General features: G+C 38.5%; 1 long non-coding RNA gene across 1 annotated transcript; it reads right to left on the bottom strand.

Moving 5' to 3' along the window:
* Positions 1-16,291: 16,291 nt before the first annotated feature.
* LOC138924308 (uncharacterized) lies at positions 16,292-70,605 on the bottom strand. The gene is made up of 2 exons (XR_011439279.1): positions 70,203-70,605; positions 16,292-17,660 (listed from the first exon to the last, which is right to left on the bottom strand). It is a non-coding gene; the product is annotated as an uncharacterized lncRNA (long non-coding RNA).
* Positions 70,606-72,089: the final 1,484 nt, after the last annotated feature.

The raw sequence follows: 72,089 nt of genomic DNA, 5'->3' as shown, positions 1-72,089 counted from the left end.
CATTGGAGAAAAACAATAACAATGGAAGTGACAGACACTAGAACATCATCTTTATCATACAGCTAAACAACAACTACAAAAACAATCCAATCAAAAAATGGGCAGAGGATCTGAACAGACATTTTTCCAAAGAAGATATATGGCTGGCCAACAGGTGTATGAAAAGATGTTCAGCGTCACTAATTATTAGTGAAATGTAAATCAAAATTACAATCGATTTCACCTTATGCCTGTCAGAATGGCTATTACTAAAATAAAAAGTATTGGACAGGATGTGGAGAAAAGGGGACCCCTCATACACTGCTGATGGGAATGTAAACTGTTGCACCCTCTATGGAAAACAATATGGAGATTCCTCAAAATACTAAGAATAGAACTACCAATTGACCCATCTATTCCAATGCTGGGTATTTATCCAAAGACCATGAAAACACTAATTCAAAAACATATATGTGAGCCAGCCCTGATGGCCTAGTGGTTAATATTCAGTGCTTTCACTGCTTCAGCACCCTAGTTCAGTTCCCAGTGATGGAAACACATCACCCGCCCATCAGTTGCCATGCTGTGGCAGCAGCTCAATAGAAGAACCAGAAGGACTTACAAGCAGGATAGACAACCAAGCATGGGGCTTTGGGGAGGAAAAAAAAGAGGAGTATTGCCAACAGATATTTGCTCAGGGCAAATTTTGCCCTGCAAAAAAAAAAAAAAAGATATATGCAGCCCCATATTCAGTGTTATTCACAATAGACAAGACTTGGAAACAACCTAAGTGCCTAAGTGCCCATCAATGGATGAATGGATAAAAATGCACTATATATATACCAGGGAATACTGCTCAGCTTAAAAGGATGAAATCTTGCCTTTTGCAACAACATGAATGGACCTCAAGGGTATTATGCTAAGTGAAATAAGTCAAATGAAGAAAAACAATTATCATATGATTTTGCTCATATGTGGAAGATAAATAAACAAACACATAGATATGGAGAACACATTCATGGTTACCAGAGGAGACGGGGGTGGGGGTGACAAAAAGAGTAAAGAGGGACATGTGTATGGTGACAGACGGCAACTAGAATTTCAGTGGTGAACACAATGTAGTCTATACAGAAGTCGAAATATAATCATGAACAATTGAAATTTATATAATGTTATAAAAACAATGCTACCTCAAAAAAAATAATAATTTGAAAAAAGAATATCATCTCTTTTTTTTCCTCTAACAAACCATGTTTTTATTATAGACTAAAAATAAACTACTGAATTTATTTTGGTTCTATTCTTAAGTAAATTTGAGAAACTCTCAGTGATTTTTTATGATTTGTTATATATACACAAATATTTTGTGTGTGTCCTCAGTTCGTAGGGACACTAGACAAATTTTCCCCTTAACAGTATTAAAAGACTGATCCCACTAAGATAATGCACAAACAAAGAAGGTAAATATAGCAGAGATTTACAGGGTATTATACATATTAGAGTGGAAATTTCTTTTTTTATTTATTTTTTCATTGAAGTAACATTGGTTTATAACATTCTATAAATTTCAGGTGTACTTCATTACATTTTGATTTTTGTGTAGACTACATCGTGTTCACCACCCAAAGACTAATTACTATCCATCACCATACACCTGTGCCCAGTCACTCCTTTCTCTCTCTCCCCTCTCCCCTTCCCCTCTGGTAACCACCAATCTAATCTCTGGATCTATACGTTTGGTTTTTGTTGTTGTTGTTGTTGTTTTTATCTTCCATTTATGAGTGAGATCATACAGTATTTGACTTTCTGAGTCTGACTTATTTCACTAAGTGTAACACCCTCAAGGTCCATCCATGTTGTCGCAAATGGCAAGATTTCATTTTTTTTTTTATAGTTGAGTAATATTCTATTGTGTATATTTATACCACATTTTCCTTATCCATTCATCCTTTGATAGGCACTTTGGTTGCTTCCAAGTCTTGGGTACTGTGAATAATGCCATAATGAACAATAGAGGTGTGTATATCTTTACGCATTTGTATTTTTATGTTCTTTGGATAAATACCCAGCAGTGGAATAGATGGATCATATGGTAGTTCTACCTTAATTTTTTGAGGAATCTCCATACTGTTTTCCATAGTGGCTGCACCAGTTTGCACTCCCAACAGCAGTGTATGAGGGTTCCCTTCTCTCCATATCCTCTCCAACACTTGTTATTTCTTGTCTTGTTAATTATAGCCATTCTGATGGGCATGAGGTGATATCTCATTATAGTTTTGATTTGCATTTCCCTAATAATTAGTGATGTTGAACATCTTTTCATGTGCCTGTTGGCCAACTGTATATCTCCTTTGGAAAAATGTTCAGAACTTTTGCCCATTTTTTAATTGGGTTGTCTGTTTTTTTGTTGCTGAGATGTATGAGCTCTTTACATATTTTTTATGCTAACCCCTTATCAGATATATAGTTTGTAAATATCTTCTCCCAATTGTTAAGTTGTCTCTTCATTTAGTTGATGGTTTCCTTTGCTGTGCAGAAGCTGTTTAGTTTGATGTAGTCCCACTTGTATTTTTTTTCTATTGTTTCCCTTGCCTGGTCAGACATGGTATTTGAAAACATGCTGCTAAGACTGATGTTGAAGAGTGTACTGCCTATATTTTCTTCTAGAACTTTCATGGTTTCAGGTCTTACATTCAATTCTTTAATCCATTTTGAGTTAATTTTTGTGTATGGTGTAAGACAATGGTCTGTTTTCATTCTTTTGCATGTGGCTGTCCAGTTTTCCCAATACTATTTATTGAAGAGACTTTCCTTTCTCCATTGCATGTTCTTGGCTCCCTGATTGAAAATTAGCTGTCCATAGATGTATGGGTTTATTTCTGGGTTCTCAATTCTGTTCCATTGATCTGTGTCTGGTTTTGTGCCAGTTCCATGCTGTTTTGATTACTATTGCTTTGTAGTATATTTTGAAATCAGAGAGTGTGATATCTCCAGCTTTGTTCTTTTTTCTCAGGATTCTTTTGGCTATTTGGGGTCTTTTGTTGTTCCATATAAATTTTAGGATTCTTTGTTCTATTTCTGAAAAATGTCATTGGAATTTTGATAGGGTTTTCATTGAGTCTGTAGATAGCTTTAGGATGTATAGACATGTGCACTATGTTAACTCTTCCAATCCAAGAACACGTAATATCTTTCCATTTCTTTGTGTCTCTTCTATTTCTTTCAACAATGTTTTATAGTTTTCAGTGTACAGATCTTTCACCTCTTTGGTTATGTTTATTCCTAGGTATTTTATGATTTTTGTTGAAATTGTAAATGGAATTGTATCCTTAATTTCTCTTTCTGCTACTTCATCATTAGTGTATAGAAACACAACTGATTTTTGTATGTTGATTTTGCATCCTGCAACTTGACCATATTCATTTATTATTTCTAAAAGTTTCTTAGTGGATTCTTTAGGGTTTTCTATATATAAAATCATGTCATCTGCAAATAGTGACAGTTTCACTTCTTCCTTTCCAATTTTGATCCCTTTTATTTTTTTTTTTCTTGCCTGATTTCTCTCTCTAGAGCTTCCAATATGATGTTAAATAAGAGTAGTGAAAGACAGCATTCTTTCCTGGTTCCTATTCTTAATGGAATAGCTTTCAGGTTTTCTCCATTGAGTACGACATTAGCTGTGGGTTTGCCATATACAGTCTTTATTATGTTGAAGTACTGTCCTTCTATGCCCATTTAATTCAGAGGTTTTATCATGAATGGATGCCGTATCTTGTCAAATACTTTCTCTGCATCTATTGAGATGATCATGTGATTTTGTTAGTGTGGTGTTTCACGTTGATTGATTTGTGTATGTTGAACCATCCCTGCCTCCCTGGAATAAATCCCACTTGATCATGGTGTATGACATTTTTACTATATTGTGGTATTTGATTTGATAGTATTTTGTTGAGGATTTTTGCATCAATGTTCATGACTGATATTGGCCTGTAATTGTCTTTTTTTGTGTTGTCCTTGTCAGGTTTTGGTATTAGGGTAATGTTGGCCTCATAGAATGAGTTACAAAGCTCTCCCTCTTCAATTTTTTGGAACATCTTTAAAATGTTATAAGAAAAAAAGAACTATCAACCTAGAATTCCATAGAGTGTAAACACTCTTGAAAATAAAGATGAAATAAAGATGCTGCTTACAAACAAAAGCTATGAGAATTCATCTCCAGCAGACCCACACTTTAAGAAATACTAAAAGAATTTTTCTTGCTGAAAAAATGCGATCTCAGATGGAAATATAGAAGTGTAAGAAGTGAATAACACTGGACAAGGTAAATATGTATACAAAAAGTGTAAAAGGCTATTAAGTTTAAAAAGAATAATAAACATGTTTTGTGAAGTTTATAATTTATCTAGAAGTAAAATACATGACAATAGTAGCAAAAAAGGAAAGGATGGTAAATGGAGTTAAATTGTTTGGTTGTTACATCATTTGGGAAGTGTTAAAATACTAATTTAAGGTAGACTGTAATAAGTTAAGAATGCATTTTGTAGTTTCTAAGTAACTACTAAAAGGCTGATAAAACTTATACAAAATGCTAATAGATAAGATAAATGGAATATTCTTGAAATACTCGATTAATACGATTGAAAGCAGAAAAGGAGGACAAAGAAAAACATCAGCACAAACAGCAAAATGATAAACTTAAATCTAATATATTAGTAATAATATTATATCATTTATGAATGAACTAAATAGACCAATTAAAATACAAAGTGAATCAGATTGTTTTTTGTGAAAAGCCCAAACTATATTGTTATTTACACTAAGTATATTATAAATTGACAGATATGATGAAAGTAGAAGGATGACAAAACGTGTGCATCAAAAGAAACCTGGCATGGTGAAATTAATATTAATTATAGTAAACTTTAAGGTAAGAGATATTCTAAGAGATAAATGTTGGCATTTCATAATTGTAAATGGATCAATTCAAAAGGCAGTCTTAACAATCCTAAATTTTATGAACCTAATATCACAGTTTCAAAACATGAAGTAAAAGTTGACAAAACTAAAGAGATAGATGAATCCACATCATACTTGATGTATTAACTCACATCCCTCAGAACCTAATGAAACAAACATAACAGCAGTCAGCCTCTTTTTTCAGACACCTCATGAATAAAGTGGCCATACCACCAGCAATGGAGGTTGTATGTGGTCTCAGCAACGTGGACTTCCACTCACCAAGGCCTACCTGGCTACAGTCACTGCTGAGAGTCCAACCTACCAGCAGCAGAGAGCAACTATGAGTCCCTGATACGGCACCATTTCCCATGATGATCATCCAGCTACTAGGGCAGGTTGCTTATATTGGACTGCTTCCATCTTCAAAGGGGCATTATTTTGTTCGTACTGGAATAGACACTCTGGATACAGATTCCCTTACCTGCATGTAAAACTACCACCTGTGGACTTACAGAATGCCTATCCATCATCATGCTATTTCACACAGCATTGCTTCTGATTCAGGAACTCATTTCATAACAAAAGAAGTGTGGCAGTGGGCTCCTGTTCGTGGAATTCACTGGTCTTACCATGTTCCCCACCATGTTGAAGCAGCTGACTTGATAAAATGATGGAATGGCCTTTTGGTGACTCAGTTACAGTGTTAGGTAGGTGGCAGTACCTTGCCGAGCTGTGGCAGGGTATTGCAGGAGGCTGTATATGCTCTGAATCAGTGTTCAATACATGGTGCTGTTTCCCACATAGTCAGTATTCACAATTCCAGAAATCAAGGGGTGGAAATAGGATTGGCACCATTCACTATTACCCCTAGTCACCCACTAGCAAAATTTTTGCTTCCTGTTCTCATGACTTTATGCTCTGCTGTCCTAGAGGTCTTAGTTCTAGATGGAGGAATGCTTCCACCAGGAGACACAACAATGATTCCATTGAACTGGAAGTTAGAACTGCCACCCAGCCACTTAGGTTCCTCATGCTTCTGAATCAACAGGCAAAGAATGGAGATACTGTACTGGCTGGGGTGATTGGTCCTGAGTACCAAGGGGAAATTAGACTGCTACTCTACAATGGAGGTAAAAAAAAAATGTATGTCTGAAACACAGGAGATCCCATAGAATATCTCCTAGTATTACCACAGCCTGTGATTAAAGTCAATGAAAAACTACAACAATCCAATTCAGGTAGGACTGCTAACAGCCCAGACACTTCAGGAATGAAGGATTGGGTCACTTCACCTGCTAAAGAACCATGACCAGCTGATGTAGTGGCTGAGGGCAAAAAGAATACAGAATGGATAGTGGGAGAAGGTAGTTATAAATATTAGCTACAACCATATGACCAGCTACCAAAATGAGGACTGTAATTGTCAAGAGTAGTTCTTCTTTATTTTATGAATATGTTGGTGTGTGTATATACAGCAAATATCTTTGTTTTATTCCCTTTCTTATTCCCTTATCATTAATACAAGATATATTGACTTTATATCATAATCTTTAAGTATTGTTAACTTTACATGACAGGATTCAATTACAATATATCATAGAGAAGAGTAAACATTGTCCAAGGACTTTGCATCCTTTTTTGGGGAAGGGGTTAGTGCATTTTTGATTGGATGCAAAATAGTAGTATCATGCTAGGTGGAACTGTGACCTTGTTATTGTCTTTATTTGGAGATTTAATATGGTTTATGGAGATGCATATGGGTGCCAAGTTGACAATGGGTGGACTTGTGATGATAATTTTACGTGTCAACTTGGCTGGGCCATGCATGGTGCCCAGATATTTGGTCAAACATTATCTGGATGTTTCTATGAAGGTGTTTTTGGATAAGATTAACATTTAAATTGGTGGATTTGAATAAAGCAGATTATCCTCCATAATGTGGGTGGGCCTGTATCCAGTTAATAGAACAAAGACTGAACTTCCTGGAGCAAGAAGGAATTCTGCCAGCTGACTACCTTCAGACTAGAACTGCAGCTCTTCCCTGGGTCTTCAGCCTGCTCCTCTACCCTACAGATTTTGGACTCACTGAGCTTCATAATTGCATGAGCTAATTCCTTAAAATAAATCTGTTTCTTTATATATATTTACACATCTTGTTGGTTTTGTTTCTCTAGAGAACCCTGACTAATACACTAGAAAACCTTCCTGAAAGAAGTGAAAGAAGTCCAAAATAAACACAGAGAGAGTCCAAGTGCGTGGGTAGAAAAGCTCGTATCATTATCATGTTAATTCTCCCCATATTGATGTTGAATTCAAACAAATCCTATTAGGCATTTTCTTTTTTGGAGGGAGGAAGTTAACAAGCCAATTCTCAAATGTATACGGTAAAGCAAAGGACCTAAAAGAAACAGAACACTTAAAGAAGAAAAGCAAATTTCAAGGCTTTCAAGACTTATTTTACAGCTACAGTAATTCAGATGGAGTAGTATTGGAGGAAGGATGAACAAAGAGAACAGTGGAATGAAATCGAAGGTCTAAAGATAGAACCATACATGATTTATGTCAAAGGTGCTGCTGCTATCCACTCAGGAACAGATGATCTTTCTAATAAATGGAGCAATTTGGATATCCATCTGAGAAAAAAATAAACCATAACTCCTATATCGCTCTATAAACAAAAATTAATTTAAGGTGATCACACATCTAAATGTGAAAGCTAAAAGAATCAAGGTTCCAGAAGAAAGCCTGGTAGAACGTCTTCTTGATCTTATGATAGAATAAGGCTCTTTAAAAACAGAATACAGAAAGCACTAACCGCAAAAGAGAAAAATGATAATTTAGACTCTTTTAAAATGAAGACTTTCTGTTCAACAAAAGACATCATTAAAAAACTGAATAGTTAAGAAACAAAATGGTAGAATATATTTGCAATACATAAATATGACAGAAGACTCATATATAGAATAGATAAAGAATGCCTACAAATAAATAATAAAAATATAAACAATCCAAGTAAAATTAGGCAAAATACTTGAGCATACAACTCACAAAAGAGCATATCCAAATGGCCAGTAATCATATAAATTGATGCTCACCATTCTCATCAGTGAAATGCAAAATCTGGCAATTATCAAATATTACTGAGAATTTGGGACAACTTACACTTTCATATTTTGGTGGAGATGTGTAAATTGGCTCCATCACTTTGGAAAACTTTGCAAGTACTACTCAAACTTGACATCACCTACTCTAAAACCCAGAAATTCCACCTCTAGATATTTGTCCAAGTGAAATGAATGCACCTCTAAATCTATATCCAAGAGCAAAGATGTGTACAAGAATGTCTATAGTACCTTTATTCGTAATAGCCAAAAGCTAGAAGTAACTCAAAGGTTCATTACTGCATAATGGATGATAAACAGAAGTATGTTCATACAGTGGAAAACTATGCAGCACTGAAGAAGAACACATCACTGATACATGCAACAAAGTGGAAGAATCTCAAAAATATAATATTGAGTAAAAGAAGCCAAACACAAAAATGAACATATCTGTATAATTCCATTTATGTGAAGTTCAAGAACAGACAAAACTAATCTGTGGTAACAGTAGTCAGAATAGTGGTTACTTTGGGGCGTGGATGGTATTTACTAGGAAGGGGAAGGAAAGAAGTTTATGGAGTGACGGAAGTTTCTATCTCTTTATCCATGAAGTGATTACATAGGTGTATGCATATATAAAAGTTTACCCAGCTGTACATTTAAGATTTGTGCAATTTACTATGATAATTTATACCTCAATAGAAAGTAAAAATCAAATTGCTTTCTGTATTAGTTTTCTGTTGCTGCTGTAAAAAATTACCAGAAAATTAGTGGCTTAAAACAATAGAACTTTTTTATCTTGCAGTTATTTAGGTTAGAAGTCTAACAGGGGTCTCACTGGACTAAAATCAGAGTATCCGCAGACTGCGTCCCTTTTGGAGGTTCTGAGGAAAGTTCATTTCCCTGTCTTTTCCACCTTCCTTTGGCCACCTGCATTCCTTGGCTCATGGCCTCCTTCCTTCATCTTCAAGGTCAGCCACACCACTTCTCTCTGACCCTGCCTTCCAAAGGCACGTCTCTCTATAACCACAGACAGGAAGGTGTCTCCACTTTTAAGGGCACATATACAACTAGAGTGGGCCCACTTGTGCAGCACAATAATCTCTCCATCTCAAAGTCCAAACATTAATCACATCTGCAAAATCCCTTTTAACACTGAAGATAACATATACAGAGGTTCTAGAAATTAAGGCTTGAGCATCTTTGAGGGACCATTATTCTGCCAACCACACTATTTTTCTTAACTGAAAATTTCCCTGAGTAAGGTTTGATGGGAAGAAGAGGAGAAGGAGCTGTAGACTCTGATGAGCTGTCAGGTGAAGATGGTGGAGAGAGTGGCTTTGAAGGAGGCATGAAAGAGTAAAGGTCTGAAGTTTAAGCATGTTTGAATTAAGAGAACTGGTGGGCCGTCTCCACTTCTTGGCACTCACTTCTTGAGACTCCAAAAGATGGCCTTGAACCCTTGTCTGAAGTCATAGGCAAAGCATTGAGTAAAAAGAACCAACCCTCAAATAGGACATGCTTGCATTCCTTTTGCTTACATCACACAGCTGCTGGTAACATGAGATGTAATATAACTTCACAGTGAATGTGACACTTCTTCAATATAATGATCACACTCATTTGCCACAATAGTCATTTTGTCTATATGATTTCATATTTCTTTGAGAGATTTGACACCAGTATTTGTGACTTTTCTTCCTCTTTTTTCCCTTCCTTATCACTTCCTACTTTTCTTATAATGCTTGGGCCTTCTGAGGCTTCTTAGGCTCATTTACTATCTTCATAAACTTTTTCAATAAGATAGAAGAAATTTTCACTTCATAATGTGGGGAAGGTGATAACAGTAGTGCACAGTGTATTTAAATAAGCTTGAGATACCTTCCTGGTGGAAAAACAGCTAAGACACCCAGCAGAGCACTCTACTTCCTCACATCTGTTCTCAAACTAAACTCACTTTTGTTGGAAGATTCATTTTACAGGAATTTCAAAGTGGATAGTAAATTTTGGATAAAAGAAAAATTTGCAACTCGTTATGTGAAATATAAGGAAAGGAAAGGTACAATTAAAGAGAGATAATCTAAGAAAGGACTAAAGTTGAAAAATTACTTCTGGTATCTAGGTATTCATGGTAACATTCTAAAAAAAAGTATCCTGCATTTTATGACAAGGCAGTCAAGTGGGTTTAATATTTTTACATGACTCATCCTTGTTTGCTACCTTTATGCCACTCCTCGTTCCTCCCATATTTATACAACCAGTCCCATAGAAGCAGATATCATTGACACAATTTTATAATATTGCACCTGATTTAAACATCCTAACCCCCTCCCCTCAAAAATATGGGATCCCCAACTTTTGTTCTCATTTTCTTAATGAACTCAGGAGAGTTTCCATTCTTTACTGTGAACTCAGAAGTTCTCTGCTTCATTGATATTAACAGAATGAAACCTCCACCATGCTACAGGGCAGGAAGACCTCAGGATAAATCCTAACTAGGCACTTACCTTGAAGGTGACTCAGCCTCACCACCAGTCCTCCCCACCTCCCCACCTCCCCTCTCTCATATACTTCAAGGCATCCCTATCCCCAGTTCCAAGGGCTGGCTTTGATTAGTGTAACGCAATTGGTGTGATACCATGCTCCAGTCTTCCCCAGTGGTTGACCCTTGACCTAAGTCAATGGCATTCCCTGGACCTGATCAAATGTCTCTGATGCCAGCAGCTCCCCAGGACTGAGGCTGGGGTCATGTGAGGCCACACAGGCACAGAACACAACCCCATGATGGACTCTTTTCTGGCAACTGCTACTCCCCTTCTCCGCAATCACTCCATGTCCCTGAGTCCATTCCCTCATCTAATAAGGTTTTTTAAATGAACAGCTATCTTCAGGTCAGGAGACAGTAAAAGGACCAAGGATCAAGTAGGTTTCCTTGCTCATGCCAAATTCTATCTATTGGTAGTCTACTGCATCTCAACACACTACTATATATACACCACGTATGTTGCATACCCACTATAGAGGATGCTGTGTGAACACTCATGGTTCCATATACGTCTCTAATACATACGAGAGTGGCAGCACCATAAACCTCTATGTTCCTGTGCCATAGAGGCACATTCTTATCTAGATGTGCAAATGCAACAGTTGGACAGAGTCTTTTCTGCAGGCTGGGCAGCCTCCTAGCACTCACACAGTAACACATAAGATGGCAGGATCATTGTGTTCCCAGTGTCCTTCCTGTGCGTGTGAAGCAGACCTCACAACTGCCTTTGGCAGCACACACTTCCAGTTGGAAGGAAATCTGAAATAATGCAGGGAAAGGGTGCCAGTGATGGTTAGGTGGGAAGATGCTCTATTCTGAAGTCCCTCTGCCATTCAAACTCTTTCTTCAATGCAGGGCTGGTTTCCCACCAGCCTGCCCAGCCCATAAGGAGACGACAGGGAAGAATAGGAAGCCCAAACTGCTGACCATGAGCAAGGAGATGAAGTGGGGAAGGGGAGGTGGGTCTGACCCCACACAGAGGTTGGATTCAGCCAGGACACTTGGGACCAGCCAGGGCCCATGTGATTCAGGGGAACATTGGTAGCAAACAGTAGAGGGAGGTGAACTCATGGGGAGGACATCTGGCGATTCCAGAAGCTAGGCAGCTGGGATCACTGGCTCATGGAGCTGGAAGGGGCCTTGGTATCATTTCCTCAAACACTTCATTTATAGTTAAAGAGGCTGAGCCCAGGAGGGCACAGAAACAGCCCAAAGGACCTGTGCAGGCCAGTGTTGGGCAGGTCAGACACCGTCCCAGTCCTGAGTCCAGGCCCTCTCCAACCTCCCTCCCTTTGGGACCTGCTCGCTCCAGCTCTTTGGTGAAACTGTCCTTGAACTCTGAGCAGAAGTAATGTCCTCTCACTAAGCCTCATGCTCACGATTCACAGGGCCCTTGCCCAGATCCCTGAGCCCACCTCTGTACAAGTAATCCTTGGAAAGATCCTTGTTTTCCAGGACTTCGGGGAGCCCTGTCTCAATCTCCTTATAACATGCCACTGGACATGTTTCTTGTCCTTATGGTTCCTGATAGATATTTATTTTCTTGGCTGTGGCACCTAAATCAGTGGTTCTCAACTCTTTTTCAGCTCTAATCTGCTTGAACAACATGGTATATTCCCATAGTCAATAGCAGAAAGTCCCATTTGGTGGGGAGACACAGGGGAAATGCCTCATATGTGATTTGCACACCTCTCTCTCCCCTAACTGCTACTGAAAATCACTAATCCGAGCATGTCTTATTCAACTCATAAATTGCTAATCTGAATGATGACAGAACATGTGTCTCATTGGTATGCCCAGTGCTTAGCACACAGTATTGTATACACAGTAGTTGCTCAATAAATGTATGCTGAATTGATTTAAGTGATAGATGAGCAAAATATTTATCAAACGAATTGATGGATGAATAAATATAAAATTTTAGATGCCATCCAAGATGAATCTACCCAGCTTTGGAGACACCAGGTAGTGCCTCCTCACTCCAACAGCTGTGGGCTGCAGCACAGATGTCTCTGACTGACTCATGATCCCCTCTCCAAGTATCCAGTATTTTCTGCTCATGTTCTCGGTGATCTTTGCCTGCTCATGTCAAGTTGTTCCACTTTTCCAAGGCCTTGAGGATCACCCACACTAAGAGCTAAATTGCCTAGAAAAATTGCAAAGTTCCATTACGAGAATAAAATACTGAAGGAGGCACCCCACATTTGCACAGCCCAAGAAATAAAAGATAAGAAAGGGCTGCTCCTGACAACAATGTGGGACAGTGGTTCTGGAGTTCTTGGGGACCTGAGGTGGTGGCTATCTGCAGGCCTGCCATCACCACTCTTTTCATGTCTCTTTCCTTTGGACCCTGAGTCCTACCCTGCAGCTTGACTCTGCTTCCTCAGTTTTCTAAATCTCTCCCTTTTCTGCTCTATCTGAAACTCACCCCTGGGGAAACCCAGGAAGCCCGTCACTGATCTTCTCACTTCCATTAAGCCTCTCCATCCAGGGAAGCCTTCACACCTCCTGGAATCCCTGGGTCCATCACTGTATTTCCATCAAGTGTCTCCAGAAGAGGATCCGTCCTGGTACAGAAAGGTCCTCTGTCGCAGGCTGCTCTAGGCCACAGAGCTTCCCCATCTCCCTGAGACCATCAAGTCTGGAGTATTTGTTTGTAATCTTACTTAAAGGTAAGACAAACTGAAAAAGGCACTGGGTTTTATGAATGCCAGATTCCATTCCTCATAACCTACTCTTTTTTCTCCACCTGGCACATTCCCATGTGTCCTCTGAGATCTCACACAAATGTCGCTTCTTAGAGAAGCCTTCAGTGACTCCCCCAGTTTCCTCCATGCACTCTGGCCACGTTACTGGAACAGCTGGAGGCTGAGATATAACAATTTGTTTACATGCCTGCAGCCCCTCAAGACTGTGAACACCTTAAATGTGGTGGTGTGGTGAAACAGTGTCATTCATCTTTGATTCATTCTTGTGTTTGGCCAGCAGGAGGCTCTAAATAATGTTGGTGGAGAGGTGACTTTTTTGTTGCCTTTTAACTCCCTGTCAGAATTATGTCCCTCATGACAAATCAATAAGGGAAATATGTGGTTTCATACCACATATACCCACAAGTTATGCCAAGTAATAACAGAAAATAAACACAAGCTTTCCAAGCAATTACATATTGGGAGAAGATCCTTTCTCTCTGCACATCTGGGGTTGAGATGAGAGCACTCCGGCACCGACAAGCAGGATGGAGGTACACAAGTTCTGACTTCTGGGGGGGCGGTGCGGGGAGGCGGCCAGAACACCAAGTGATGGCTGTGTCCCAGCCTTTCAGCTATGGGCTTTGTGGAAATAAATAAGATCAGCCAGATATGAAAAACAAAGGCTATTTATTCAGAGCTTGCTAAAGCAAGGGAGTCAGCCACCACCACCTGAGTTTGGCAGAGACTCAAAGACAGGCAGAGGAGTGGGAAAGGTTTATAATGGAAAAAAAGGACAGCTTCCTGGGTGCCCTGATTTGGAGATTGTTGACCTGGTGAGGCTGGAGGTGGCCTAACTAGAAGTGGAGTGTCCTACATGATTGGTTAGGGGTGCATATTTAATTTTTCCTTGGTCGGTTCTTAACTGGAAGCAGGAGCAAAAATTAGAGAAGCTGTCAGTTATTGATCAAGTCCTGGCCAATTTTAGCTGATTGTTACAGAAGTTATTGTTTAGCTTCCTGGATTGTCAAAATGACTAGAGACTAGAGATAGCAGTCTGGCTTCCTGCGAGTCTAACCACTAGCAGGCTGGCTTCCTGGCTGTTTACTGTAGATAAGGGGGTTTGTTCGTTAGGTTCCTGCAGGTTGTGGGCCCAAGTTTTATTTTTATATATGGTCTGGTCTTTGTCCCTTTGCATATTCAGTCTCTCGGTTTGGTATCACTAATGTGAAAATGCGGTTCAGAGCCATAGAATTTAGGAGCTGTAGGGATACCTAGAACTCTGTGCTCCAGTCCTAATTGTCACTTGCGTGCACACACACACACATACATGCACACACACACATCTCTGTCTCAGCTATTCAGCGGCATGCTCTCTCAGACAACCCCTTTTCCAGAAATTATGCAAAATTCCAACACATACTGGGATGCCCTAAAAGGCAGACAAGCTATCCTAAATGAAAGTTGTTCCTCCACACCCGGAAGCTCTCTAAAAGAAGGGGCAGGATGGTCATTTCGTAGGCTTTATTCTCTCACTCTACATCCAGTCAATTTAACATTTAAATCCCACTGCCTTTCCGGCACGCCCTGTGTGTGCGCAAATGGTCTTAGTGCTTCTCAGAAGTTAGACGATGGCTGCTTTTGTCTGCTAGTACTAAGTCTTCTCAGAATTTCGACGTACACAAAACCAGAATCTTCTCAAGGCAGCAACTCTTAGTCTTGTAAAACCCAGGACATACGTACGGCTCCGGATTCCGTTAATTGACCAGGCTTGTTCCTTAACAAAGAGCCCAGAAACAAAGGATAGGATGCGTGAGCCGCTTATAGCCCTCCTCGCTGTGCACCAGTGGACTCAGGACTTACTGGCCTGCACCCCTCCTAGGTGGCTGCGTCCCTGCATCCTGGGCTGGCAGCCGCATGGTCCTGCGTCCTCCTGTCCTCTCAGGCGCTGAGCCAGCCCGCCAGGCGCAGCCTCTGCAGCTTGGCCCCCGCCGCGCAGCTATTTTTAGCCTCCGTGGCGCTCGGGAGCCGAGGTGCTGCCTGTGCCTGGTGACGGCAGATGCGCCAGTGACGCAGAGCCTGTCTTGGGGGCATCCCGCCAATCCGGCAGTAACCTCTCCCTTCGCGGGGAACGCTCCTCCCACAGCTCCGTCTGCCCTTCTGAAACCCCGCTGTAGGCAATATTTGGGCCCTTGAGAAAATGCAAGTGTGCCTAAGAAGTCAATAGTTTCATCATTCTACTTTAAAGTGGTTTTATCAGAATAAGAGGGAGGGGTGCCACGGAGAGGAAGGGCTCCCCCGGTGGGATCCTGGTCATGTTCACCCTGCTCTGCATTTCGGCTAAGACTAGGGCCAGGCATTTCCACAAAGTCTTAGCACGGGGGGCTTGCCCTCTTCAGCCAGGGGACAGCATTTTTTCAAGGACCCTACCAACCTCACTCGTACAAATGAAGTTACTTAGATGCACCTGGAGGCGCCCTTCGGTCTCTTGATGTGGTGGGAACAGCACCCCTACCTGCTGGCCCCCTCCCCCCGCTCCGCTCCTTTCTCTGCAGGGCAACCTCCCATGAGTCAGATCAGAGGGCCCATCCCCCTCCCCTAGTACAACCCTGAATTTCCCCCAAAACACACACACCACCTTTGGGGATGTGCTCTGCCGCAGAAACTCAAGTTTATCAGCAATCCAAATCAAATATAATTAGGCAAATAAAACCAAGTTGTGTAATGTACGCTAAAGTCACTTGGAAATGTTTAGTGAATTTGTTACCATTTTGCATTATCTAACCTGTGATTCTTTGGGGGCATAGATTGAGACGGTCTGCAAATGGACGGATCTTATATTATATTTCCAACAAGTTAGGTTTCACTTTCAATCAATAGATCTACAGAGTCAGAAGGCAGAGGAAAGTGTGTGTGTGTGTGTGTGTGTGCGCACACACACACACACACACACATGCACGCAGTTATGGAATCCAAGCTGGGTAAGAGTTTGCAGATAAGCATGCCAAAGAACCTTATTCATACATTCAGCTGTTTATTGAGGTCAGGCTGTATGAAAGGCTCTGGCCAGAATTTGAAGATAAAATGGTAAACCAACCCCATCTTCTACTCTCCAGAAGATGTGGAGTTCACCAGAGTGTGTGCTGAGTGCCATAGCAGGTAACAGGAAGCAATTCTATTCAGGGAATATTCAGGAAGCTGCAGAGGGGAACAAGGAAAATAAGGTTTGTCTCAAAGTATGGTCATCAGGTAAACGTGGTTTTGCTGAGATGTCCACATAAGGGTAACGTCAGCTGTTTTCCTACCTAGCAGTTCTAGGTAGCCTAGTCCTTTTAGGAGATGCCTCCACCCAAAAAAGACAGGTTGACACTGAGCTCCTGCTCAGGGGTAATGTCGTTCTACTTTTAGCCCCTGGACAGTTTCTATTCAGTGATATAGTGATGTCAACCTACAGAAACAGAAACTGGTTTAAGAGGCAAAGTGTTTATTTGGGATCAGAGAATTGCAATTCAGGGAGCACAGCTTCAGGTAGAAATCGAAATAGTGTCCCAATTACAGAAGAGGGGCTCAGGGTTGTTATGGGATAAAGGGAGGAACATGAGGTGAGCTGTATTAAAGAAGAGTTCATTGGTGCTCGATGAGGTAAAGTTAGGTTTGTAGTTCATAGATTGGCTTGAGATTTGGTTATCAGGCAAAAGGCTAGACTTGTACTTCGTTGTTGGTTGGCAATTAGCAGCAGCAGAAGTCCAATTACATCAGTACTTACAAACTGGATATTCTTGTCCTTACTGACTTCTTGGAAGGTTGGTGGTTTGATCCAGTTTGGAAGATATAGAAAACAAGGTGTGCAAGGCAATTCCTCTGAAATAGCTGTGCCAGTTCTATTTTAATATGGCTCCACTCATGTCATCTTTCACAGTGGGTCACGTGTGAATTGTTTATAGCTATTATAAGAGATCTGGCAAGGACAGAGGGATAAAACCATCCATATGAGTAGAAGGAAGGAACTCTGGGGTGTGGCCTTCCTCATAACCTCACTCCTGCCTAGAAGTTTCCAGAAGTGACTTTCTTCTAACTCCAAACTGGTTGTTCTGATGGCAGCAATTTTTCAATAAACTGATAGTAGGAGATAACATGGTCCATTCAAACTGGGAAATCCTGATGCTTACCTCCGAAAAGAACAATGTAACTTGCTGTATAGTCTCTAGTCTTTCATCCATTGTGTTGAAAATGACTCTGAAATACCCTGCTTCATTTTGTTTATACAGACACAAAAAGCCTTGGGACTCCACACATGCTTTGTTTTGTATATCTTTCTTCCCAGCAGTTTTCTTCAAGAATATACAGACAGCAATTTTACTTTAAAAAGTGCCTGGACCATTGCTTTTCCTATAATCAAAAACACAAGAATGAGAATTTGGTTTAAGAATAATCCTTCAGCAAATACTGGCTCTTATAATAAGCATATGAAAGAATTATGTAAATAGTTTACTTCTAAAACCTTTAAAATAAGTAAGCAAATCCTCTGGACTAAAAGCCTCCTGTAGATCACTCATGACAGAGCTGATGGAGGAAAGTCACCAGACCTTGTGACCACTCATTCCTTCCACCAGCATTTACTGAGGAAACATTTAGGAAGTTTCGTGAGAAATGATGAATTACCACCCAGCCGCTTATTTCCAGAAGACTGGGTTTTGCTGATTGGACAGGAAAGTTGAAAGGCATTTTTGGAAATTTATTAAGAGGATATTATTTGAACCAAGACTCCCTATAAAGATATAAAACTTATTTATTTATATCAAATGTCTTCATAAGATTCCTTGTTAGAGTTCTGTAGAAACATTCAAGTGGAAAAAGGAGGTGACTCACCATCAACGTACCTCTTCCAGGTTGTTCTTGAGTATCTCTTCTCCTGACACACAGAAAAGATCCCTAATTCCATGCCTTTTCCGTGCCTGATCCTCCCCAGTTCAGAGTTTGTGTTAATTTAGATAGAAAAGAGTCAGAGCAATAGCAAAGTGAGAAAATAGAGGGTCATGGAATTAAAAGAAGAGAATTGCAAAGGAGGGGGCTATTTGCAAAGAGCCCAGGGAACAATAATAGTAACAGCATGGCTTGACGAGCAGTGCTATGTCCGTGCCCAGGATCTGAACTGGCAAAACTCTGGGCCCCCAAAGCAGAGCACGCGAATGTAACCACTGAGCCACAGGGCCGGCCCCTATAATAAGTCTTGAAATGGGGTAGAGTTATCTTCCTACTTTATTCTACTTTTTCAAGATTACTTTTACTATTCTGTTTCATTTACCTTTCTACATAAATTTTAGAATGATCTTGCTTATTTCTATAAAAAAATCTTGCTGGGATTTCATAAGAATTGGTTTAAATTCATATATCAATTAGACGAAAATTGACACTTTTACTATGTTGCATCTTCAAATCCATAAATGGACTTCCTCTCTATTTGTTTAAATCTTTTTCATTTGTTTCATCAGCATTTTGCGGTTTTCAACATACAAATTCTGTACATGTTTTGCTGTATTTACAACTGTGTATTTCTCTTTTTATTTTGAATGATTTTTAATGATGTTATATTTTTAATTTTAGTTACCATGTGTTCGCTGTTACTATATAGAAATATAATTGATGATTGTAACATCCTAAAATTTTGTTGAACTCACTTATTAGTTATAAAAGTTTTTTGTATATTCTTTGAGACTACTATGTAGACAATGTCTTCTGCAAATGGAATAGTTTTGTTTCTCCTTTCTGATGTTATGATTTTTATTTCCTATTCTTGCCTTATTGTGCTGGCTAGAACTTCCAGTAGTGTGTTGAATAGCAGTGATGAAAGAGAACATCTTTGGATTGATCTCATCAAGATGGCACTGTGAGCAGACGTTGAACTCACCTCCTCCCATGAACACAACAAGGTTACAACAATTTTGGGAAGAATCACCGTGGATTGAAAACTGAAAACTGGATGAAAAGAACCCCCACAATAAGGGACAGTCCTGACGAAGGCAGAAGAGGCAGTAACTCCGGCCAGAGAGAAAAAAGCCACCTTTGGGAGCAGTGGAGCTTCTCAGCTGGCCAGGCAGGAGCCACCCTAAGGTACACAGCCCTCCCTGGAGGAGTGAGGTCTGGAGCAGGGGCGATACTGCTATAACCATCCTTTGGACTCAGCCCAACTGAGATGGGGTTCTTACTGTCTGGCTTTGCTGGCTATTAACTGCAGCGAGGACACCCCCAGAAAAGCTATCGGCTGAAAGCTGAAAAGATCCAGGTCTTAAAGGGCCCACACACAAACTCACTCATTGCAGCAACCTAAAATCACCAGAGAGAAAGCTGACTGTCCTTTGGTGAAACGAGACTCACCTGGTGGGCTCTGGGGGCATCTTGGTGAGAGGAAGGTCCTCTCCAGAGACTGAGACGTTGGTGGGGGCCTTTGTTCTGAGCTGGTCCAGGCATGTTGACACAGACCCTGGTGGGTGCCATTGAGGTTGATCCCTTGGCCTGTTAGCCCAGGGTTCTGCCACACCCACTAGAGCACAGATTTAATCCAGTTCAACCAGGGCAGGCAACCCACCCGAGGGATTGGCTCCACCTAACAGCAAGCCCTCAGGCTACTTTTCAGCCTGCATTGACTGGGTGCCTTGATCCTCTACAGGCAGGCAAGGGTGTCTGCCTCTGTGGGGCAGGGCCTGTATGAGGACCAGGTGAACTGTGGGGGGCATTGGGGGAGAAGTGGGGATATCTGCAGTGTGGCATGGAGGTATGCTCCAGGGGGTTGAGAAGTGTGCACAGACCAGGACTGTGTTGACAGTGTATATGGTCCAGTGGGGGGGTGAGGCTTATCAGCGGCAGAAGACTTGTGCGTCACAAGTAGCCATAAAAAGGATCAGCCCCACCTTCCAAAGCCTGAAACAATTGAGTGCCCCCATGCCAAGGGCTAGCCCCACTCAGCTGAACTCCTAAGAGATCTGACAACAGCCTTGTTGGCCTCAGGCCTATCACAACTATATGCCCCTGAGCCTAGCAACCAGCTACACTGGGTACCAACCCAATTAAGAGGACAATTGCAATAACAGTGTGCTGATAGACTTTGTAGTCAACAGAGCTGAGCCCCCCCCCAAACCGGATTTACTAACAGCTGGCCAGGGAGGGAAAGATCAGAATCCCTGGGTACCTACAGTGGGAGCAACCCTGCCACAGCAGAAGAACACAAGTAGCCCACAAGGGAGTCACTCCTGGTTCTTATGGACTGGTGATGAGAGGGAAGCACAGTGCTGGGCCTCATAAGGCGTCTCATACATAAGGCCACTTCTCCGAGATCAGGAGACATAGCCGACTCACCTAGGACAAAGATAATAGCACAGAGAAAGAGTCATAATGAGGAGGGAAAGGAATACTTTCCAAGCAAAAGAACAGTAAAAAACCCTAGAAAAAGAGCTAAGTGAAACAGAAACTAGTGACCTACTCAACAAAGAATTCAAACAAAATATAATGAGGATGCTTGCAGATATGCGAAGAATGGATGAACACAGTGAGCACATCAGCAAAGAAGTGGAAGATATAAAAAAAAATCAGAAATGAAGAATACAATACTCGAAATGAGAAATTCACTAGAGGGACTCAATAGCAGAGTAGAGGAAGCAGAAGAATGGATCAGTGAGCTACAGCGATCAGTGGGGTGCCAGCAGAACAGAAAAGAGAAAAAAGAATTAGACAGAATGAGAACAGTGTAAGGGAACTCTGGGACAATATCAAGAATGCTAACATTTGGATGATAGGGGTCCCAGAAGACGAAGAGAGAGACAAAGGGGCAGAAAATTTATATGTCGAAATAATGGAGGAAAATTTTCCTCACCTGAGGAAGGAAACAGACATCCAAGCTCAGGAAGCACAGAGAGCTCCAAACAAGATAAACCCAAAGAGGCCCACACCAAGACATATTATAATCAAAATGTCTAAAATTAAAGACAAAGAATCCTAAAAGCAGCAAGAGAAAGGCAACAAGTTACATATAAAGGGAAGCCCATCAGGCTATCAGCAGACTTCTCATTCGAGACCCTACGGGTGAGAAGAGAATGGCATGACATATTTAAAGTGCTAAAAAGAAAAAACCTACAACGAAGAATACTCTATCCATCAAGGTTGTCATTCAGATTGGAAGAAGAGATAAAGAGCTTCCCAGACAAGCAAAAATTAAAGGAGTTTATCACCAAGAAACCAGTTCTGCAAGAAATGCTGAAGGGACTTATTTAAGTGGGAAAGCAATGAGCACAAATGGAGATAAAAAAAAATTATCAAAAAAACCCAAAACAGCAACAACAACAAAAAACGGGCAATAAAATCACTTGTAAGGTAAAAGTATAATAAAGGCAGAAGATCAACTACCTGTGAAGATAATATGAAGGTTAAAAGACAAATGTACTAAAATCACCTACTTCAATGATAAGAGGGTAATGGATAGACACACACTAAACAAAAGACTATATATGATGTGAAAAACATATAATGTGGGAGGAGGGGAGTGAAAAAGTAGAGCTTTTAGAAAGAGGTCAAGCTAAAGAGTCTATCTACTCAATATAGACTGTTGTATGCATAGTATATTAAATAGGATCCTCATGGTAACCACAAACCAGAAACCTATAACAAGCAGGAAAAAAAGTAAGACAAAAGAAATCAAACATATTACTAAAGATAGCCATCAAACCACAAGGGAAGAGAGCAAGAGAAAAAGAAAGGAACTGAGAAGAACTACTAAAACACCCCAAAAAAGAAAAAGTGACAAAATGGCAATAAATACATATTTATCAATAGCTACTTTAAATGTTAATGGACTAAATGCTCCAATCAAATGCCATAGGGTGGCCAACTGGATAAAAAAACAAGATCCATGTATATGCTGCATACAAGAGAAACACTTCAGACCTACAGACACTCACAAACTGAAAGTGAAAGGATGGAAAAAGATATTCCATGCAAATGGCAAAGAAAAGAAAGCAGGGGTAGCAATACTTATGTCAGACAAAATAGACTTTAAATCAAAAACTGTAAGAAGAGACAAAGACGGGCACTACATAATGATAAAGGGAACAACCCAACAAGAAGATATAACACTTGTAAATATCTATGCACCCAACATAGGAGCACCTACATATATAATGCAATTATTAACAGACATAAGAGGAGAAATAGACAGTAACACAATAATAGTAGGGGACTTTAACACTCCACTTACACCAATGGATAGATCATCCAAACAGAAGATCAATAAGGAAAGATTTGCCTTAGAGGACACATTTGACCAGATGGACTTAGCAGATATATACAGAACATTCCATCCAAAACCCACAGAATACACATTCTTTTCAAATGCCCATAGAATATTCTCCAGGATTGATCACATATTAGGCCACAAGACAAGTCTCAATAAATTTAAGAAGATCGAAATAATGCCATGCATCTTTTCTAACCACAAAACTATGAAACTGGAAATTAACTACAGAAAGAAAACCAAAAAAGCCACAAAAATGTGGAGATTGAACAAAATGCTACTGAACAATGATTGGGTCAATGAAGAAATCAAAGAAGAAATCAAAAAATTCCTGGAGACAAATGAAAATGAAAACACGACATGCCAAAATCTGTGGGATACAGCAAAAGTGGTTCTATGAGGGAAGTTTATAGCAATTCAGGACTACTTCAACAAAGAAGAAAAATCCCAAATAGACATTCTAAAAGCACACCTAAAGCTACTGGAAAAAGAACAACAAACAAAGCCCAAAATCAGCAGAAGGAAGGAAATAATAAAAATCAGAGCGGAAATAAATGAAATAGAAACTAAAAAAAAATAGGAAAAATTAATGAAACCAAGGGTGGTTCTTCAAAAAGATAAACAAAAGTGACAAACACTTAGCTAGACTCACCAAGAAAGAGAGAAGTCTCAAATAAATAAAATCAGAAATGAAAGAGGAGAGATTACAACGGACACCTCAGAAATACAAAAGATAATAAGAGAATACTATGAAAAGCTATACGCCAACAAATTGGATAATCTAGAAGAAATGGATAAATTCTTAGAAACACACAACCTTCCAAAACTGGACCAAGAAAATGTAGAAAATTTGAATAGACCAATCACCACTAAGGAGATCGAAACAGCAATCAAAAACCTCCCCAAAAATAAAAGTCCAGGACCAGATGGCTTCCCTGGTGAATTCTACCAAACATTCAAAGAAGACTTAATACCTATCCTTCTCAAACTCTTCCAAAAAATTGAAGAGGAGGGGAGGCTTCCTAACTCCTTCTGCGAAGCAAACATTATCCTGATACCAAAACCAGACAAGGACAACACAAAAAAAGAAAATTACAGTCCAATATCACTGATGAACATCGATGCAAAAATCTTCAACAAAATACTAGCAAATCGAATGCAACAATACATTAAAAAGATCATACATCATGATCAAGTGGGTTTCATTCCAGGGATGCAGGGATGGTTCAACATCCGCAAATCTGTCAACGTGATACACCACATTGACAAAATGAAGAAGAAAAATCACATGAGCATCTCAATAGATGCAGAGAAGGCATTTGACAAGATACAGCCTCCATTTATGATAAAAACTCTAAATAAAATGGGTATAGAAGGAAAATACCTCAACATCATAAAGGCCATATATGACAAATCCACAGCAAATATGATTCTCAATGGAGAAAAACTGAAAGCTATCCATCTAAGAACAGGAACCAGACAAGCATGCCCACTGTCACCACTCTTATTTAACATAGTATTGGAAGTCCTAGCCAGAGCAATCAGGCAAGAAAAAGAAATAAAAGGGATCCACATTAGAAAAGAAGAAGTGAAATTGTCACTCTTTGCAGAAGACATGATTTTATATCTAGAAAACCCTAAAGAGTCCACTAAAAAACTTTTAGAAATAATAAAGGAATACAGTCAAGTCGCAGGATACAAAATCAATGTACAAAAATCAGTTGCGTTTCTATACACTAACAACGAAGTAGCAGAAAGAGAAATTAAGAATACAATCCCATTTACAATTGCAACAAAAAGAATAAAATACTTAGGAATAAGCTTACACGAAGAGGTCAAAGATCTGTACACCGAAAACTATAAAACATTGTTGAAAGAAATTGAAGAAGACACAAAGAAACAGAAAGATATTCCATGCTCTTGGATTGGAAGAATTAACATCGTTAAAATGTCCATACTTCCTAAAGCAATCTATAGATTCAATGCAATCCCTCTCAAAGTTCCAACAACAATTTTTATAGAAATAGAACAAAGAATCCTAAAATTTATATGAAACAACAAAAGACCCCGAATAGCCAAAGGATTCCTGAGAAAAAAGAACAAAGCTGGAGGTATCACACTCCCTGATTTCAAATTATACTACAAAGCCATAGTAACCAAAACAGCATGGTAGTGGCACAAAAACAGACACACTAATCAATGGAACAAAATTGAGAGCCCAGAAGTAAACCCACACGTTTATGGACAGCTAATATTCGACAAGGGAGCCAAGAGCATACGATGGAGAAGGGAGAGTCTCTTCAATAAATGGTGTTGGGAAAACTGGACAGCCACATGCAAAAGAATGAAAGTAGACCATTCCCTTACACCATGCACAAAAATCAACTCAAAATGGATTAAAGACTTGAATGTAAGACCCGAAACCATGAGACTTCTAGAAGAAAACATAGGCAGTACGTTCTATGACATTGGTCTTAGCAGCATATTTTCAAGTCCCATGTCTGACCAGGAAAGGGAAACAAAAGAAAAAATGAACAAATGGGACTACATCAAACTAAAAATCTCTGCACAGCAAAGGAAACCATCAACAAAACGAAAAGACAACTTAACAATTGGGAGAAGATATTTGCAAACCATATATCAGATAAGGGGTTAATATCCAAAATATACAAAGAACTCATACAGCTCAACAACAAAAATACCAACAATCCAATTAGAAAATGGGTAAAAGATCTGAACAGAGATTTCTCCAAAGAAGATATACAGATGATCAACAGGCATATGAAAAGATGCTCAACATCATTAGCTATCAGGGAAATGCAAATCAAAACTGCAATGAGGTATCACCTCACTCCGGTCAGAATGGCTATAATTAACAAGACAGGAAACAACAAATGTTGGCGAGAAGGGAGCCCTTGTTCACTCCTGGTGGCAGTGCAAACTGGTGCAGCCACTATGGAAAGCAGTATGGAGTATCCTCAGAAAATTAAGGATAGGTCTACCATATGATCCAGCTATTCCACTCCTGGGTATTTATGCAAAGAACTTGAAAACACAAAGGCATAAAGATACTTGCACCCCTATGTTCATTGCGGCACTATACACAATACCCAAGACATGGAAGCAACTTAGGTGCCCATCAAGGGATGAATGGATAAAGAAGATGTGGTATTTATACATGATGGACTACTACTCAGCTATAAGAAATGGCGAAATCCGGCCATTTGTGACAACATGGATGGACCTTGAGGGTATTATGCTGAGTGAAACAAGTCAGAGGGAGAAAGTCAAATACCATATGATCTCACTCATAAGTAGACGATAAAAACGTCAAAAAAAAAAAAAAACCCACATAGCATTAGAGATTGGACTGGTGGTTACCATTGGGGAAGGGGGGAGGGGGGAGGGCAAAAGGGGTGATTAGGCTCACATGTGAGGGGATGCTGGTGTGTTAATTATAATTGGTGTTCGGGTGTTGAACATGATGTAATGTATACAGAATTCGAAATATGAGGTACATCCTAAAAAAATTAAAATTTAAAAAGAAAAGAGAACATCTTTGCCTCATTCTCAATATTGGATAGAAAGCATTCAGTATTTACCATTACATATGATACCAGTTGTAAGATTTCTGTGGATGATTTTTAACAAATTGAGGAAGTTCCTCTCTATTCCTATATTCCTGGGGATTTGCATCAAAAAATTTTTCTGCATCAATTGATATGATCATGTAATTCTTCTTCATTATTCTATTAATATGATAATTTTCAAGTATTGACTCAGCCTTGCATCACTGGAGTAAGTCCCTCTTGGTCATGGTATATAATTCTTTTAATATACTCTTGACCTATATTTGCTAATTTTAAAAGGATTTCTGTATCTATATTCATGATGGGTATTGGCCTATAGTTTTCTTTTTGTACTGTATCTGGTTTTGATAGTGTGGTAATACTGGCTTTATAGTTTTAGTTGATAGATTTTCTGAATGGGATTGTGTCACATGGGTATTATTTCTGCATTAAGCATTTAGTAGAATTCTCCAGTGAAACCATGTGGACTTAAAGATTTATTTTGGGGGAGGTTTTCAATTATGTATTTAATTTCATTAATAGTGATGAGACTATTCAAATGATCTATTTCATATTGGGTGAGTTGTGATAGTTTCATATGGTATATTTCTTCTAAGTTGTAAAATTTATGTATGTAAGATTGTTTCTAGTACTCCCTTATAAATCTTTTAATGTCTTCAGGGTTTGTAGTGGTATCCCTTGTTTCATTCCTGATATTAATAATTTGGATCCTCTCTCTTTTTTCCTGCATCAGTCTTGCTGTGATAGAAAATTTTATTGATCTTTTTCAAAGGATCAGTTTTTTATTTTATTGATTTTTTTCTATGATTTTTCTATTTTAATTTTTATTAATTTCTTCTCTTTATTATTTCCTACTTTTACTTGATTTGAGTTTATTTTCCTCTTCTTTTTCTAATTTCTTGAAGTGAGACCTTATTGATTTGAGACTTTTCCTCTTCTCTAATGTGAGCTTTTAGTGCTATAAATTTCCCTCTCAGCGCTGTGAAGCAGTGTTCCACCAATTTTAATGTGTTGCATTTTTATTTTCATTCATTTTAATGTATTTTTTATTTTCCTTGAAACTTCCTCTCTAACTGATAGAATATTAAGGAATGTGTTACTTAATTTCTATGTTTTAAGATTTTCCTGTTATCTCTCTGTTATTGATTTCTAGTTTTATCCTGTTGTGGTCAGAGAATAAAACCTCTCTATGATTTCAATTCTTTAAAGAGGCTGAGGCTTGTTTTCTCACACAGAATATAAATATAGTTTATCTTGGTAGATGTCACATGAATGCTTTAAAATGGCATGATTACGCTGTTGTCAGGTAGAGTATAAATGTTGATTATATCCTATTGGTTGATGGTTTGTTGAGTTCTATATCCTTGGTGATTTTCTATCTCTCCTCTTAGTCATTGAGTGATTTATGTTAAAGTTTCTAAATGTAAGTGTGGATTTATCTACTTCTTTTAATTCTATCAATTTTTTTCTTCACATATTTTGCAAGTCTGTTGTTTGGTGCATATACATTTAAGATTTCTTTGTCTTCCTAGTGGATCCATCATTTTATCATTATGTAATGTCCTTCTTTGCCCTTAGTAATTTTCTTTGTTCTGAAGCTTACTTTATCTGCTATTAATATAGCCACTCCTGGTTTCTTTTGATTGATGATTACATCAATGGACATTTTCCAGTCCTTTTACTTTCAACTTACCTGCACCATTACTGTCCAAGGGAGTTTCTTATAAACACACAAATTTTGATTATGCTTTTTAATCCAGTCTGCCAATCTCTGTCTTTGAATTTGTGTCTAGACCACTTACACTTAATGTAATTTTTGATACATTAAGACTTAAGTCTGACATTTAAATTTTTGTTTTCTGTATGTTCTCTCTGTTTTTCATTTCTCTGTTTTCTTTTTCCTGACTTCTTTCAGGTTTATTGAACATTTTTTAGAATTCAATTTTGATTTATCTGCAGTATTTTTGAGTATCCCTCTTTGTATAGTTTTTTAAATGGTTGTTATAGGTATTACATTATATACACATAACTCATCATAGTCTACTACTGTCAACACTTTACTAGTTCACATAAAGTGTAGAAATCTTCCCTCCATTTGTCCCTTTACCTCCCCATTTATAATATATCTATATTAAATATTTCCCCTAATACATTGAGAACTACATTAGATATTGTTTCAATCTTTTTCTTCAATCATAAAACATAATTTAGAAAACTCAAGAGGAGGAGGCTATTCCATTGTATTACCCATATTTTTATTCTCTTTGTTCTTCTTTCATTCTTCCTCAATTTCCTACATTCTTTCTTTTATCATTTCCTTTTCATTTCAAGAAATTCCTTTAACCATTCTTTTGGGTTAGATCTACAAACAATAATTTTTTTTTAATTTTCATTCATATGAGAATGATTTCCCCTTCATTCCAGAAGAATATTTTCACTGTATATAGAATTCTGGGTTTAAAATACTTTTCTTTCAGTACTGGAAAAATGTTGTGCCACTTCTTCCTGGCCTCCGTGGTTTCTGATGGGATATCTGCTTTTATTTAAATTGTTTTTCCCTGAAATGTAATTCACCATTTCTCTTTGCTTTCAAGATGCTTTTTCTTATTTTTCAGTTTCTATCACTTGATCACAATGTGACTTCATGTGGATTTATTTGGGTTTATCCTCTTTGGGCGTCTCTCAGTCTTATGAATCTATAGGATTATGAATTTTGTCATTTAGAAATTTTTCAGCCACTAATTATTCCAATAATCTTTCATTGCCACACACCTTATCTTCTTCTTCTGAGAAGACATGACATGAATATTAGACTTTTTTTCTATAGTCTCACATGTCCCTGAGGCTGTTTATTATTTTTTTCAATCTGTTTTCTCTATATTCTCAGATTGGGTAATTTCTCTTGTTCTGTCATCTGTTCACTGATTTTTGTTTTCCTCTCTTCTTCTTATTCAACTATTGGGATCTTCCTTGTTCTTGGAATGATGAGTAATTTTTTTTGTTGATACTTGGATATTTTGGTTATTATATTGTGAGGCTCTGGATCCTATTTAAGCTTTCTGTTTTAAGTACCTTCCTTTGGTGCCACTCCAGCAGGGGAAGAGTTGGTGCTGGCTCATTACTGTTGAATGTGAGTAAAATCCTGATTTACTTCTTGGCCTCCATTGACATGTGAGGGAATGATTCAACTTTACTGTGAGGTATTTGTGGAAATGCCAGATCCCCAACAGGCCTGCACTGACATATCCCTATCTGGGAAGGAGTGGAACATCTTGTTACTGCTGTTTATGTGGCCTCTAGTGAAAGCACGTGTGGGTGACCTTAATACCACTGAACAGTGGTGAATGTTCTCACTCTTATCTAGGTTTCTTCTGACACTGTCCCAATGAGGAGGGGTACAGTTGCCCAATCAAGGCTAGGTGAGTGAAGGTGGAAGTCTAAGCTCCCCATATGGTCTCCAATGACACTGTGGTGGTGTGGGAGTGGGGAGCTGGCTCCTTACTTGGCCATCTCTGACAACACCCTTGCCAAAGAGGAGTTGGAATGCAAATGTGGAAGTCTGGACTCTTAATTTGCTGGTAAGGGTAGGGGTGGGGCCCTCATTTTTTTTTTCCTGTAGTTTGTATGGCTGCAGTATTATATTGTCTGAGAATTTTTGTCTGGTAAGGTTGCCACTTTCCTAATCCTTCAGGTAGAAATAAAGCTTTACTTAGGCTTGGGGTTTTTTTTGTTTTGTGCCTATTGATGTTTCTGTGTTGCCAATTTCCCCACTTTCCAGTCTGGCATATGTGAGGAAAAGATAAAATCCAGGGAAATAATCACTTGTCACTCTTCTAGAGTTTTAAGCTATACTTAGCAAGAGAAACATATAAATGTACACCTATTCCATCATTCCAGAAATGGAAGTCATCAATTGATTGAGATTGATTGATCAAACATGCCAAGGTAATTCAATAGGGAAAAGATAGTCTTTTCAACAAATGGTGCTGAAACAAATGGATGTCAAAGTAAAAAATGAACCTTGGCCCTTACTACACCGTATACAAAAATTAACTCAAAATGGATCTTAGGCCTAAATGACTGTGGATTTGACAAAGATTTACTAGATATAACACAAAAGTCCAAACTATGAAAGAAAAAATTCAATAAATTGGACTTATTCAGAATAAAAACATTTTTGCTCTTCAAAGAAACAGTTACAAAAGTGAAAAGGTCATCCAAGACTTTGCAAAACCTATATCTAACAAAAAAAATTATTTTAAATACATAAAGACTTCTTTTAATTTATAAGAAAAGACAACCCAATTTAAAAAGAACAAAATATTTGAGCAAACTCTTCACCAAAGCAGGTATATAAATGGCCAAAATGTCACATGAAAAGATACTCAATATCATAAGTCATTTGGGGAAATGTAAATAAAGAGCACAAAGAGATACTACTACATCCTCATCAGAATAGCAAAAATGAAGGAGTCTGACCACAGTAAATGTGAGTGAGGATGTGAAGAAACCAGAACTCTCCACACATTGCTGGTGAAAATGAAAAACAAAATAACCACTGTGAAAAACATTTTGGCTGTTTCTTGCAAACTTAAATATGCACCAACCATGTGATGCAGCAATTCAACTCCTAAGCATTTACCCAAGAGAATGAAAGCGTATGCTCACACAAGGACTTTACATACAAACATTCATAGCAGTTTAGCTGTAATTACCCTAAACTGAAAACAACCAAAATGTGCATCAAGAAGAAAACGAATAAACAAATTGTGGTGCATCCATACAACAACATATTACTCAGCAATAAAAATGAATAAATTCTCCATGAATGCAGCAACATGGATAAATCTCAAAATAATTATGTTGATTTAAAAGGCCTTATCAAAAAAATACATATTGCATGATACCACTTATGTAAAATTCTAAAAAATGCAAACCAATTTATAGTGACAGAAAGAAGATGAGGTTACCTGGAGATGGGGGAAATTGTTGCCAGAAGAAATAAGAAGGAGATTCCAAGGGACATGAAATTTTGTGGATGATGGGTATATTCATTATCTTGATTTGGGTTATCATTTTATCAGCCTCATCAAATTGTGCAATTTAAATTTGTGCAGTTTAATATCAGTCAATTATACCCAAATAATGCCAATTATAAAATAGTTAGCTCATGGGTTTGGGCTGAGGGTTAAATGAGACAACATGCAAGGAAACTAGCTAAATGCTTGGTACCTCTTTTGGTTTTTATTCTCCTCTTCCTCTGCGTCTTCTTCCCCTCTCCTCTCATATTGGAGATTAAGTGAGTGGAGTGCAAGAAGAGTGGGTTTTCCTTCCTTTTCTGTGGGGCCTGACACAGTGTTCTGAATACCACAGATATTTCATTAAAGCTGAGCCAGCTGTGTCAGTGGGAGCATATTCACTATGTTGGTTTACAATCAGAGTCACAGAGTAAGCAAAACATCACTGCTAGGACTAGCTTTTCATACTGCATCTTAATTCAAGGGCATTTTAGTCTCCTTTTTTCTCACTTTTAATTCCTTTCTGCTGACTTAACTTCCTTAGGTCCTCATCTTCATTTTTATTTTCATTTCTACATCTACTCTATCGACTTATGTTGGGATTTGTCTTCAAATCTTTTAAATTCCATATTTCTGATCTATTCTCCATGTGCTTGTCACAGGAGACTTTAAACAAATAACATTTAATTTTAAAACACAATGCCAATACTTTATCCACTGACTTAACAGCATTTTCTAACATAACTGTTCATTATTCACTTTACCCAACTTTGTCCTTCCCTTGGCTCCCCTCTCTCCTGGCAAAGCATTTTGTCAATGTGCAGACGCAATCTGACAGCTGTGCATTATCAGCATGTGGGTGGAAGGAGAGTGACTCATTGGCCCATGAACAGTGAGTTCTGAAAAATTAGATGCATGGTGCACAGGTGGGTGTTGAATCGACATTATTGGAAAATGATTCAATCTGATTAATTGATGTACAAAGTAGAGTCAACCATCCACACTTATTAATCACCTGCTTAAGATGAGGCAAGCAATGTGACAAGCTCTTGGGATACGGAAAACATATAAATGCCTCTAGCATCTTAGTATGTTCATGTTATCAAGGAGTGTGTGCACTAAAAAGCAGTTTTAATCATTCTTTGCACCATCAGAAACCTGGAGGTTATAGTTGAAGGAGTTTGACTATAATATGGTTCCCCAGCAAAATCAGTAATTCTGTAGATCCTAAACCAAAATGCACAACCACAAAGAGCCAGTATGTGGATATTACCAAGAAATTCCACTAATTTGACAGTTTGCTACATCACATACTCCTTGGTAAAGGCAGAGGTGCCTGAAAAGTTTACAATATTTATTGTTTAAATGACATCATAAATTAGTTAAATTGCTTAGAAGTTACATTCTCTGGAAAGATAGCAGGACCACTCCAGTCCAAGCTCACTTTAGATCTTATCTTAAAATTTGTTTCAAAAGATGGATAAGGTTTATAACATATGAGTATATTTAATGACTTATGGAAAGTCTTGCCTCTTTCTAAAAAGTCATTTAAAGGCTTCTATGCAAATTTCTGAAGGTGACCTTAGGTCACCAGTGAAAGAATATATGTAATTCAATTTGGATCTCATCTAAATTTTGTCTGTCTTAATTTAATTGTAACCTTTTTGTCTTAGAACAGTTTCTTGTTGCATGTGGTAATGACCAAATCACTGGGCATTTGCTGAAATCGTTTAACAACTGTATGTGTCAATGTTACACCCCATACCTGTTGCTCTTCTTTATATAAAAAGCATGAGGATTAATTAGACAACTTTGGGACAAAGGCCATAAGAACAAACTTATTCTTTCAGACAGAAGTAGCATCTTCAATTACTTTTTTTTCTTTGCTTTTTTTTTTAATTGGGGTAACGTTGGTTTATAACATTTTATAAATTTCAAGTGTACGTTGTTACATATTTTGTTTTCTGTGTAGATTACATCATGTCCACCATCCAAAGACTAATTACAGTCCATCACCACACATGTGCCTAATCACCCCTTTCTCCCTCCTCCCTCCCCCTCTGGTAACCACCAATTCAATCTCTGTCTCTGTGTGTGTGTTTGTTGTAGTTTTTATCTTCTATTTATGAGTGAGATCGTATGGTACATGACTGTCGTCCTCTGACTTAGTTTCCATAGCATAATATCCTCAGTGTCCATATATGTTGTCAAATGGCAAGATTTCATCTTCTGTATGGCTGAGTAGTATTCCATTGTGTATAAATACCACATCTTCTTTATCCATTTGTTCCTTGATGGACACCTAGTTTGTTTCCAAGTCTTGGCTATTGTGAATAATGCTGTGATGAACATAGGGGTGCATATATCTTTATGAATTTGTGTTATTGTGTTCTTGGATAAATACACAGTAGCAGAATAGCTGGATCATATGATAGATCTTTTCTTAATTTTTTGAGGAATCTACATACTGTTTTCCATAGTGTCTGCACCAGTTTGCACTCCCATCAGCAGTATGTGAGTTCCCTTCTCTTCACATCCTCCCAACACTTATTGTTTCCTGTCTTGTTAATTGTAAACATTCTGATGGGACTGAGATTATAGCTCATTGTAGTTTTGATTTGTGTTTCCCTGATAGTTAATGATGTTGGATATCTTTTCACATACCTGTTGACAATCTGTATATCTTCTTTGGAGAAATGCCTGTTCAGATCTTTTGCCCATTTTTTAATTGGATTGTTACCTTTTTTGTTGTTGAGATGTATGAGTTCTTTGTATATTTTAGATATTAACCTATTATCAGATATGTGGTTTGCAAATATCTTCTCCCAATTGTTAGGTTGTCTTTTTGTTTTGTTGATATTTCCTTTGCTGTGCAGAAGCTGTTTAGTTTGATGTAGCCCCCTTTGTTTATTTTCTCTATTGATTCCCTTGCCCGGTCAGACATGACTTGAAAATATGTTGCTAAGACCAATGTTGATACTGTCTATGTTTTCTTCCAGACGTTTAATGGTTCCAGGTCTTACATTCAAGTCTTTAATCCATTTTGAGTTAATTTTTGTGTATGGTGTAAGGTAATGGTCTACTTTCATTCTTTTGCATGTGGCTGTCCAGTTCTCCCAACACCATTTGTTGAAGAGACTTTCCATTCTCCGTTGTATCTTCTTGGCTCCCACTTCAAAAATTAGCTGTCCATAGGTGTGTGAATTTTTTCTGGGCTCTTGATTCTGTTCCATTGTTCTGTGTGTCTGTTTTTGTGCCAGTACCATGCTGTTTTGATTACTATAGATTGGTAGTAGATTCTGAACTCAGGGAGTGTGATACCTCTATCTTTTTTCTTTTTGTCTCAGGATTCCTGTGGCTATTTGGGGTATTTTGTTGTTCCACGTAAATTTTAGGATTCTTTGTTCTATTTCTGTGAAAACTGTTGGGACTTTGATAGAGATTACATCAAATTTGTACACTGCCTTAGGAAGTATGGACATTTGCACTATGTTAACTCTTCCAATCCAAGAGCATGGAATATCTTTCCATTTCTTTGTGTCTTCTTCAATGTTTTATAATTTTCAGGGTACAGATCTTACACCTCTTTGGTTATGTTTATTCCTAGATATTTTATTCTTTTTGTTGCAATTGTAAATGGGATTGTAGTCTTAATTTCTTTTTCTGCTATTTCATTGTTAGTGTATAGAAATGCAACTGATTTTTGTATGTTGATTTTCTATCCTGCAACTTGACTGTATTCATTTATTATTTCTAAAAGCTTTTAGCAGATTCTTTAGGATTCTCTCTATATAAAATCATGTCGTCTGCAAATAGTGACAGTTTCACTTCTTCCTTTCCAATTTGGATCCCTTTTATTTCTTTTTCTTGCCTAATTTCTCTCTCTAGGGCTTCCAATATGATGTTAAATAAGAGTGGTGAACTCAGGTGTCCTTGTCTGATTCCTCTTCTTAAAGAGATAGATTTCAATTTTTCTCCATTGAGGATGATATTTGCTGTAAGTTTGTCACATATGACCTTTATTATGTTGAGGTATTTTCCTTCTATTCCCATTTTCATAAGAGTTTTTATCATAAATGGATGCTGTATCATGTAAAATGCTTTCTCTGTATCTATTGAGATGATCACATGATTTTTATTCATCATTTTATTAATGTGCTGTATCATGTTGATTGATTTGCAGATGTTGAACCATCCCTGCCTACCTGGAATAAATCCCACTTGATCATGGTGTATGATCTGTTTAACGTATTGTTGTATTTGATTTGCTAGCATTGTCGAGGATGTTTGCATCAATGTTTGTCAGTGATATGGGTTGTAATTTTCTTTTTTGTGTTGCCCTTGTCCTGGTTTTGTATCAGGGTAATGTTGGCTTTGTAGAAGGAGTCAGGAAGCTTCCCCTCCTCTTCAATTTTTTGGAAGAGTTTGAGAAGGATAGGTATTAAGTCTTCTTTGAATGTTTTGTAGAATTCACCAGGGTGGCTGTCTGAGTTTGTCACTTTTGTTTATCTTTTCAAAGAACCACCTCTTGGTTTCGTTGATTTTTTCTATTGCTTTTTAGTCTCTATTTTATCTATTTCCACTCTCATTTTTATTATTTCCTTCCTTCTACTGATTCACTGCTTTGTTTGTTCTTATTTTTCCAGTTGCTTTAGGTACACTGTTAAATTGTTTACTTGGGATTTTTCTTGTTTGTTGATGTAGGCCTGAATTGCTATAAACTTCCCTCTTAGAACTGCTTTAGCTGTATCCCATAGATTTTGGCATGTCATGTTTTCATTTTTACTTGTCTCCAGGTATTTTTGATTTCTCCTTTGATTTCTTCATTGACCCAATCGTTGTTCAGTGGCATTTTGTTTAATCTCCACATATTAGTGGCCTTTCTGATTTTCTTCCTGTAGTTGATCTCTAGTTTCATACCTTTCTGGTCAGAAAAGACACTTAGTATTCTTTCAATCTTCTTAAATTTATTGAGACTTGTTTTGTGGCCTGATATGTGATCAATCCTGGAGAATGTTCATATGCATTTGAAAAGAATGTGTATTCTGCGGGTTTGGTATGGAATGTTCTGTATATATCTACTAAGTCTGTATGGCTTAGTGTGTTGTTTAAGGCCAGTATTTCCCTATTGATCTTCTGTTTGGATGATCTATTGCTTGGTGTAAGTTGAGTGTTAAAGTCCCTACTACTATTGTGTTACTGTCTATTTCTCCTTTTATGTCTGTGAATAATTCCTTTATATATTTAGGTGTTCCTACGTTGGGCACATAGATATTTACAAGTGTTATAGCTTCTTTTTGGATTGTTCCCTTTATCATTATGTAGTGCCTTTTTTTGTCTCTTGTTACAGTTTTTGATTTAAAGTCTATTTTGTCTGATGTAAGTATTGCTACCCCAGCTTTCTTTTCCTTGCCATTTGCATGGAGTATCTTTTTCCATCTCCTCACTTTCAGTTTGTGAGTGTCTTTAGGTCTGAAGTGTGTCTATTGTAGGCAGCATACACATGGGTTTTGGTTTTTTATCCAATTGGCCACCCTGTGGCATTTGATTGGAGCATTTAGTCCATTGACATTTAAAGTAGCTATTGATAAATATGTATTTATTGCCATTTTGTTACTATTTTTTTTCTGGGTGTTTTAGTAGTTCTTCTCAGTTCCTTTCTTTTTCTCTTGCTTTCTTCCCTTGTGATTTGATGTCTCTCTTTAGTATTATGTTTATGTTCCTTTCTCTTAATTATTTGTGTATTTATTATAGGTTTCTGGTTTGTGATTACCATAAGGTTCATATATAATAATCTACATATATATGAATCCATGTTGAGTTGATGGTCTCTTTAGTTTGACCTCTTTCTAAAAGCTCTACTCTTCTACTCCCCTCCTCTCACATTTTATGTTTTTGATATCATATCTAACCTCTTATTTTGTATGTGTGTATCCATTACGCTTTATCATTGAAATAGATAATTTTAGTTCTTTTGTCTTTTGACATTCGCATTATCTTCATAGGTGGTTGATCTGCTACCTTTATTGTATTTTTGCCTTTACTGGTGATTTTATTGCCCTTTTTTTCTTTGATAATTTTCTTATTGCTATTCGTAGTTTTCTCTTTCCCACTTAAGTAAGCCCCTTTAACATTTCTTGTAAGACTGGTTTCTTGGTGATAAACTCCTTAACTTTTTCTTGTCTGGGAAACTCTTTGTTTCTCCTTCTATTCTGAATGATAACCTTTCCAGGTAGAGTGTTCTTGGCTCTAGGTTTTTTTCCTTTCAGTACTTTAAATATATCATGCCACTCTCTTCTAGGCTATAAGGTTTTGGCTGAGAAGTCAGCTGATAGCCTTATGGGGTTTCTTTTGTATGTCATTTGTTGCCTTTCTCTCACAGCTTCTAGGATTATCTCTCTTATCTTTAATTTTGGACATTTTAATTATAATATGTCTTGCTTGGGCCTCTTTGGGTTTATCTTGTTTGGTGTTCTCTGTGTTTCCTGTACATGAATGTCTGTTTCCTTCCTTATGTTAGGAAAGTTTTCAGCTATTATTTCTTCAAATAGATTCTCTATCCCTTTGTCTCTCTCTTCTCCTTCTGTGATATGTATAATACCAATGTTAGTGCACTTGATGTTGTCCCAGAGTTCCCTTAGGCTGTTCTCATTCTTTTTAATTCTTTTTTCTTCTGTATGCTCAGATTGAGTGATTTCCTCTAGTCTTTCATCCAGCTCACTGATCCATTCTTCTGTATCATCTACTCTGGTATTGAGGCCCTCTAGTGAGTTTTTCTTTTCCAGTATTGTATTCTTCATTTCTGATGGGCTCTTTTTTATATTTTCCAGTTCTTTGTTGATGTACTCACTTTGTTCATCCTTTCTTTTCCCAAGATCAGTGAGCATCTTGATGAGTTTTTGTTTGAACTCTTTGTTGGGTAAATTCTTTATTTCTGTTTCATTTAGTTCTTTTTCTGGAGTATTGTCCTGTTCCCTTGCTTGGAATGTGTTCCTTTGCCTCCTCACTTTGCCTCTTTCTCTGTGTTTATATTTATGTATTAGGTGGGTCAGATACATCTCCTGATCTTGGAGAAGTGGCCTTATGTAAGAGATGCCTTATGAGGCCCAGCAGTGTGTTTCCCTCCTGTCACCATTTCCAAATATTCCAAGAGTGACCCTTATGTGGGCTATGTGTGTCCTTCTGTTGTGACAGGATTGCCCTTGCTGCAGGTACCCAGGGAGTCTAGGCTGTCCCCCTGGCTGGCTGGTTTTAATGCTCAGCTACAGTGGGCTGCAGTCACTTTATTGAGTTTGGGGAGCTCTAGCATATTTGGCTACAAGGTCTAATAGCACATTCTTGTTGCAGTTTTTCCGTTAAGTGAGTAGGCCCCCAGCATGGCTGTTAGCTAGGCTGAGGGACTTACAATTGCTGTAGGCCTCCAGCCTGCAAGGCTGTTGGGAGCTCTCTCAAGATTAAAGCTGAGTGGGGCTGGCCCCAGGCATGGAAACACCCAATTGTTTCAGGCTTTGGAAGGTGAGACCAATCCCCTATGTGGCTGTTTGAAAAGCACAGGTCTTCTGCTGATAGGCCCCATGGCCCTCAGGTCCACACACACCATCAACACAGACCTGGCCTATGCACACGTCCAGACCTCCTGAAGCAGACCCAGTTGCCCCACTGCAGAGGCCCTCACACCCTCCGCCAATGTCCCACACACTCCACCATGCACCACAGGCATGGACCCACTCACCTGCCTGCAGAGGATACAGGCACCCAGTCTGTGTAGGCCAAAGAGTTGCCTGAGGGTTTACTGTTGGATGGGGCCAGTCCCTAGAGCTGCTGCCTGCCCTGGCTGAGCTGTATTAAATTGGTACTCTAGTAGGCAGGGCAGACCCTGGACTAATAGGCAAGAGGAAGACCTACAATGGCATCTGCCAATATCTGTGTCAGCCTGCTGGTACTAGGTCACAGTAATGGCTGCCACCAATGTCTCAATCCCTGGAGAAGTCTCACCTCTCGCTGAGATGCACCCAGAGCTTATCAGGTGAGTGTCTTTTCACCAAAGGACTGTGCACCTTTCTCTCTGGTGATTTTAGGTTTCTTTCCAAATTGGGTGAATTTGTGCATGGGCCCTTTAAGAGCTGGCTGTTTTCCACTTACGTCCAATAGCTTTTCTAGGGGTATTCCCTGTTGTAGTTAATAGCCAGCAAAGACTGATGTTATGAGACTTTTCTCCACTGTGCAGAGTCCAAAGGATGCTTATAGTGGTAACACACTCCTGCTCAGGTCCCCCACTCCTCCAGGGAGGGCTATGTACCTTAGGCTTCCTCCTGCCCAGCTGTGAAGCTTCAAAGCTTGGGAAGGTGGCTTTTATCTTTTCAGAGAGGAATTTCTGCCTCAGCCAGGACTGTCCCTTGTTTTGGGGGTTCTTTTTCATCCAGTTTTCAGTTCTCTTTCAGGGGCAATTGTTCCAAGAAAAGTTGTAACTTAGTTGTGTTCATGGGAGGAGATGAGTTCAGAGCTTGCCTACACCACCATCTTGACACCCTCACATCTTCATTTCTGTATCTCAGTGCCTGATATAGTGTCTGGAAGAAGCAGGCACTCAATCAATATTTGATGAAGGAATGAATGAACAAATGCATAACCACAATCATGACTTTGATTTATTATCATGATCTTTCTGGTAGCCTGTGTTCATCATGCCTCTCTGGGCTTCATGACCTTTTGGTTCCTGATTTAACTGACTCTAGAGTTCCCTGCCTATTCTGAGATTACACATTTCCTTTAAGGTCCATGACTGATACCAGCAGTTCTAAGGCACAAACACAGAAAAAGACCAAAGAGAAAATGAAAAGAATAGAGAACCAAAGAGAAGGGTCATAAGGAAGGAGAGGAAGAAAAAGAAGAGCAGAGAAGAAAAAGAGAGGGAGACTGGACTGGAGAGATTGATGAGAGGAGGAGAGGAAAGGTGAAACAAGATAGACATAGGCTTGAGGGATGAGAAGTTGAAACCTGACAGGGATCTGGTAAAAGTGAACAATCAGAGAAGGCTTAGGGAAAAACGAGGGGATGACTACGGTGATGGCAATGTCCCCTTGGCTCTTGAGCTGAGTAGGCCCCTTGTTAGCTCTACTTCAAAGACTAGCAATTTAGTGGATAAATGTGTCCTCTTTGCCTTGGATGCCACTTAAAGCCTGACCCAAATGAAACAGAGGAGGAATGACACTCTCTCCTCTTGGGTTACATTTTTCTAAAACTTGGCTCACAGCCCAGATCTTGGAAATAGGCCATCTTTGATAAAGCAATACAGCCTGTGGATGAAGAACAGATCTGAGAATCTGGCTAAACTAAAGGGATGCACAAGAAAGGCTGTAGGGATCTGCAAAGAAAATAAACAAATAAATAAAACCATTTCCTTCAAGTAATTCAAAGCACTGCTCCATTAAGATAAATTCAGAAAGAGCTCTCTTGCTTCTATTTCAACTTGGACATTGGGATATGGAATAGTCTGCTGAAGTTTGTCCAATTAGTGATAAAAGCAGAAAAGGAGGTCAGGGGTCCTCAATTCTAAGACATATTTGTTTTTTTCCTTTTTCTTTTCTTCCATTCTTTTTAAAAATTAATCAAGTCTCTTCATCACAAACTTGTGCTTAATTTAAAATCACCGCTAACAATCACCCACTTCATGCAAAAATTCAGAGAATTTTGATATATCACCCTGACTTTATATCATCACCAGACAAAGACTGCTAGGAGGACTCTCTGTCCTCATGGAACATGCAACCTAAATTATTCTTGTGCTCCATAAGTCGATATGAAAAATATATTAAAAACCCCATGCGAGCAGACCCACTCCAATCCTGCAACTTCATACTGCTTCTCTGAGGAGGAAAGAAGATTCATTCTTGGAATTAGTTGCTGCCAAGTGAGTCAGAGCTACTCATGAGACCAAATTCTTGATTAAAGGATGGGTGGGGAGAAGAGATAGAGGTGCCTATGCTAATGACCAGTGTAAAGAAATTTGATACTTTGTGAAGACTTTAAACTTGAGATAGATTTAGATGCTCAAGGAATTGATCCACAATTGTCACATTATATAGGTATTCTTTTGCTTTCCATTGTCCATTTTTGTCCAATGTCAATATCAAATATATCATTTTCTTGCTCAACTTTTACACAAATTTAGTTTGAATCAATAAATGTTTACTGACTCTCTCCTCTGTCCAGGACTCTGTTATCCTGATTTTTGTGGGGAATTACAGAGAGAAACACAAGAAGTTCTCTGCTTTCAGGGTATTAAAATCAGCTTCTCTCTTTTCTAATGTAAATTTCTGATGGATCAAATTAAGAGTTTAATTTAAACAAAGACCAAGAAACAAGATGATGAACCTTTAAAATTCTCACTTGTAATAAGACACTCTAGAAAATTTTTAGAAAGCTTGAAGGGAAATGATAGTTTTCAGTTGTCTCCAAGCTATGGCCCATTCTAACATGATGTTTTGATATGGTTTGTTTTCTCCTGCTGGAGCCCTGGCCCAAGACTTGGAAGTTGAGACTGACTCTGTGGACAGACCCATGATCAGCTTCCTCCTACAGTCTCCCTCACTCACTGCTCTACTACAGAAAAGGTGGCTTCTGGTAGAGGGACATGTCCTCCTGTTGGAGGTAGTCTGGGGGAAAGCATTCATGTTAACAGAGCAGAGTTAGCTGGTGCCACCCTTTCCTCCACGTTGTCCTGCTTGCCATGAAGCTGAAATGCGTGGAATGTGGTGGCCATCTTGTGACTGTAAGAGAAAGACTAAGAGAATGACAGAGATACAAATTGTGACCTGGAGGTGCTGAACTACTGCCACCAACTGCCTACTTCCAGATTCTTTGTTCATTGAGAAAAATAAATTCTGGGGGCTGGCCCCGTGGCTGAGTGGTTAAGTTCATGTGCTCCACTTAGTGGCTCAGGGTTTCACTGGTTTGAATCCTGAGCACGGACATAGCACCGCTCATCAAGCCATGCTGAGGCAGCGTCCTACAGGCCACAACTAGAAGGACTCATGACTAAAAACACACAACTAGGTACTGAGGGGCTTTGGGGAGAAAAAGGAAAAATAAAATCTTTAAAAAAAATAAGAGAAAAATAAATTCTATTTTGTTTAAGAAATTTTTAAAAGGCAATGCTGTGTTAACAGTTCAGGACAGCAGCTCTTGAGCATGACTTTCTAGCTTCAAATACTAATAGTACTACTTACTAGCTGTGTGAGCCAGAGCAAGTCACTTAATCTGCCTCTGCATTGACTTGCTCATGCATAAAACGGGGATAATACTACATATTTCTTGGGTTTTGAGGTTTTGACAGTAATGCTCCACTGGAAAAAACGTTTCATACAAACTACCTGGTATATCACCTATTGAAAAGCTAGGAACTGCCTCTTGTGCCAGAGTTTTCCAAAGCTTTACCCTGAAATCCACTCCAAGAGAACCAAAAGTTTTGAAGAGCCACCTCTCCAACCTGTTCCTACTGGTTAAAAAAAGTTAAAAACTCTAGATAAGTGGCATAGCTTCAGACAAAACATCAGTGAGGAAATTTTTGGGTTTGTTACATAGTTCATATTAATTCACATCAGAAGAAATAAAGTGGCTATGGTCATATTATAGACATTAATATTAATATTGGGTACCATGGGTCTACATTCATGCACCACATAATGACGTTTCTGTCAGCAAAGAGCCACATATATGACAGTGATCCCATAAGATTAGTACCATATGGCCTAGAAGCAATAAGCTAAACCACATAGCCTAGGTGTGTAGTAGGCCATACCATCCAGGTTTGTCTAAGTATACTCCATGACATTCGCACAAGGACAAAATTGTCTAATGACTCATTTCTCAAAAAGTATCCCCATTGTTAAGTAATGGAGGACTGTATATATAATGCCAGGGTCTCTTTTAGTAATTTAGAATTGCAATATTTTAGATATTATTGATATTTTCTCCTTTATTTCAAAACAGTCTCATATTGAAGAATATAATACTGTTAAAAACGTAAGTTCACCCTAAGTTGATCTATGTAATCTCAATAAAAGTCCCAGCAAGTTTTTTGAAGGCCATTAATAATACAATTCTGAAACCTAAATGGAAATGCAAAGAGCCAAGAACAGTTAAGACAGCCTTAAAAAAGAACAATGAAGGGGGATTTCCTCTTTCATATATCATGATTTATTATATAGCTGCGGTAGTTAAGACAGTGTGATATTGTTCCAGGGATAGACAAATAGACTAATGAAGCTGGAATAGAAAGCCAAGAAACAAACCAATGCATATTTTAACACCTGATTTTTGAAAACTTGGTACAGCAAACAATGGGAAAAAAGAATAATATTTTTAAAATGTGCTGGATCAATTGTATATCTTCTTGAAGAAACAATTAAAGTCAAACTCTATACACAAAAATCAAATTTAAGTAGACTGTAGATCTAAACAGAAAGTCAAAACAATAAATCTTCAAGAAAGTAATAAAGGAAAATATTTTCATGACCTTGAGGGCTGGGAAAGATTTAAATAGGACACAAAAAGCACTAATCATACAGGAAAAGATAGATGATTCGAATTACATTCACATTAAGAATATTCTTCCAAAGGTACCATTATGAGAGTTAAAAGGCAAGCCACAGACCCAGAGAAGGTATTTGTAATTCATCTAACCAACAAAAGACTCCTATCCAGAATATCAAAGGCATTCCTAACAAATCAATAAGAAAAATAGATGAGTCAATGGAAAAATGAGACAGTAATTCAAATAGGGATTTCCCAAAAGATTTATTGTTCTACATGGACAATAAATATTTGAAAAAGTCTTCAACCCTATTAGTAATCAGAGAAATGCAAATTCATGAAAAAGACAGTTGATCACAAGTGTTGGTGAAGATATGGGCCGTAAATTACCATCAAATTGGGAACTAGTGGCATCATTCCTGGAGTTGGAAATAAGCATTCACTGTGACTAGGGTGACTATATTTTGGAGATTGAATAGAGGCTCTAACCAGATAGGACACCAGGACAACAGGCATAAATTCTGACTGTTGCAGGCAAACCAGGAGGTTTGTTCACATCCAATTGTGGTATATTCTCCTACCCAGCAATGCCACTCCTAGGAACCCCAAGACACAGGCTTAAGAAGGTACAGCACATGTAAAAGCCCAAAAAAGGGAACAACCCAAATATCCATCCACTTTGAGTGTATACATAAATTGTGGTGTATTCACACAGTAGAATATTACAGTAAGGAATAAACGAACTAGAGTTACATGCAATAATATAATGAATTTCACACAGTGTTGAAAAAAAATTCACACACAGAAAGCATACATAGTGTAATTTCAGGCAATACAAACCATCATGCAAGATGTCAGGATAGTGTTAACATAGTTGGCAGAATCACGGCCTCCCAAAGATGTCCACACCCTGATCTCCCAAAACCTGTGATTATATGAACGTGGTAAAAGGAACATTATAGATGTGGTTAAGGTTAAGGATCTTGGGATTGGGAGAGTGTTCTGAATTATCCCGCAAGCAGAGTATAATCACGAGGGTCTTTAAAAGTGAAAGAAGGAGGCAGAAGAGTTAGAATCAGAGAGGTGATGACAGAAGCAAGATCAGAGTGGTGCCATGTAAGAAAGACTTGACTGGCATAGCAATGGCTTTGAAGATGAAGGAGGGGCCCTGACCCAAGGAATGCAGCTGGCCTCTAGAAGTTGGAAAAGGCAAGGAAATGGATTATCTTCTAGAACCTCAAGAAAGGAAGGCAGTCTTGCCGACACCTTGATTTTAGGACTTCTGACCTCCAGAAATGTAAAATAATAAATCTGTGCTGTTTTAAGCCACTAAGCTTGTGATAATTTGTTACAACAGCAATAGAAATCTAATACAGTTATCTTTCAGAAGAAGAGAGGATGGAGGAGGGGGGCTTGGGGGGTCCTGGAAGTATTCTACTTCTGAATCTGGGTGATCATGATACAAGAGCTCCTTAGGAGATATTTGTTGAATCTCATATTTATTTTGTGTGTACTTTTCTCTAAGTGAGTTATACCACACACACAAGCATACACACATGTGCATACAAACACACACACACACAACACCACTTAATGAGAAAAAGAGTAAACTAATCTCCCCTACAATAGGCTCACTGCCTGAGGTCAAGTCATATAGATGTCCCAGGAAGGCTCAGTTTCCCAATGAGTCAAATTAGATGAAAGAAGCTCAAACCTGCCTAACACAAGACAGGAGGAGTGTGGATGCCCCACTTCAGAGCCTCTGACAAATAACTGCCTTATAAGGAGATCCACAGCACTGTCCTTTCATTTTCAGTTGGCTACCCTCTGTAGAACGTAAGGTTGACAATCTGCCTAGCACGGTGTCTGGTACACACATTAATTCGCAATGACAAATCCAAGAGTTTGGAGATTTTTTTTTCTGCTTTGAGATTCTTCAGGGCAGGGAATCAGCATTTAGGCCTCAATTTACCAGTAAAATACGTCTCTTCTATTGGCAATGCAATCTGTCCTGTCTCCACTACCACTTTGGTTTCTGAAAACCCTGCTCTGTAAAAATTACCTGATTCATGCACATTCCATGTAGAAGATACCAAATTGAAAGCTTCAAAGAGTCCATTCTTATTAACCACAGGAAGTCATCTGGGAAAAAAGATCTAGGAAATGTTATGCCACAATCATTTGCTCCATTGAAGCAAACTCAAAATATAAAAAATCCAGGCTTAAGACATTAGACACATTGGTGATGATAAAACGATTCCCTGGCCTGACATACTGCCCCAGAGAATTTATTAGGAAAATTATTCTACAGAAGACTAAAGCGAGTAGGGGCAGTATTTTAATTTGTGGCCAAGTGTTTTCCAAGTATCATCCTGGTGGCCCACTGAACTGTCTCATATATATTCACAAAATGACCATACTTACCTTATTGCTGCTGTTGTGAATTAATTACAGGTGAGTGGGGGTGTAAATGTTCAAAACATTCACTACCTTGACTACCTTGGTACATAACTAGAAACAAATTCAATGTACAATAATAAAAAGTGTGTACTATGTAAGATGTAATGATGTAGGGTGAAGGGAAAAGAAGAAGCTGATGCTTATCTATTCTGTAGTCTCAATTAAGTAAAACAGATATGTCTAATACACTAAAGCTAGAAAAAAGCATAACTGAAATGAGACGCATTTGAATTAGAAGATTGCAGATGATTAATTTTTATCATTTTTGACACTACCTGTAATTCTATTGATTTTATAATTAAATAAACGTAAATGATGTATTGCTTTATAAAGAGATCGGATCATAAGATTTCTTCAATAACAAGCTCCCCATTTGCAAATGATTAATTGCAAACATTTAAACTAACAAACAGTATTTAAGTCATGCATATATCACATGCAATAAGGGGTACCTGCCCCCTGTCAAGCTTCATGGGGAAAGAGCCTGACAGGTGTGAAATTCCAGCCATCATACCCTTTGCTCTTTAATTCTGGGGCTTAAATACTTTGCTTGGGTTTTGGGGGTAAGACATCTGCTTATCTCAGCTTGGCCTGTTCTCTCTATTTTTGGTGCTCAAGCGAATTGGGGACTACATCAGCTGGGAGCTACACAGAGAAAAATGTGCTTTTCTTGCCAGCAATGAAGCTGCAAATTTTCTTTAAAACATTCTAGTCTGAAAGAAAAAAAGTCCTCTTTAATGTACACTGCATGCTCAGACGACCCAGTAGGTTACAAAAGGGACAAGAGGATATTGTAGACTTAGCAGATGCGCTGTGTAACACACAGCCAGCTTTGTAAATATGTTGACACTGTTTTCTGCAGGGAAATGAAGACGAGCAGTTTCCACAGCCCTGTCAAGTGCTGCTTCCTGCTCACCCTCTCTGTCTAATAGCCTGGCTCTCTGTCTAATGGCCTGGCATTGTTTTTTGTTGACTGGTTGTACTAATGGCATGATTACCTTAGGGAAATTAGGGGCATAATGCGGAGGATGGGGAACTAATTGGCCAATATGCAAGCAAAATGCCTCTTGCCAGCTCCTTCCTACAGCAGGAAGCAAGACCACAAATCACAAAGGAAAAAGTTTAGGAATCTCAAAGTCTTTTTAAAAATAAAGACTAAAGGTAAACAGTGGTAGCTTAATGGGCAGCAGTCAACTAGTTTACCTCTGGAGGATTTCTTTCTTAGAGGCAGATTCAATCGAGATCAGAGCATCTCAAAATGTAAAATGATCTTGTGAAAATGCAGACCCCATCAGTGTGGGCTGCGAGGCCCCACATTCCTCCCCAGCTCCCAGGCATGCTGAAGCTGCATTATGAAGGCACAGAGCAGGAGCTCACAAAAATAGTCATGATGCCAAATCAAACAAAAATATTAAAAGGGTACATGGTATTTCTTATGGAATAAAATAAAGATGTTTTTAAAATGTGCTTAATACAGAAAGAGAAGAGCATAAATACCCAGAAGTGGGATTGCTGGATCATATGGTAGTCCTATTTTTAATTTTTTGAGGAACCTCTATGCTGGTTTCCATAGGATCTCGAACAGATATCTACACTCTCATGTTCATTGCAGCATTATTTGCAACCTAAATGCCCCATGACAGGTGAATAGATAAAGAAGACGTGGTATATACATACAATGAAATATCACCCAGCCTTTAAAAAGAAGGAAATTCTGCAATATGCAACAATATGGATGAAACTTGAGGACATTATGCTAAGTGAAATAAGTATTACTGCACAAATTGGGGTTCTCTGCCTGAGATACATAAACAAGCCAATTAACTATGGCATCAGCCTTCGGGGGAGAAATCAGCTTTTATTCTGCAAGATCAATCTGCAAGGAGACAGGAGACGTGTGTCCTCAGATCTGTATCCCCAGTTCAAAATTTGGGGCGAAATTTAAGAGATTAGGGAGAACAGGCTGGCACACAGAAATGCTGGTGGGACAGGTTTTGATTGGTAGGCTTCAAGCATTTATGTAACGTTCTAACCATTTATGATGGGGTTCTAACCATTTATGATGGGGTTCTAAACAAACATTTATGATGGAGTTCTAAACAAACATTTATGATGGGGTTCTAAACATTTATGATGGGGTTCTAAACATTTATGATGGGGTGCTAAACATTTATGATAGGGTTCTAAACGTTTTTGATGAGGTTCTAAACAAACATTTATGATGGGGTTCTAAACATTTTTGATGAGGTAAGGAAGGAATTTTAACACCAGATCTTCCTGAATGAGAGACCCTTCATTTCTAATAAGAGTCCAACTTTCAAGTTCCTGTCATGTCCTGGTCCTTGGGTTCCATGGAGAGGAAGATCTTTGGTTCTGAGGTCGTTTCAGGTCACGCTTTCTTCTTTTGCACACACCCTGGCTACATGACATTGCAGTTTTTCTGAAGGACAGTCCTTAATCTCTTTGTTGATAAGTGATGGGCTCTGTTTGAACTGGCTCTAAAGGGGCCCAGGGTTACAAAGATAAATATTGTGTGATTCCACTTATACGAGGCATCTAAAATAGTCTAATTCACAGAATTGAAGAGGGAAAGTGGGGAATTACTAATTAAGAGGCATGAAGTTTCAGTCAAGCAATATGAATGAGTTCTAGAGATCTGCTGTACAACGTTGTGTCTATAGATAATAATATATATTGTGCACTTAAAAATGTGTCATGAGGGAAGACCACATGTTAAGTGTTCTTACCACAATAGAATAAAATTGAAAGGAAGGAAGGAAGAGAAAGAAAGAGAGAGAGAAAGAGAAAGGGAGGAAGGAAGGAAGGAAGGAGGGAGGGAAGGCAGGGAGGGAGGGAGAGAGAGAGAAAGAGAGAGAGGAAAGAAAGAAGGAAAGAAAGAAAGAAAGAGGGAGGGAGGGAGGAAGGAAGGAAGGAAGAAAAAAGAAAAAAGAAAAGGCCTACAAGAAGGGCAGTTAATGTTTATGAGGGAGAAGCTTGTGGGTAGTCTGTGAGGAAAAAGCAAATGGCTGATTCCTGCTGTCTGGCAGGAGCATGGGGAAGGCCAGTGGGGCTCATGTGGAAATGCTGAAGGCGGGCTGACATTTAGAGCCCCCTTCAGTGCATAAATACCAAATGCCCCAAACAGTGTGTGCCCTCAGTAGCTTTGGCTGATCACTCAGAACCTGCAGAGATTTGTCAAGATCGTCTCTTTAAATCCAGCCCAGGGTTCTCCCAGGAGCCTGGCCTGTTTCTGCTGAAGGACTGCAGGTTTCTTTTCTTCTCACTCAGGCTGGCGAGAATGATGTTTCGCAATGCAAGAAAAGAGGGTTAGTTGGAGAGGTGCTTATTCCTGCCTTGCTTTGGCTCTTTTTTCAAAGGAAGGAAACATTGGTCGGATGAAGTGGGCCCAGAGAGGAAGCAAAAGGCTTATCCTTTGATGGAATAGACGTGAAATAGCCTCCTAAAATAGAAGCGGGTTGTGCCAAAACTGTGTTATAGAGTTCACGTGTTTTAAGGAGCCGATTTTAAATTCTATAACCACCCGAAAATTTGAGGAGAAAGGCATCCATTTTTCTCACAGGCACCAAAGACCCAGTTGTCCTTTGCTTTTCATCTACGTTTAGCTGGAAAGGCATATATTTATTTCTGAAACTTCAGGAGTGGTGCAACCTCCCAGGAAGCAGCTGGAGCACAGATGTGTAAAGAATAGACAGTAAATTTACACTATGCGGCTTGTTTCCTCTGAAAAAGGGAAAACATGGGCCATACTCTCTTGATCCACACCCACTTGATTGTTCCACCAATCTAAGCTGACTGTGGACCCAGCAATATACCAGACCCTGAAGGGCCCGCAGAGGTGCCAGAGACAATTAAGAACAACATACCGGTTTGGAAATAAACACAAGAGCTCAGAGAAAGGATGATTGTATTGAGCAGAGGCTGGAATGGAACCCAGCACAGGCGGACCAATGATTCTGCTGATTGCTGTGTCTCCATTTCCCTGCCTTTCCCCGTGAGGTTCCTGAACAACTCTGCCATGCTAAACTGGGACTAAACCAGGTGCTGTAGGAGAGAGCCATCCACCCCACACCTGGCCTTGTCAGACACCTGGAGTGATCTCTCCCGCTTCATTTATATGTTTTTCTCACCAGCATTTTCTTTGCTTCCCTGCCTACCTCCTTTCCTGCTTTCTGTTTTATTGATAAGTTTTCCTTTTTCCCTTATTCTACAGTTTGGAAGTTATACATCCACTTATATTCTTTGAGAGATTATTCTTAACTATTTCAACATAGTTAGAAGTTAATAGATATCTCCATTCTGGCCCCATAGATACAGGACTCTCAGACTCCATTTCCTGTAAATGCTTGTCATCTTCCATATTTATTATTTCCCAATAGTTCAGTTCTACCATCTTTTAAAATCTACCCAGATCAGTTTTTAATATTATTATTTATAATTAATACTTACTTGGATTTGCCAACACGTTCGTGGGGTTCTTTTGTCATCACTGTTTTTTGGTGTCCTACTCTTTCACTTTCGGATTAATTTTCCTTTTTGTTAAAGTTCAAGCTTTAGCTATTTTTCATATTCAAGTGAAGACCTTTGACAAGTGTTTACACTTGAAAAATCTCTGTCTCCTAAAATATCTTACATGCCCACTCTCAGTTCCCCAGCACTTTTACGGTATTATTCCATTTTATTCTTGAATCTCTTGTTGTTGATCTTCTAGGAGCCACTGTCCTTGGAGGTGCACCAAGAGGTCCACCAGGTCCCTCCTGCTTCCTTTCACTGTCTGTCACGTATCTCAGTAGCTTTTATGATTTTCTCTTTGTGTTTGAATTTTGGGAAACCCACTACAATATATCTAGGGAAGGATTTGCTTTATTCATTTTGCTGAGAGCTGTGTTTCAACAACCAGAGGGTCTACAAATTCTTTTTTTTAATATTCTCTCTTCTCATGATTTAAATTCTCTCCTTCTAAAATTTCTTTTAGATCTTAAACTTGCTTCTTGGAATGAAAATTCTCCTATCTGTGTTGTCTGCTGACTCTCCTTCATATAATTTATTTCCTACTACAATTCATAATTGTTTCACTGTGAGCTCATCTTAATGGAGACCGTGTTTTGTGGAAGTCCATACACTGGGTCATAGAGGATTCCTTCAGGATTGCTTTGCCTCTGTTCTACCATAGCCTCACCAGTTTCACCTCCATCACCTCCAATACCACCACTTCTGCTACCTCTGCCAACAGCACCACTTCCACCTCCAAAAACACTACCACCTCCATCAAGACCATCATCTCTATCTCCACCACCACCTCCACCACCACCATCACCTCCACCATCACCACCATCACCTCCACCTCCACCATCACAATCACCGCCTCCACCAACACCATCACCTCCACCTCCACCACTTCCACCTCCATCACTACCACCACCTTAACCAACACCATCACCTTCACATCTACCACTTCCACTACTGTTACCACCTCCACCAACACTACCACCTCCACCATGTCCCTTACCTTTATCACCACCAACACTTCAAACACCACCTCTTTCACCAACATCTCCACCACCGGCACTACCACTTTCACCATCACCACTACCCAAACATTTCACCTTGTGTAGCTGCAAAGAAAATTTCCAAGATTCAGTAAATTATATGACATGTAATTTATATTGAGGAGGAATGTCAAAAACAATGTGGTGCCAGGTCAGAAATTGATGGAAATGTGACAAGAGATGGGTAAGACACAGTCCAGAGCAATGAGAACAAATACCCCTACAACCTAGACTGAGGTGCTAAAACAAGAATGCTGGATTTACTAAGTAATTTTAAAACCAGTTCTGCCAGCAGGAATCCTCCACCCTTCTCCAGGCTATGAAGGAGTACAACTGAAGGGAGAGAGAGAGAGAAAGCATTCCTCTGAGGATGCTGAGATGTTTCTTTCTATCCCATGGTGACAGGAAGCGGTGTCATTCCTCGCATCTTATGCCAAGTGAGGGATGCTTCAAGGAGAGCACATGATAGCATATGTCTTCTGAAGTCTGGGAGAAAAGGACTTATACAAGAAAGAGGCTGTGCCTTCAAAAGCCTGAGACCAGAGAGAGACAGAAAGAGAGAAAGAGAGTGAGGTTTCACTGGAAGCCCTGAGAGTTCTCTAAAATAATCCACACAATCTCCCATGGGAGAGTCAGCAGAGCACCCAGTCACCTAGCAGGCCTAACACTAAAAGGACAACTGCAGCCGGGCAAGCTGTGCATTTTCTATTTGCCCTGGGGCTCTACCCTGGGAGGGTCAGAAATTAGAGCTTGCAAAAGATAAGCCCCCTGCCCACCCTGCAGATTTCCAAGCCTCAAGCAAGCATGAGCTCTAACCTGAATGGAGTTCACAGAGTTGATTCCAACACAGGATTGGGCATTTTAATTTCTGAAATGAAACTGTTCTAGTTACGGCCAGAGGATATATCATGATGAAACTCTTCCTTTGTTTTGTCGACGAAAATAATCCATAACCAATCTGTAAATGAAAATTTGGGTGAGTTTATTCTGAGCTGAAATCTGAGGACCACGGCCCGGGGCCTTTCTTCCCGAAGGAAGAAAGGGCACAGAAGAAGTGGGGTGCACAGAGTGGTTATATACCCGCAAACAGGGTGCTTTACATATGATTGAAATGTTCCTCCCACAATAGTCACAAGATTGCCCTGTTGGCACAGCACTTGATGGACACAGCAGGTAGTGGGTCTGCTATCTTGATGGGCGTAGCAGGAGGCAAAGTCTATTGTCTCAAGCTGGGCGGTCACAGGTGAGCGCAGCAATCAGTTTCTAGCCTAAGGAAAGATGCTCAATCCTTAAGGAGACGCCAACGTTGGGAGGGGGAGGGAAGTTGGACCTTTACCTCAAGGGCTTTTTGCTCTTGCCATAGAGAATCTCTAAAGCAGATATACAATGCATGCTCAACGGCCTCGGTTTTTGGAAAGACAAGGTCAGGCCGAATTAGGTTTATACCAAATGGCTTCCTCATATTCTCCAATATATCCTATTGCTTGCCATTTTTATTTGTCAGTTTCCAAAGACAGAAATGTGTAGGCAGTGAAATGTTCAGACTTAATCATGAGAATAGTAAGCATAAGAGTCAGTTATCATAGACAACAGTCAAATAGAAAGTCTCTTCTCTCAGGAACACACTTGATGAGGAGAGTAAACCAAATGGTTTGTTTTTCTTTTTTTATGGGAATTGCACAAAAGAGTATTGATCAGAATTCCTATATTTATAGGTTTGTTTCAATCAATACTGGAAACAGGCTGCCTTTATATGTGGAGTTTTGTGCTTTATGCTGTCAAATAAAAATGGCAAGTAATAGGATATATTGGAGAATATGAGGAAGCCATTTTGGTGTAAACCTAATTCGGCCTGACCTTGTCTTTCCAAAAGGGCCTGGCCGAGGCTGTTGAACATGCATTGTATATCTGCTTTAGCGATTCCCTATGGCAAGAGCAAAAGGCCCTTGAGATAAAGGTCCAACTTCCCTCCCCCTCCCAACGTTGGCGTCTCCTTAAGGATTGAGCATCTTTCCTTATGCTAGAAACTGATTGCTGCGCTCACCTGTGACCGCCCAGCTTGATACAATAGACTTTGCCTCCTGCTACGCCCATCAAGATAGCAGACCCACTACCTGCTGTGTCCATCAAGTGCTGTGCCAACAGGGCAATCTTGTGACTATTGTGGGAGGGACATTTCAATCATATGTAAAGCACCCTCTTTGGGGGTATATAACCATTCTGTACACCTCATTTCTTTGGTGCCCTTTCTTCCTTTGGGAAGAAAGGCCCCGGGCCGTGGTCCTCAGATTTCAGCTCAGAATAAACTCACCCAAATTTTCATTTACAGATCGGTTATGGATTATTTTCATCGACAATGCATCCCAACTATCGATAATCAATAAAAGTGTAAATCAATCAGAAGAAAGACTGAATTCTCTTTCTAATCTCTCTCAAACCTCTCTTTCTAATCTCACAAGTGGCACTACAAAATTGATCAAAGAGAATGTAGTCCAAAAAATGCAGGAAAGAGTATGAGACAGGTATGACGGGAGTTAATAAAAATATAATGTTTTCCTGGGTTTTATATTTTTCAACTTCTGAAAATTTGTAATTTGTTGAAATCTATTTTCTCATTATAAATAAATATTGCATTTTTCACCTAGCTTTGTATTTGTAATTTTCTATACTTTTTGTTAATCAGGATTACAAAAGTTGTATGAGCTTCAGACTCCCCAAAACTTGGATCCACCCTGAACAAAAACACTGCAGTAATGTGAGGTATTAAATTACACATTTTCAAATGAAGGAAAGAAGTTACTACTCAATAGAGGATTATCCTGAGTGAGACTTCAACCAAAACGTCTCCAACCTTCTGGGATGATAAGTAGACATTGACTTTTAGCCCTCGGCAGAAAAAACCTGCATCCCAGGCATTGCTGTATGGTAGACTACATCTTTCATGTTATAAGTCCAATAGGGTGGCTATATATGGGTTATTACACTAATTCTTCACAGCCAGCCATGACATGTCAAGCTACAATACAATTTTAGCTAATACTTTAATTATAAATGGATGGTTAGCTTATTTTTCTGTAAAATCAGCACTTTTAAAAAATGAAGACAAAGTTCATTTAAACGGATAAAATTATTTAATATATAGAAGGTGGGGATACAGAGATCTTATTATAAACCGCTCTTTCCCACGTTGTATCCAGAGCTAGAATCACTTAATAATCTCCTGTATCATTTTTCCATGTAGCCATCAGAGTTGAAAGCAGGGTTTTCATTGTAGTACATAGTGGTAAGCAGGCTTGTAATAGTCCTACTTCAAAAGGGCAAAAACAGACATGAGTTACCCCAACCTAATCCATATAGGACCAAAATAGAAAAACTCCAAAAAACCATAGGGCCACAGCATAGTTAATGCACTTCTTTCTCCATAAAGACACTTCTGTGACTTTCCAACATTTAATCCTACCAAAGAAATACTTTTTGAGCATTTAGTGCAAGGCACAGAGCTCATTAATAGGAGATCAGGAATAAGTCAGGAGTACTCTTCATCCTCAAGAAGTTCTTGGTCCAGTCACAGTGTGCTAGTCTACCACAGCTGTGGCTCTGAACCACTGAGAAGCAGCCTTTTTTAGCACTGCTTGGACGAGATGGTGCAGTCCCTACACATGCAATTTGAAAAATAACTGAATTGGACCAGATCATCTTTAAGGGCCCCTTCAAGAGTCAATGGTCTATCACTCCTTCCTAACATTGTTCCTGGCTATATTTTTTGTTGCTATTAAAATAATTATATACGTATATGAAAGTTTCTTGAAAAAATATAACTAACACCAAACCAGTGAATTCAAAGATGTTACACAATCCCTTTTGAAAGGAATTGGATGACTTGAATGAAAGTATTAAGTAATGATAGGTGGACATCACGTGGTACATTGATATGGCAAATAATAATGCTGTTAGTACACAAATGACAAAATCATGGAGATCAGTGAACAATTGGAGTCTGCCTGGGTCTATCAGAGTAATACCTTTTTTTAAACTTTTAAATTTACATATAGTAAAATTCACTTTGGGGGGTTATAGTTCTATAAGTTTCTACAGATGCATAGATTCTTGTAGTCACTACCATAGACAGGATATAGAAAAACTGTAATATTCCAAAGGGTCTCCTTGTACTATCCCTCTGTATTTATACTCTCACCAAAGCTCTAACCCCAGGAAATCACTGATACATTGTCTATCTCTGTATTTTTTTTTTCTTTTACAGAATGCCATATAAATAGAATAATACAGTTTGCAACATTTTGAAACTGGCTTCTTTCTGAGCATAATATATTTTAAGATTCATGCACGTTATTCTAAGTATCAGTGGTTCATTTGTTTTTATTGGTGAGCAATATTCCATTGTGTGGATGTACCACAGTTTGTTTAGTGAGTCACACATTGAAAGAAATTTGAATTGCTTCCAGCTTGGAGTAATTATGAATAATACTGCTATAAACACTTGCAAACAAGTTTTTCTGTGAACACAACTTTTCATTCCTCTAAGAAAAATACCTAGAAGTGTGATTGTTGGGTCATATTATAAATGTATGTTTAACTTTAAAAAAATTATTAGACTTTGTTTTATAGAGGAGTATTAGCTTCACAGAAAAATTAAGCAGAAGGTACATATATTTCTTATATTCCCCCTGACCCCACTTATGCATAGACTTCGCCATGATCAACATCCCTCACCAGAGTGGTACATTTGTTACAATTGTGAACCTACACTGACACAAATTATCACCCAAAGTCCATAGTTTAGAGTTCATTCTTGGTGTTATATATGTTTAACTTTTAAAGAAATTTCCAAACTATTTTCCAGAGTGACTATACCATTTTGCATCCCCAGCAGTGGATTCCAGTTGCTCCACATCCTTTTCACCACTTGGTATTGTCAAGATTTTTTATTTTAGCCATTCTAATAGGTACTTAATGGTATCTTATTGTGGTTTCAATTTTCATTTCCTAATGGCTAATAATTTTGAGCATCTTTTTGTGTGACTGTAAATTATTTTTAACTTTTTATTTTTGTTCCAGGATCCTATTCAGGATTCCTTATTGTATTTATTTATTTCACTTTAGTCTATTATAGTCTGCAATATCTCCTCAGCCTCTTCTTATTTACCTTGATCACTTGGGTAAGTTGGTGTTTGCTAGAGTTTTCCACTGTAAAGTTAGTATCTCTCACTTTGTAGTTGGTAAGTATATTGAAGAAGATACTTTGAGACTATACAAATCACCAAAATTTTGTCCCGAACTTTTGCCACTAGTGTTAGCATCCATTGGTGGATCTTGTCTACAATATTTAATTCTGTCGTGTTTGCCTAATAATGATTTTCTATTTCCCTCTTTCTGTCTACAATAATTAATTGAAATTCTATGGTGAGGAAGAGCTGCCTCTTCTCTCTTATTTATTTATTTTATTTTATATTTATGTCAGCATGGACTCATGAATAGTTTACTCTGTGTTAGGTCACAAAAAAAGAACATTAGTAACTTCCATGCAGAAATATGTCGAACAACACACTCTGATCACAGTACAATAAAACTAAAATTTACTAACAAAAACAAATAATAGAAAGACTTTCTAATGGAAATTTAAAAACCCAGGAGCCAACCTGAAGGAACCTCTAATCACCACAGCTGGAACGATTTGAACAACAAAATAAATAATAATAACAATAATATTGGATTTTAACACATAGAACAAAATAAAATAGTCCTAAGTCTAGGCTGATATACCCAAATAAGCAAATAAATAGATGAGGGGAAAGAGACAGCTCTTCCTCATAGTAGTATTCCAATTAATTAATGTCTACAGAAAGAGAGAAATAGAGAACCCTTGACTCATACTTTCTTTCATTAAGCTTTTTAAAAATACTACTCCATTGTTGCCTAGTTTTGTGTGTTCACCTTGAAAAGTTTGTTGCCAGCCTAATTCCTTCACTTTTTAAAGTTATTTGTCTTTTTTTCCTTGCAGTCCTTGAAGACTTTATCTTTATATCTTTATATTTGAAATCTAATAATTTTACTCAGAAATGCCTCAGAGTTGATGATTCTTTGTTAATTTTCTCAGGTAGCCAGTCAATCCTTCCAATGTATAAATTCAGATCATTTTCTAACTCTGGAAATATTTCTTGGATTATAGTTTAAATATTAGTTCTGCTCTGTTGATTTGTTTTTCTCCTTCAGGGATTTTAGTGATAGGAATATTATTCTCTCTTTGCCTATCTTCCATTTCCACTATTTTCTCTCCCATCCATTTTAGGACTTTCTGTCATTTTCTTAGCTGTTGTCTGGCCTTTTCTGATGCCTCTTATTCAATTTTCATTTATGTCTTGTAATTTAATTTCTGTCTCTGAGAGAATTTTGCCTTTTCCTTCCATTTCTTTCCTGAATTCAATCAACTTAAAAAAATTTATCTTGCTTATTGTCCTTTATAGGCTTAGTTTCTGATTAAAAGTGGTTTATATCCTAAAATGCTTATTCGATTGTACACAATTCTATTTAGAATGTAGATTTACAGTTTTCTTCTGCTTTATGATTCTTTTTTTAAAACAAATTTGTGCAAAAATTCATTTCCTGATTTTCTACAAATCAATAGTTCTATATGAATTTAATTTTCCTCTTGTTCATTTTTGTGATATTGAGGTGTTTCACAAGATTTCTAGTTTAATGGCACCCTTTTCTGTGTAGCAAAGGCTGGGTATTTTAATGGGGCTTTTGTTTCTTTGTTTCAGTAGAGGTGGAAGGTTTATGAGTCCTCGAATATTGTGGTTATCTTTTGTCTTGCAGGTCCAACGTTTTTCCCTTTTACTTCGTTTCCCCTTCACTATCCAAGTGCCAAAAGACTCTTCTTCAGCTTCCGCTTTCTTTTACTCTCCCCCAGTATCTATGTATTTGGAAAACTATCCCTTGCATCATTCCTTCTCTGTTACACTGGGCCTTTCCCTTTAAATCATTTGTCTGGCTCACTGAGTGACTGGGATTTGAAATTCCTTTCCTGCAGTCTGTCTGATCTATTTCCTGCAGTTACATTTTAAAATATTTTCATGTTTAGAGTGGATTTAATCCCTCCAGTTATCTCTCCACTTCTGGTGGTATCCCTCAGACCTCCTTGACTGCATCCTTCCTTTGTCTTCCTAGCAGTTTAGCTGGTCTGTCTGACAAGACATGTATTCTACATATCATGTGTTCTACACGTTTCTTTTACTCTCAATGAGAGTACCAGTTCTTAAAATAGAGACTGAGGCTGCTTCTGTGTCTCCTATAGCAGCTCCTGTAGTTGTATGCATAAAGTGCTGTAGAGAGCTTTGAAAAGGTTTCTTTTAAGCAAGTAACTTGTGGAGATGGTCTATAAAATTTCTTGATTCCAAGAGAACAGAGATTTCTTCCATATCTCTACTTCGCACTATAAGAAAACTATAACTGACTGAAAATATTCTCCCTTTAGAGTTAACAGAAGCGTGGGATGATGTGCCAGTTTGGGAGAAAAAGTAGATGAGAGACTAGCTTGGGTACTGTAGTGTTTTGTGTTGATAAAAGCCTAGGGAGATTATAGTCACCTTCTCTTCTGCCTGGACCTTAAGTTGGAAGGTTCACAAATAATACCAGAGACAGTTTATCTGGAGAGAGATTTTTTTTTTAAAGATTGGCACCTGAGCTAACATCTGCCGCCAATCTTCCTTTTTTTTCCCCTCTTCTTCTCCCCAAAGCCCCCCAGTACATAGTTGTACATTCTAGTTGTAGGTCCTTCTGGTTGTGCTATGTGGGACGCTGCTTCAGCATGGCTTGATGAGTGGTGCCATATCCGTGCCCAGGATCTGAATCAGTGAAACCCTGGGCTGCCAAAGCAGAGCTGCAAACTTAACCACTAGGTCATGGGGCGGCCCCTGCAGAGATATTTTTAAAATAAATCTTCATTAGGCTTTTCTGAGAACTGAGATCTTGATAACTTGTTGGTATTTTCCTGTGCATGTCCTAACTCTCTGCTTATACAGAGTTGAAAAGCCTGAAGGTGGAGGAGAACATTTTTTACAAGTCAAAGTTTTAGTAACATCTCCCAGTCTTTTCTATGTGGACCCCTGGCCACTATTAAACACTAAATTGCAAAGGAATGAAAGACAAATTTCTGTTCCAAACCCATTTCCCACCAAGCCCCCTACTTTAAATTCTCATTAGCATGACTCAGCTCTTTATTCATCCTATTTTGAAAAATACTTAAGTCTATACTTCTAATGTAAGATCAAGGCCAAATATAAAACAGGAAGCCACTCAGGTACAGAGGGTTTTTAAAGCTACTACTGGCCCAAGCATATGAAATTTAATCTTCTACAAACCTGAAAAGCTGTCAGAATCACAGATAATTTCATCAGCTTTATCCCGGGAAATGAAGCTGGCAGCACAGAGCCTCCTAACATTCTTTATAGCTATTTTCTGGAACTCCTTTATTCCTTGGCAAACAAGGAGACAAAGGAAGCAAAAGGAGACGAAAAATTGGTATTTTAGACATAGGCCAGAGATCATGGAACTTTGATGGAAAGTGTCGGTGGGAAGATAGATGATATGATCAACTGACTGGTAGAGACTTACATGATTGTGAAATGTTTTAAAAAGTTGACAATTCACTTTTATTCAGTACTCACCATGGTCCAGGGACTGTGCTAATCCTTTACCTGCAAAGACTTTACCCACCTCTCCCCCAAAGAAAGCAAACAACTTCACAAAGACATTTTGAGTTATATAATGGTTGGCAGACAACTCCCCATGTGTCTATTGAGTTTCTGCATGATTTGCAAGCAGAAGGACTGACTCCCTTGGTTTGGGTCTATCCTTTCAAGAGTGTTTATATAGCAAACAGCCTTGTAAGATGGACATTGGGCAAGGTTCATTGTTCAGTATCATAAAGATATCTCTCTCCAGGGCAAAGGTCAAGCAAACCTGCTACCTGATGTGAAAGGTTTGAGTTCCCTAAGCACCTCTCCAATAACTCAAACCACTGAATGTGGAGGCATCACCTCACCCTCTTTGTGTTGTCCTGTGGGCAGTGAGGCTTGGAAAATTGGCTGAAATGCTGATACTCTGGAGCTGCCGCTGTGAGCAGGAAAGTTTTTGTCTCTGGCCTGGGAATCACTGGTCTTCTGCTAGCACTCATGAAACTGTGGCAGACTAATTTGTTAGCTGGCATGTAGGGTAAATTTTTAGACCCTTTATAATTCTTCACAAAAAAAAAAAATCATTTCCATTTTATAGATAAGGAAACAGAAGCTAATAGAGCTAAGAAGTGGTGAGGCAATGAATCATACCTAAGACCTTTGTCTCCAACACCCCAGCTCTCAACTACCAAAGTTTGCTTCAGCTCAGTAGTAAGATTATGGGTGATTTTTAATTTTTGCTTTACACATTTCATTATTGTCTAATTTTGGCAGTTAGGATTTTTTTAAAAAAATAACCTTTTTATTTTGAGGTAATTGTAAATTCACATGCCCTTGTGAGACATACTACAGAGGTCCTGTGTGCCCTTTCCCCAGATTCCCTCAATGGCAGTACCTGGCCAAATCATAGTACACCCACTTCACACTCATTAGGATGAATATCATCAAAAACTCAAAAGAAACAGAAAATAGTAAGTGTTGGCAAGGACATGGAGACACTGAAGCTTTTGTGCATTGCTGGTGGGAAGGAAAACTTGTGCGTATGCTATGGAAAAGTATGATAGTTCCTCAAAACTGCAGTAGAATATCACAACCGGGATATTAACATTTAAACAGTCAAGATACAGAACGTTTCCATCACCACAAGGATCCTCCATGCTGATCTTTTACAGCAACAAACACTTTCCTCCCACCTCTACACCGTCCTTAACCCTTGGCAACCATTCATCTGTTCTTCATTTCTGTAGTTTTTCATTTCAAGAATGTTACATAGATGGAGTCATACAGTATTTATCCTTTTGGGATTGGCTTTTTTCACTCAGAGTCATTCTCTGGAGATTCATCCTGGTTGTTGGTGTTTCAACAGTTCTTTCTTACTGCTGAATAGTAGTCTATGTCATGGATGTACCACAGTTTGTTTAATCATTCACTCATTGAAGGATATCTGAGTTGCTTTCAGTTTTTTACTAGTACAAATTTGCTATAAACATTCATTTATAGGTTTTTGTGTAAACAAAATTTTCATTTAGCTTGGATAAATGCTTATGAGTGTAATTACTGGATTGTATGGTAGTTGGATGTTTAGTTTTGAAGAACTGCCAAAATATTTTCCTTAGTGGCTGTGCTATTTTACATAGCCACCAACAATGTGTGAGGGTTCCAGTGTTTTTGCATTCTTACATCCTCACTAGCAGTTGGCAATTTTTTTATCCACTCTGATAAATGTGTAATGATATTTCATTGTGGTGTTTTTGTTTTTTTGGTGAGGAAGATTGGCCCTGAGTAACACCCATTGCCAATCTTCCTCTTTTTGCTTGAGGAAGATTGTCAATAAGCTAACATCTGTGCCAATCTTCCTCTATTTTGTATGTGGAATGCCACCACAGCATGGCTTGATGAACAATGTTTAGGTCCACAACCAGGATCTGAACCTGTGAACCCCAGGCCACTGAAGTAAAGCATGAAAACTTAACCACTATTCCACCGGGCTGGTCCCTACCTGCATGTTCTATTGTGAGTTTGTTTTTAGATAACATGTGAGACTTAGTTTAAGGTTTGATTTTTGCCTATGGATGTCTAATTTCTTCAACCATTTATTGAAAACAACATCTTTCCTCTACTGAATTGCTTTTGTGCTTTTGTCAAAAAAGAGTTGGATATACTTCTGAGTTCTCTATTCTGTTGTGTTGATCTATGTGTTTATCCTTTTACCAACACCACACAATCTTGATTACTGTAGCTATATAGCAAGCCATGAAATTGAATATACTCATTCTATCCACTTTGTTCTTGTTTTTCAAAATTGTTTTAGCTATTTTAGTTTCCCTGACATTTCATAGAAATTTAAAAATGATCTTGTCTCTATCTACAAGAAAAATCTTGCGGGGATTTTGATAGGAATTGTGTGTTAAACCCATATCTCATTTGGGGAGAATTGACATCGTTGCTATGTCAAGTCTCTGTTTGATGGACAAAGTATGTCCTTCCATTTATTGAGATTTCCTTTGAATCTTTTTGTTGGCCTTTTGTGGTTTTCAGCATGGAAGTTCTATACATGTTTTGTTAGATTTACAACTATTTCATTTTAAAAAATGATTATACATGGTATTGTCCACATGTTCATTGCCAGTATATGAAAATACAATTTACTTTGGCACATTGATCTTGTATCCTGTGACCTTTCTAAACTCACTTATTACTTCTAGGAGATATTTGTAGATTCATTGGGATTTTCTATGTAGACTGTCATGTCATTTACAAATCAGGACAGTTTTATTTCTTCCTTTCTAATCTGTACACTTTTTATTTCATTTCCTCGCCTTATCACACTGGTCAGAACTTCCACATTATGTGGAATATGAGTGAAGAGAAAGGACAATCTTACATTGTTCCCAATCTTAGGCAGAAAGCATTCATTCTTTATTGAATATAAGGTTAGCTGTAGGTTTTTGTGTAGACAATCTTTATCAAGTTAAGGATATTCTTCTATATTCCTATTTTTCTGAGTTTTTATCATGAATGAGTGTTGAATTTTTTCAAGTGTTCTTTTTCATTAAGTGATATCATGATGTGATTTTTTTTCTTCAGCCTCTTAATATCATAGATTATACTGTTATATGGTTGATTTTCAATGAACCAGCCTTTCATCCTTGGAACAAATCCCACTGGGTCATGGTGTTTAATGCTTTTTATATATTACTGGTCTGTAGTGTTTTTTGGGTTTTTTCTTTTTTTGGGGATTTTCTTTTCTGGGTTTGATATCAGGGTAAATCTAGATTTATAAAAATGAATTAGAGAGTGTTTCTTCTGCTTTCTATTGTCTGTAAAAAAAACTGTGTAGAACTGATATTAATTCTTCTTTAAATGTTGCATAGAATTTTCCAGTGAAAACATCTGGGCATGACAATTTCTTCCTGAGAGGTTTTTTTTTTTCTGCTTTTTCTCCCCAAATCCCCCCAATTCATAGTTGTATATTTTAGTTGTGAGTCCTTCCAGTTGTGGCATGTGGGATGCCGCTCCAGCATGGCCTGATGAGAAGCGCCACGTCCGCGCCTAGGATCCAAACCAGTGAAACTGTACCGCAAAGCGGAGCGCGAACTTAACCACTCAGCCCCGGGGCCGGCCCCTCCTGAGAGTTTTTAAATTAAAAGTTCAAATTTTTTAATAGCAGTGGTAATATTTGTTTTTGAAATTAGTCAATTTCGCCTAAGTTATTCAATTTGTCTGTAGAGTTGTTCATCGTATTCCCTTATTTACCTTTCTCTATTTATATTATTCTCTTTTGATATCTACAGAATCTGTAGGGATATCGCCTGTTTTATTCCTGTTATTGGTGATTTGTCTCTTCCTTCTTTCTTCCTTGTTAGTCTTGATAGAAGTTTGTTAATTTTGTTGACTTTTTTGGTAAAACTGGCTCTTTGTTTCGTTGATTTCCTAATTGTTTTTCTGTTTTCAAGTTCATTTATTTCTGTTCTTATTTTTATTCTTTTGTTCCTTCTACTTGCTTTGGGTTTTTTTTTTTTTAATTTCTTAGTGCTATAATTTCTCTCTCAATGCTGCTATATCTCAGTCCCACAAATGCTGATAATGTTGTATTTTCATTTCCATTCAATTCAATGCATTTTAAAAAATTTTCCAATGCATTTTTTGATTTTCCATTAGACTTCCTTTTTGATCCAGGAACTATTTAAGAATGTATTTGGAGATTTTCCTGCAATTCTACTGTGTCTCTCTTCCTTGCAGTCTTTCTGGTTTGAATCCTTGTGGTTGGAAAATAGACTCTACGTGATTTTATTTCGTTTAGATTTGTTGAGGTTTGGTTTATCTCACAGGGTATCATCTATCTTGGCATATTTTCTGCAGGCACCTGGAAAGAATATAAATTCTGCTATTATTGGATGGAGAGTTCTGTAAATGTTACATCCTGTTTGTGGTTGATATTGTTGAGTTCTGCTATATCTTGTCTGATTTTGTGTCTAGTTGTTCTATCGGTTGCTAAGAGAGGAATGTTTGATCCCCCTAAATACAAGTGTAGATTTTTCTTTCTCTTTGCAGTTCTATCTCTTTTTCCTTTACATATTTTGTAGCTCTGTCATTTGGTGTTAAGATTGCTATGTCTTCGTCATGGATTGAATCTTTTATCATTATCTAATATCCTTTGTCCTTAGTCACTTTTTTTGTTCCGAAGTCTACTTTATCCAATATTAGTATAGCCATTCTTGCTTTTCTTTGATTAATGTTTTTGAGATATATTTTACTCCATCCTTTTAGTTTCAACCTGTTTATATTGTTATATATTTGAAGTGAGTTTCTTATAGACAGCAGAGTTAGGTCGCATTTTGTTGTTGTTATTGTTTTTTAATCCACTCTCTGCTTCAAATTGGTATATTTAGACCACTTACATTTAATGTAATTATTGATATTTCAGGCTTAAGTCTGCTGTTTTATTTATTTTTTCTGTTTGTTCTCTCTACTTTTCATATTTCTGTTTTCTGCCTTTCTATGAATGATTTGAACATTCTTTAGAATTTTATTTTTATTTATCTGTGTTTTTGAGTGCATCTCTTTGTATAATGTTTAAATGGTTGCTCTAGATGTTAAATCATATATAAATAAATTTTTATAGTCACTAGTGTTGACATTTTACCAGTTTGCATGAAATGTAGGACTCTTTCTTCCCTTTACATTCCTATATCCTCCTCCATTTATAATATACTTGCATAATTAGAAACTACATCAGAAAGCGTTATAATTTGTGCTTCAACCATTAAGCATAATTCAGAAAAAATTAGAAGAAAGTCTATTGTATTTGCCCATATTTTTTACTTCTTTGTTCTTTCTTCCTAATGTTCCAAGATTCCTCTGTTCATTGTTCTTCTCCTGTTTCAGCCATTATTTAAGGTTGCTCTGCTGGTGGCAAATTGTCTTAGTTTTCTTCATCTGAGAATATTTTAATTTCCTCTTCATTCTTGCAGAAGATTTTTCACTAGATATAAGATTTCAGGTTGACAGGTCTTTTCTTTCAGCACTTTAAAATGTTGGGACACTTCCTTCTGGGCTCCTTGATTTTTTTTTTTTTTTTTTTGGAAGGTTGGCCCTAAGCTAACATCTATTGCCAATCTGTTTTTCTTCTTCTTCTTCTTCTTCTCTCCAAAACCCCCCAATAGATAGTTGTATATTCTAGTTGTAGGTCCTCCTAGTTCTGCAATACGGGATGCCACCACAGCATGGCTTGATGAGCAGTGCTAAGTACATGCCCTGGATCTGAACTGGTGAAACCCTGAGCGGGCAAAGTGGAGCACGTGAACTTAACCACTTGGCCATAAGGCCGATTCCTGGCCTCCCTGATTTTTAATGAGAAATATTTTGTCATTTTAATTGTCTTTTCCCTATAGATAAGGTGTTGTTTCTCTGTAGCCACTTACTAATGACTTTTTTTTTCTATTTAGCTTCTATTTTTGACTATATGTGTCTTGGTGTGAATTTCCTTGGGCTTATCACTTTTGGAATTCTCACCCCTTCTTAAATCTGTAGATTATGTCTTTTTCCAGATTTTGAAAGTTTTCAGACATTATTTCTTTAATTACTCTTTCAGCCCTGCCGTATTTCTCCTCTTCTCTATGACTCCAGTGCCACAAATATTAGATTTTGTCTTATGGTCCATTAGGGGCTAATACTCTGTTCTTTTTTTCCTGTATATTTCCTCTCTTTTTATCATACTGGTTAATTTCTATTCTATTTCAAGTCATTGATTCTTTCCTCTCTTACTCCTTTCTGTTGTTGAGCTGATCCATTGAGTGTTTTATTTTACTCATTGTATTTTTTCTGTTCCAAATTTTTTGCTTGGTTAGTCTTTATAACTTCTCTTCCTTTGCTAAGATATTCTATTTTTTCATTGGTTTTGAAACTACTCATGATTCCTCATCAGAGCATTTGTATGATGGTTGCTTTAAAATCTTTGTCAGGTAATTCTAACATGTCTTGATTGTCATCCTGATGTTGATATCTATTGATTGTTTTTTCACCCAGTTTGAGATCTTCCTGGTTCTTGGTCTGATGAGTGATTTTCAATTGGAACTTGGATATTAGGGTTATTATGAGACTTTGGATCTTATTAAACTCTCTTTTAGATGGCTTCCTTTGACATCACTCCAGTAGGACAAGGGACGGGGCACCAACTCATTATTATCACCTGCTGGGAGAAACTCAAGTTCCCTATTTTCCCTCTTCTGACAACCAAGGAAGGGATGACTCCTTGTTACTGCTGGGTAAGAATGGGAATCTGAGCTCCTAACTAGGCTTCCATTTACATATCCTTGGCTGGGAGGTGTAGAAGTAACTCATTATTGCTCCCTGTGTGGTCTCTACTGACACCCTGGAAGGAGTGCTTATTACCATCTAAAAGGAATGAAAGTCTCCATTCCCTAAAAGACCTTTGCTAAAACAACCACAGTGTTGATGTTGGAGAACCTCATTATAGCCTTGGAAAAGGAGAAGTTTAGCCTCTTCACTAGGCCTCTGTTGCAACGGTTAGGGGTGGGGCATAGTTTTTCCATGGTGTTGGTCTATAGTGGAGTGGTTACTACCTGAAGGTTTTCTGGCTTGCTAGGCTGCCTGTTTTTGTATCCTTTAACTAGCGAGCAGGCTTGGAGGGGTGGGGGTGGGAGGGTTGTGTGCACCTTTGGAGTTTCCAGTTTGCTGACTTCTTTAGCTCTAATTCTGAGATATATGAGGCAAAAAAGAAATCCTAGGAACTCACCACCATGTTGTTCCTTGTGTCCTGAGGCCCCTAGCAGGTCTATTTTCTTCTCTCCATCTTTAAGAGTCTTCTTTCATATATTTTATATATAATGTCCAGGGATTCTATTTGTGCACAGTGGGAGAAATAGGGAAAAACATATGTCTACTCCATCTTCCTGGGAAAAGAGGCTCAGTGTTGACCTTAGAGAATAATAAACAATGTGATTTTTTTTTTAAGTTTGTAAATATGGCAGCCTATAACAGCCTTAACAGCAGAATAAGTCAGGGTTTCCAGAATGTTACAAAGAGTGCTGTGTGTTTTAACCATTATGATTCATTTATAATTACCTTGTTCCAAGGTTGGTTCAAAGGAATCTTACAAATTACAAACAATGCTGCAAACACAAAGTCAAGAATTCGGAGCAAATGGAATGAGGTGATGTAAAAATGCATGCAGGGTAGACCTGTAGAATTACTAAAATGGGTCTGAGTTTCCCATAAACTCAATGCAAAAATAGAAACTTGATTAGTTACATGAATCATCTTGTCCTTAAAATAATAACAAAATTGTTACTAAGAAGTGGTAGAAATATCCTTGGTTGAGAACTAGGAAAATGAGGAAAGATATTCCTCAATCCTCATGAGGAGGATTCTATTCAATGAAGTAAATCGCATCTTCTTCAATGTGCTGTAGTTAGGGTGACTTTAGGATTTAAAATCAGCCAATACAGGATGTTTTGAGAGTTAAAGCGGCACTATCAATAACAATGCTAGAACAATAGGGAAAACTCGAACTGTCCCCAGCAAGCTGGAGCTATATCCCCCTTTTAACAGTAACTCCAACACAGGGCTGTTTCACATCCTGAGCCTCAAAGTAGGCCTCCCTCAAAGTCTAAATGTAGTTGAGCAGGGACACCCGGTGGTAGGAGGGTACTCTGTGTACCACCTGTCATTCTTATATAGTCAGCTGATTTCAGAATAGAAAATTAGGAAAATATTTTTTTCTTTTGTGTGTGATCTTCTTATCTATGATTCAAAGTTAAGCCACTACCTTGTAAATAACATACCTAGGACACAGTTCCTGTCTGTAGTGAATAATATTTTGCCCATTAACTGGTAACTTTACTGAAATCCATTAATTACAATCTCTAAGAGTAGGCTCATCCATCTGCGTGTGAAATAAGTTCTTCCAAGTCAAAGAGGTGTGTTTGCAATTTCTCACCCAATAACTTGCAAAGTATAAGATGCTGATAAATTTAATGTGAGGGGTTAACTCAGATGGTATCAGTGAATTTCACAAAAGAAAATACCAAAAGTGATGTATTCCAGCTAGCTTTTAAATGCCAGAACCTAATTCAGAAGGTTGACAGGCAGTAATATTACTTAACCATCCATTCTATTCTACAGATTTTTCGGGATTGCACAGTGCTCTTTATAGTGAAAAATGAACCATGCTCAAGGAAAGAGAGATTAACCCAGAAAAATATTGCAGTTGTGTTACATTTGGATATCTCCAAGATGGACAAGAAAGGCACTGTTATGGACTGAATGTTCATGTTCCTTCAAAATTCCTCTGTTGAAATTCTGACCTCCAATATGATGGTATTAGGACGTGGAGCCTCTGACAGGTAATTAGGATATGAGGGCAGGGCCTTATGAGTTTTACAGAGTTATTATAAGAAGAAACAGGAGAGTGTTCTCCCACTTTCTACCCTCCCTCCATGTGAGGATACAATGAGAAGGTGGCCATCTGAAAACTAGGAAGTAGGTCCTCACTAGACACCAAATATGCTGGTGCCTTGATCTTGGACTTCTCAGCATTCAGAACTGAAAAATAAATTCACGTTGTTTAAGCCACCTAACTATAGTATCTTGTTACAGCAGCCTGAACTGACTAGACAGGCACACAGTGATCTTCTCTATCAGGCTCTGATCAAATATGCCTCCATTTAATGTAGCATGGCTTTAAATTGTACCTGCTGGAGGTGAGCAAGGCTAGGAAGCAGAGGGAAAATATTAGATAAATTAAACTGAATAGAGAAAGGAATTATACCAATGGAGCCTCTAGAGTATCAGGCACTAGGCCATGTTAAAGAAACATTATTCTAACATCTATTAAAACATCAAGAAAGAGTTGATTCAAGACTATTGCCATTGGGAAAAGAGTTTGAATTCAACTCAATATGAAAGAGACAAGTGGAGATTTATAGCCAAGAAGCAGGGAGAGGGAATAGATGGAAAATTACTAAGAGGACCTTGGTTAGGTATTAAGGGGTAAGATGAGGAACTTGACTGAATATCAAGGGTGGAGAGGTTCTCACTAAACTGACTTAGCAGAATTTCTTGCTAAAATTGGGCTAGGCAGGTCAAGGTCAGGGCCATGGATGAAGCCTAGTGGAAAAACGCCTCAGAGGAGGCTGACTAGAGTTTGGTTAAGGAGGAAGTCCTTGTTAGCCAGGAGCTTTGCTCACCTTATGCAATAATCAAACAGTTCCAAAATACTACAGAGATAGTATTTTTCCCATTTGACATTTAGTAGTTGTCTCCTACCTTCCAGCATGACCTTGCAGATGACTCTGATCGTTCTTCCCACTTATAGGTAAATGCTACATCCAAGACATCTTCAGGCACCGACACCTTCCTTCTTCATGCTGAACTTGACTCCTCACTGGCCCAGCCCCCTGCAGCCTCCCTCATCCACATTGCAGACAGGTGCCCACTGGGTGCAGCCCAAGCCAACAGGCTGATCTCCTCTGATCACAGTTTCTGTATTTTACCCCAAAGAAGATTCTGGTCCTCCTGCTGCTGCCCCATCTCCTTTCTTTCCCCAGCATACTCCCCCCTCCCAAGGGGTTTTGTTTTACTTTGTTTTTTAAGAAGCCTTCCTCTGTGAAGAGAGGAGGAACTAAGATTTCTTGAGGAGAAAAGACCACTGTCTTAAAATTTTGAAAGCAAATGTTTGCTGTTTACAAGAACTGTGTGACAGGCAGGAAGGAAGGGCATGAAAGTGTCAGAGCCTCCACCCCTGGCTCCTAACACCTCAAATTACAGTCTTTGCTTCTGTCAACAAAAATATCTGGAATACAAGAGTTTAGTTATGAAAGCTTTATTGCTCAATTTGCAAACAGGGGGAGACGGGCCTCCAGCAGCAAACTGAAAGTATACTCAGGGAGAACAAAGAAAGGGGGCTGCTTTTATAGAAAAAGCTCCTGCCCAGGTTCCCACTCAGGTCCACCTATGCAAATGAGGGATGCAACCAGGTTAGTCCTGGTTGGTTGGCATAGGTCACAGTTTTATTGATTAGGTCCAGCTGCCTCTTAAAGGCTTTTGCAAAATCAGAAACTTTAGCAGAGTCAGAAGCTTAAGAATGCATTCTATGGTTTTTCTGAGAACAGAATATGTGTGACTGCATCCTGGTCCTGCTATGGTCACTTGGCTCCATTTTGTTTTGGAGCCACACAGAGTCCATCTTGTTCTCAGAGGTCTTTTTGATTTCATTTTATTCCACACTTCAAATGTGAGGACATTGAAGAATGCCCTGATGGCCCTTGGGCACTCAGACGGGATGCAGTACAGGAGGTAGAAGGTGAACATTGAGTCATAAATCAGGAAACTGCAAAAAGACTGTTCAAAAAGGGTTGCTGATGACATGCCTATGAAAGAGGTCATTGTATTTCTCCAAGAAAATGTTTAAGATATGTAAAGAAGTCACGGGGTCTGTCCAGGGAAGTAAAACATTAGGACTGTCCCCGTTAGCTGAGATTTGTAGTGTTTAGGATGCCTGACAGCATTGTATTGACCATGGAGGCTTTGTAACTTCTCTGGGCAAAGCCATGCGCTGTTCACCTCTGATGAGCTCACACCATCAATGGGAATCTTGTGTGCTTGTGTTTGATCTATTTTCGGTTTGCACTAGATGCAAACTCCATGAGGGCAGAGAGTCCACTGTCCTATTCAGCCACATATCCCTAGCACTAAGAAAACTCCCTGGCACATGGTATTACTCTTAAATGTTTGTTGAGTTCATTAATTTATAGGTTGATTCAATTGAATATTTGAATTATTTCCTTCTATAAATAAGATAACCTGGAAGCATAAAAAATGGCGGTAGATCTTTAGCATTAAAGAAGTCTACAATTAAATGTATTCACTCTTTCCTTAACAGACAGATGTGTAGAAGGAGACGGTGGGGTAAGGTCCCCTCTCCCTATCTCTAATTATAAATTAAAGTGGAGCACTGGAGTCACTCATCTCTTAGGTATTCTGAGCAAGGCTCTCTGACTCCTGCAAGGAGCTCCTGCTGTTTGAAGTGGAGACTGTTGGATGGTGGTTCTCTGTCTGATAGGTGGGCTCCCTCATGCTGTGTTCACTTTCTGGGTCTCCTTTCTCCATTATTAACAAGCAAGAAACTAGACTAGTTATCATCCCTTCCCAAGT

The sequence above is a fragment of the Equus caballus genome, chromosome 1 (assembly GCF_041296265.1).
Source record: "Equus caballus isolate H_3958 breed thoroughbred chromosome 1, TB-T2T, whole genome shotgun sequence".
Lineage (NCBI taxonomy): Eukaryota > Metazoa > Chordata > Mammalia > Perissodactyla > Equidae > Equus > Equus caballus.
The sequence above is the reverse complement of the archived record's forward strand: the minus strand, read 5'-3'. Positions and strand labels throughout refer to the sequence as shown.